We start from the raw sequence: 72089 nt of genomic DNA on the forward strand, positions 1-72089 counted from the left end.
TAGAAAGTTAGCACCCACCCCTCCTAGCAGAATGAAATATTTTGGGAAATATTAAGAAGGCAGAATATTGTATTTCCCTGGATGAGAAAAGGAGAAATGGGTTTTTGAAGACAAAAAGCAGCTCCCTGTCCCCAGCAGATATTTGGTGCACATTAAGACTGGGTCAGCCTAGCTATAAAACAAAAGACCTCAACTCCAGGGTGATGGGATTAAGACATGACCCCCCAGGACATAATAGGATTATCTAGCTCACAACATGGCATGACCAAGCCCCTTCATTACATCACCCAGCAAGGTTCAATTAAACTCGATTCAGACAAACATGACTCCACATGGAAGTCTGCAACCAATAGGATACATGCCCTTGCTACAGGAACAGGAAGCTCAAGGTCAAAGCCCAAGAGAGAGTATAAATAACATTCACTCTGCACTCCATGTGGTCAGTGAGCCAGGACTTCAAACCCATGTGGTCCTGTTAACCATTAAACCATCCTTCCAAGCAGCCTCCATGTTTCCAGTGTCTTTCTCCCCACTTGGAACTGAACCCTGACGGACATTTCTTCCTATAGGACCAAGCGACTTGCCTGTTGAGAATGATGCCTGTTCAGTCCCTGCATGATATTCTGAGGGGAACAGGGACTTGTGCACAAAAATCAGGGGAGACAGTCACTCACAGCCTTCCAAAATGTCCCTTCTGAGGCGTGAGAATAAGGCAGGCATCCAGTTTCTTTTTCTGCTTTTTCTTCATGCCTGAATTGTGATTCTGAAACTTCTGTCAAGCTCCTGAGGGTGATAAAAATACTAAAACATTCTGCTATGATGTCAAATAATTTTTGTAATAACATAGAACATTTGCAGTTTTTCTTAGACTGCCTGTGTTTGCTTTATTTCATTAAATGACAGAGGTAACTGTAAGGGTACATTTATTGGAAAAATTAGTTTCAAAGCACCTGCTTCTCTGGATTTTACTTGCTTTTCTCCCTACTTTTAATTTTTGTCCCAGTGAGCTAGACTTTGCTGCTGCCTTTTAGATTCAGGACTGGAACTCAACTGCAGGGATATTAAAGAAGTTTCAAAGGCAGACTCAACACATCAGAATGATTTTCTCATTCTGTCACAACCAGCTCTGATGAGAAAACTTTCTAGCCATTTATGTTCAAGTTATAATCTTCCTTCCCTCCCTCCTTCCTTCCTTCCTTTCTTCCTCCCTCCCTTTTCTGTATATCTCTTCTCTTGACAGGAGTCCAGTGCATAAGAACCATGTCCAATAAAAAATGTCAATCACAAAACCAGTAAAGGTTAAAACCAATAAATAGAAAAATTAAAACACAACCTTAAAACTTGTCCACTGAATTGTCAAATAAACTCATCAGAAGAACTATGGCAGGAGCTATGATTTTTATGATTCTATGAATATTAATGATTTTGCAATTATTCAGTCCTTAATCTGTATCATTTCTCTCTCAATGCCAAGGAAAGAAAAGAAACAGAAGCCTTATTTTTCAAAATGTGTTTTACACTCAGTTTATAACAGTATTCTTGCGATTGCTATGCATTTCTCTGAAATATATGTTTTTTTGAACATATCTTTTCCTACTTTATCATACCTTAAACTTGTGTGGTTACTTAGATCACCAGCAGAGTCCATTCGGAAGAAGGCAGAAGCTAAACTATTGGGCACCTAGGAAGGTCTTCTCCTGTGCAGGTCCCAGGCTTGAATGAGGTCTGCAAAAGGTGCTCTCCGCTTCTGCCCCCGGCATTCAGGAAGACACCCAAAACAGGCCCTCTTTGGCCCAACATTTAATTGTGAACTGACCTGTGCATTGTTTCCATTCCAGTTTATAATTTGTAATCCTGAGTGTGGTGTGGTTGCTTGGGAAGGCTGTGAATGAAGTAAATGGCCTATTTTTGTGTTGAAAAATGAAGGCTCATGTTTCAATCCTTAAATTAGTCAATGGAATGGGAGATTAGAAACATAAATCAGATTAAATTCTCTGACATTGAGAGAGAAATTGCAGTCTTTTCAAAGCAACAAGTCATCAGAGCAGAAAATGGGGCGAACCAGGAGTGAATCTGGATCAGTTTCTATATTTCAAATCTGAACCATATAATGAATAGTATTTTTTCCCTAAACAAAATTTATTCAGAATGACTATGAACATTTCTCAAATTATAACTATTTTACCAAGGAAGTTTAAAGAAAAGCTTATGTGACCTCTATTATTATAGTTAACCTTGCTTAAATGTGATGCTTCTTACACCGAAAAAGTGTTTTATCACTTTAATCAGGAACTTCAGTGCTTTGAGTGAATAAACATTTCACACAGCGAGCAGGAGGGTTTAGTGACCGGTTTTTAAGGCTGCAAGAATAGAGCAGCCCTTGACCTACGACCACATTTCAACCCAAAATGTCCATTGCTCCATTTTACAACCTTTCCTGCCACAGTTGTTAAGTGAGACAGCTGTTAAGTTAGTAACACTCTTGTTAAGTGAATCCGGCTAAGAATGACAGCACAGGTAGTCCTCGACTTACAATCATTCATTTAGTAACGATTTGAAGTTACAACAGCACTGGAAAAAAAAAAGACTTACAACTGCTTTTCACGCTTACGACTGTTGCAGGATCTCTATGGTTGTGTGATCAAAATTCAGATGCTTGACAACAATGGAATGGAATGGAATGGAATAGAGTTGGAAGGGACCTTGGACATCTTCTAGTCCAACCCTCTGCTCAAGCAGGAGACCCGAGACCATTTCAGACAAGTGACTGTCCAGTCCAGAATGGTTGAGGGCAAAAGAAGAAGGGGATGGCCGAGAAGGAGGTGGCTGGATGAAGTCACTGAAGCAGTCGGTGTGAGCTTAAATGGACTCTGGGGGATGGTAGAGGACAGAAAGGCCTGGAGGAACGTTGTCCATGGGGTCGTGATGGGTCAGACATGACTTCGCGACAAACAACAACTGTCCATCTCTTCTTAAAAACTTCCAGTGGTGGAGCACCCACAATTTCTGAAGGCAGGCTGTTCCACTGGTTAATTGTCCTCTTAGGAAGTTTCTCCTTAATTCCAAGTTGCTTCTCTCTTTGATCAGTTTCCATCCATTGTTTCTTGCCATCTTGTGCTTTGGAAAATAAGTTGAGCCCGTCTTCTTTGTGGCAGCCCCTCAGATACTGGAATGTTTCTATGACGTCCCCCCAGTCTTTCTTTTCTCTTAGACTAGCCAAATCCAGCTACTGCAACCCTTCTTCATATGTTTTAGCCTCCAGGCCTTTAATCATCTTAGTTCACAGTGTCTCAGAATCATGTGATCACATTTTGTGAACTTCTGTCAAGAAAAATCAATGGGAAAGCCAGATTCACTTAACAACCAAGTTACTAACATCAGTCAAAGTGATTAATTTAACAACAGCAGCAAGCAAGATAGTAAAATGGGGCAAAATTCCCTTAGTAACCATCTCACTTAGCAAAAGTAATTTTGGTCTCAATTGTGGTCGTAAGTCAAGGAATATAAACCAATTCAATTCAACTTGAATTGGGTTGTGTTCTCCCTCCATCTGCCAAATGTTGCCGTATTAGAAGAAATGTGCAAACATGAAAGGCTTCTCATTTCAAGAATGAGGCGATTACCACAATATCAACTCCCTTCAGACACTCAGCTCTGACAAGGCAGCTGAGGTTGCCTTGTCTCAGGTTAGATGAGCAAACATGCTCAAATACATTCATCCAGTTGAGTGGTATAAGCAATCAGGGAAATCACACACATGTATTTGTATTTCTGCTTGTGACCATGCTAAGTCTTATCTAAATGCACCACAATCAATGAGTGGTGAAAAATGGCCACTCATCTCTCTTTGGAATAAAATGATGTCCATTTTCTAGCCCTCCCCCATCACGCCAAGGGAACTGTGGACAGACCTTCAACACTCAGACCGGAATGTCTTGCTCTTTGTATGAGACAGTGTGGAGATATCAGCTTCCTAACTCCCCAGTTCAGGCATTGCCCAGAAGCCAAGAGGATCGCTTGATCTACACATAAGACACAGAAGCGGTGACCATCCCTTGGAGACTGTTGGCATCTTCCTCTTCTTCCCAGAAATGGAGTGACCTCCCTGGGGGCTTCTTGCGATCCTTGACTCCCCTCCCCTCAGCTTCTTAAAACTTGCAGGGTCAGCATCACACTTGTGGCAACGGTCCCTCCTCTGTCAGTCAGTCACATCTGTGTGCCGGCTCCCTTGAATTTGCCTGCCCCAAATAGCTCTGAAGCAGACGACTTCCCAGGCTTGACCTCTGCACATTCCATACGGTTTTGGCATCGGCTCCAACTGGCTTCCCAACCCCAGACATGCGGGGCTCTGAAACAGCTCACCGGGCGGGAAATGAATGTGCCCTACCTTCAGATGGGGCCCCGTTTCTCGAGGGAGCGTAAAGTGCAATTTAGCATGTTAATTCCTGGGTCGCATTTGGTCTTTGACTGGCAAATGGCGAGGCCTCCCAGATGAGCTGCAAAGAGTTTAATGATGGGTTTCCAAGACTTTTGATACGTGGATTCATGTTCTCTTCTGGAGTAACGCAGGAGACATAACTCATCACTACCAACACACGCACAGATGCACACTCAACACAGGCACATGTTCTCAGTCAGCTTCCACATTTGTGGGCAACATTCCGCTGTGCAATGAGGGATAGCAGAGTTAATATTCACAGCAGGTCTATGTGGATTTTGGATATATTTCTACTCTATTTGGACATTGGATTTTCCCCCGCTTAGGGCCAGCAGAGCTACATATATTTTTCATGAGTAATATTTACATTCAGCGTTTCTGCTCACCTCTTTTTGCAGCCAGAGATCAGAATGTACCCTGTAGTTAACAGACTTTACAGGAAGTTCCTTCATGCTGTCATTTTTTGTTAGAGTCGTAGACAAGGAAGACAGGTGTTCTGTGAGCTAGGATTATATCCCATCTGCACTTAGCCATGGTACAAACACGCTCTAGCCACCTTCCCCTAGCGGTGAATTGCTACACTACCGGTTCAGAAATGTGAGCGCGTGTGCACCCTATGCTCGTGCTCGCCTCTTCTACACATGCACAGAGGGTCAAAAACGGGACATAATGATATCCCGGTGGGTGGGTGGAGTCTCCTGCCACCGGCTCTACCGGTTCACGTGAGCCAGATAGCTCCGGCTGGATTTCACTACTGCATTCCCCGTCCACATGAAGCTGCCGTCAACCATGAATGGGATGGACTCAAATTGTCCTTAGCAGTAGTACTCTTCTTAATTCCTCCCCTGCACAAGTTGAGTCAGGTCTGTAGGGTGTGTCAAGCACCAGCTCAGACGACAGCCAAGGGCCTGGCCGCAATTGGTCAGAAAGGCCCTTGACGCAGGAGGAGAGCGTACAGTGTGGATCACACGTTTCTTGCTAGTCTGGGTTTTTTTTGCCAGTCCAAGATGGGTGGAGAGAGTGATCAATAAGGAAGAATGGCCCTGGATCAGTGGAGGAATTCAATTTGTTTACTACTGGTTCTGTGGGTGTGGCTTGCTGGGCGAGGCTTGTTGGGCATGGCAGGGAAAGGATATTGCAAAATTTCCATTCCCTCCCCACTCCTGGGGCCAGCCAGAGGTGGTATTTGCTGGTTCTCTGAACTACTCAAAATTTCCGCTACCGGTTCTCCAGAAGTGTTAGAACCTGCTGGATTTCACCCTTGCCCTGGATGTGTTGACTTGCAGATGAAGTAGGTTTAGGTCAACCGCAAAGCTCACCTAGTGACCTGGGCAGCATCATTCAACCCAAACATTTCACAGGGGATTTATCTTTAGACATTTGATTAGATTATAGAATAAAATACAAAAATACAAAAAAATAAATAAATAGGAGGACACAGTGGGGGGGGGGAGGGGAGAAAGGGAAAGAGGAGGGGAGCGGAGGGGGAAAAGGGGGGAAAAGCATTGACTTCCAACTCCCTCTATTGCAGTAAAATAAAGCATAACATCAAATCTCAACTTTTTACCATTCCATAATAATGGAAAAAACCCTAAATGACAAGTCAGAAGAACAAGTCCGAAGGGCTCTATGCAGTAAGAGAAGAGGGAGAAGGGAGGCCCCTCGTTCCTCATCTGCACCTGTGATCTGCCAGGCTATTTCTCTCTCTTGGAAAATATTTATTGAGAGTTTTACTTCAAGACAAATCTAAAGAAAAAGGGAAAAAAACCAAAGAAGAAATAAAAAGGTGCAAGAAAAAAGGGGAAAACTAAGAAAATACAATGATCTCCAATTTTCCCTTCAACAGATAATTACAATCTTATAATCTTCCCTCCCTCTTGGATGTTACACAAATCCCTTCACCCCATCACTTAGTCCACTTCTTTTTGAGTCCTCAAAGCAGAGTTAAAGTATTGGACGCTGACACTCTCTATGTAGCAGTCTACTCATTTTTCTCTTGCATTTTCCACCATGCCCCAAATCATGGCAGCTGAACCCTCACAGGTCTTCATAAGTCTTTGGCCTAACTTCCTGATTTTAATTGTGGAAAATAAATAAAAATCAGATGTGTTTGACATCTTCAGTGTATGCAAAGGACCAAACATTTGCCACGTTCTTTGCTGGATACAAACTGCCAAGGCTGGCCTTCCTTCCTTCCTTCCTTCCTTCCTTCCTTCCTTCCTTCCTTCCTTCCTTCCTTCCTTCCTTCCTTCCTTCCTTCCTTCCTTCCTCAGGACCACATTTTCTCTTGCTTTCAGACTTCGTATTTTATTCCATGCAATACTTAAAGTTGGCAAAAACATTATTTTTCCTTTTGTTTAATCATTTGTTAAGTTGCCACAACAATAGGTTTTTACTCTTCCCTAGTCTCACATAAGCACACACACACATATCAGCCATGGTGACACAGTGGTTAGAGTGCTGTACTGCAGGCTACTTCTGCTGCCTGCCGGCTGCCTGCAATTTGGCAGTTCGAATCTCACCAGGCTCAAGGTTGACTCAGCCGTCCATCCTTCCGAGGTCGGTAAAATTAGGACCCAGATTGTTGGGGGCAAAATTAATTACTAGCATGATATATAATTTTATGTAATTACTAAAATGAATTGTTTCAGTCAGAAACTCCTCTTTCTCCTGTTTTAAATGCATAGGGAGGTTGAATGTTGTATTCCAGTCATTCTCTGAACGCCTTGAAATGACATGAATGGGAAGGTGCACACACACACACACACACAAACTCCAAGGGTCAAAAATAACACCTCAGAACATGGGCTTATTCCTGGATAAATGTTGCTATTTTTGTGGCCACTGATTTTATGGGGCTGAATAGCTTCAAAGCTAAGGTTACTATCCAAAACCTGTACCAGTCCCTGGTCTGTATTCATGAAGATTTTAGAGTGCTACAAGCCACTCAGTCACAATTCCTGTCCTAGTTTCTACTAGTCTAGCAGGTCACCGTGCCTGGGGTCTGGGGTGACTTCCCTTGGGCCCTGTGTATGGACTGGCTGCCCCATTTACTGCCTCAGTCTAACTCCCTCTTACGTTTGTCAGGAAGCGATTGTCTCATTTTTAGAAAAGAAAGAGAATGTGATAATTGACAGAGATAATCTGAGTCCTCCAGCCAATAACAGATTGCCTTGGGCCTCCGGAGCACCACAATTCCACTTTGGAGAAAACTCAGGGATAATTTTACTCCCACCCCGATCTTCTTCTTAGTACCCTGCTAAATATTTGTACAATATCACTTATATAAGAGTTTTTAACCTTAGGTCAGTTTAATGTGCTACCTTTGATGTTTCTGGAAAGGAAATGTAGTAGTATTCAGAGATTTAAAGGCAATGCCCTTGTGAAATTGAGAAAATAGGGTTGATGGCACATTTGGGACCTCACTGCCCCACTATATAGATTATTACTTTGTTTGTTAAACTCCTCTTTTAAAAAAATACCCTGGAAGTTCATAGAAAGATGATGCTATTTTTTTATTTTTATTTTTATTATTTTTATTATTATTATTATTATTATTATTATTATTATTATTATTATTATTATTATTATTATTATTATTATTATTATTATTTATTATTATATTTGTATACCGCCCTTCTCCCGAAGGATTCAGGGTGGTTCACAGCCAGTAAAAACACAATACATACAATACAAATTAAAAACTATATAAAAAACTGATTCAATAATGGCCTAAAATTTTTAAATACAGTTTAAAACCCCGTTTAAAACCCTGATTAAAACTCTAAATTAAAACTATGTTCAAGCTAGTCCTGCATGTCGAAACAACAGCATCTTCAGCTCGCGGTGGAAGGTCCGGAGGTTGGGGAGTTGACGAAGCCCTGGAGGCAGCTCGTTCCAGAGGGCGGGAGCCCCCACAGAGAAGGCCCTCCCCCTGGAGGTCACCAGCCGACATTGTTTGGCTGACGGTATCCGGAGGAGGCCTTCTCTGTGAGAGCGCACTGGTCGGTGTGAGGCTACTGGTGGCAGTAGGCGGTCCCGTAGATACCCCGGTCCTAAGCCATGGAGTGCTTTGAAGGTGATAACAAGCAACTTGAATTGGACCCGGAAGATCACTTGAAGCCAGTGCAGACTGCGCAGGAGAGGTGTCATACGGGAGCCACGAGGTGCTCCCTCTATCACCTGCACAGCCGCATTCTGGACCAGTTGAAGCCTCCGGGTACCCTTCAAGGGGAGCCCCATGTAGAGAGCATTGCAGTAGTCCAGGCGGGATGTGACAAGGACATGGGTGACTGTGTATAAGGAAGCCCGATCCAGAAAGGGGCGCAACTGGCATATCAGGTGAACCTGATAAAAAGCCCCCCTGGCGACGGCCGTCATATGTTCTTCTAAATTAAGCCGTGCATCCAGGAGGACGCCCAGATTGTGAGCCCTTTCCGTGGGGGCCAATGACTCGCCCCCAACAGTCAGCATTTATTATCTGACAAGGTCATGGAGATCTCCAAGTGATGTGGAAACTGCTCCACAGCTCAAAGCAAGTTAAAGAGTCGTTTAATTCATTGATTCATTGGACACTTTCTTTTTCTTGAGGTATTTTTTCTCTCCTTTCTTGGAATGACTTTATCTTTCTATTCTAAATTCCTCTGTGGTTTTTTTTTTCTTTCTTGTAAGCTGCTCCTTGACCTGAGCCAATGAAATAATTGCATATTTTGGCATTTGCATCAAAGTGATTTGGAATGGGGGAACAAAGCAGGCATTTTTTTTCCTGCATGGCACCAGTTTTTCTGTTGGTATCATCAGTAAACTTGAATTATGATTTCATCTGGCAAAGGGCTCTCCCGATTCTGTTGAAGCTCTAAGAGAGAAAACAAAGTTCTGATCTACTTTGACTAACAAAAAGTTTTGTAAAAGGAGATCTTCATAAAGCAAGCTGCAACAGTGGTATAAGAGCAGGGCTCTGTTAGAGATCTTAAACTATAAGAAATAGATAATCAGAATAAATAAATATTTCCCATAGCAGAGGGGAACAAAAGAGTAGGAGGAACAGATTGGATGATTGATTGATTGATTGATTGATTGATTGATAAAAGAGCTATCAAAATAAACTGAATAGGAAAATCAGGCGCCTTTTGGGTGCAACATTGTTCCACTCCAGTGTGATTTTCATTTTAGACATAGGTGGTACTATACTGCCCATGTAGTGAAGAACTCATTTAAACCACTAAACACATTTTATTATACTATTTTATGCTGCTACTCATTGTGTGCATTTTGTTCAATCTCACAGCAGATTGAATACCTTGGTCAACTCTGATCAGTTTTACTTGACTCTTCTTTTCTTAAAAGGACTCCGGGGGATGGTAGAGGACAGGAAGGCTGGAGGAACTTTGTCCATGGGGTCGCGATGGGTTAGACATGACTTCATGACAAACAACAGCAACAACTGTCCAGTCTCTTCTTAAAAACCTCTAGTGATGAAGCACCCATAACTTCTGGAGGCCAGCTGTTCCACTGGTTAATTGTTCTCACTGTTAGGAAGTTTCTCCTTAATTCCAGGTTGCTTCTCTCGCTGATTAATTTCCATCTATTGTTTTTGTTCCTGCCCTCTGGTGCTTTGGAAAATAAATTGACCCTCCTCTTCTTTGTGGCAGCATCTCAAATATTGGAATACTGCTACCAATCCCCCCCAGTCCTTCTTTTCTCTAGACTAGCCAAACCCAAATCCTACAACTGTTCTTCATATGTTTAATCTTCAGGCCTTTGATCATCTTAGTTGGCCATTGTCCTGTAACTAGGTCTGTGTGTATCTACAGCATCCCACTCAAGCCTCACCCCTTTCTTACACATTTCACAATGTGCATGCAGAAGGCCTGTGAATCTTGCTGGCTGCACTGTAGTGTAACTGATGGATTTTTCCACTTCCTTAATTGCTCCTCTGCAGATGTTGTGGTGCAGGTTCTTGGACAGCTGACAATAATGAGTATGAAAATTAGGGAGAGTTTTAGAAATCTTCCTCATGTTACAAAAAGGTTGCTATCGCAAAGGGTGACATGTCGTATGGATAAAATAAAAAAAAGAAATATTTCACCACAAATGTCTGTATACACGTTAAATCGGTATTAAAGTAAATGCAAACCAAAGAAAACTGCAGCAAACTTTAAACTTTTCCTTGAAAATATTGGGGTATGTATGCACAAGATTGATACTCACTATCTAAGTTTTATGGGAGGGCTGAGAGCTCCCTTTGTCTTAATTTTTTCCCCTAAAATTCCAAAATGCTTAGAGCGGTTCCTGGACTCCTTGGTTCTTTCTGAAACAATATCTCTGCAATTTTGTGCTGTGAACAGCCAGATTAGAACTCAGGGGAACTTTTCAGAGCTCAGAAATATTAAAAAGAAGGATGATACTGGAAGCATCTGATTCCAGTTTTGCAGTCTGACAGCTTCTTTTGGTCATTAAAACCAGGTTTTTAAAAAGATGGTTGGGGACAGTGGTGGGATTCAAGCAATTTAACAACCGGTTCTCTGCCCTCATGATTCCTTCCAACAACCACTTCACCAAACTGCTCAGTAAGTTAATAACCGGTTCTCCCGAAGTGATGGGAACTGGCTGAATCCCACCACTGGTTGGGGACCTAAGAGTGCTGAAGGGGTTGCCTTGGGCGCCAAGCATATTGTGTTGCAATACAATATTAGAATTCTTGATGAAGGTATCTTTTCTTTTATGTACACTGAGAGCCTATGCACCAAGACAAATTACTTGCGTGTCCAATCACACTTGGTCAATAAAAGAATTCTATTCTATTCTATACATAAAATCCTGAGACCAGGCTGGCAATAGGGACTTCCTGTGATGCAAGAAGGAATTGACCCTGTAGGATAGTCCTAACTACAGTTATCCCTATTTGCAGAGCAATTTTTGTTGCCTCTGAATGGAAACATTGCCATTACCATCACTTTTCTTAGGATATGGAGGAAGCCCTAGACAAATCAGCATCTGAAATCCAAATGCTATTCCAAATGCTGTTAAAAGTTCTCCAAAGTCTCCCCTAAATTTACCTACATGGGAAGAGGAGAGCCAGGCATTCTTTCCTTGGCCATGATGGCTCAGAGTAACACACTGTTTCCTTCTTTGAAAAGATTTTCCCTAATTAATCATCCCTCCAGGAAGGAATCATGCTTTGTTTCCCTGTGTTGGCTCCATCTGTTCAGTCAAACAATGCAAAGCTGAGCATCCTCCAGCATGACACGCTCTCCCTCGATTCCCATTTCCCAATGTTGCAGGGAAACTGAGTGGTCAACCCTCTTCCCCAAGTGGTGGGTTTCGGATATGAATCCTGGCCATCCCTCATTCGTCAACTCCTCCTGGGCCCATTCATTCACTGCAAGGGCGTCTCTTCAGCCGTCCATGATTTCTCACACCCAGCTGGGAGAGGAACATCCAGCAGGCCCACGGACTGGAGGAGGCATCCAAGGCCACCCTGAGGCTCTGCACATCTTGTGATCTAGATGTTCATCTGAAGATTTCCTCCCCACCCACCCAAATTGGTTGAAGTAATTTGGAAATTGTTGTGTTGTTCTTTTACTTTTTTACTCTTTACCAATTTAGGACTGTTGGCAGAATATAAAGTTGAACATTAAAATGTCAACTTGGCCCCCAGCTCTTTGCAGGAAGGCTTCCCCAGATGGATGAGACCAATTGGGATATTTGGCTGGCTACTTTTTTGCATGTGTCACATGTTCGATGGACATATAAAAGGATGAGTCTTCAGTCACATGTCCCACCTGCCATCCTGACTTTCCTGACCCGCTTCTGTACAGATGCCTCAGCCGGGGGTGTCCATAGCGGCTTGCTATTTTATCACATCACAAACTCCTCCCCTTTCATACAAGTGCAGGGTGTCATTCTAACTATATTAAAATAGTGGGTCCCAATTCTGCAATGCCATCTTGCTTACTTGGACCCCACCGAAAGCCACTGAACCCAGCCTATATGTGTGACTTGTCTTTTCCTATATGTGGCTCAAAGTGACAGCCAGATTCCCTCCACTTGTAATCACAACAACTAGCTTGCATAGACAAGGTCTTCCCATCCAATTTTGTGATTTGTAGGAGTAACTCATCTGTGTGGAATGCACACACCAACCCAGATCAACTTCCGGTCAACATTGACCTCTACCTAGTGCATGGTACCACTTTCACAGCCAGTAGTAACATTTGTAGAATCTCCTCCAATGGCCTTCAAGCTTTTGTCAGTGCCTTTCTTCTTCCTGAAATGCACCAGATTATCTGCAATCACTTGAGCGGGTTTTCCTGTTTTTGAGCCTTTCTCTGAAGGGAATCTTCCACCCGGCTCAGTACACACAGAATAATGTTCTTCTTTGATGATTCTGGGGAATTGCTGGCCTGAATTGTTTGCTTTCAGCATAACTTTAGTTGCATTTATACGGCTGTCAAAGAAGATGCATTCTACTTTGCCCTTCTTACAGAACTCAGCAAATTCTTGATCTAGGGACCTCATAATCTTGACTTTATTGTAGTCAACTACAAGTCTCTTGTCTTCTTCGATGATCAAGCCAGCATCTATGAAGTGGTAATGGCACCAGTGGCATGTAGGCCAACACCGTATCTCATGCTCTGCATAGCAACATTTGTTATTTCTCATCTATTGTATTCTGTCTTTTCTTTTGAAGTAGAGGGCATGTGTGTTTGGTCATTTGTCAGTATCAAAATATCTGGAATACATCTGTGCTTATATTTAGCAAGCCTTTGTCTCTCATCGTCTTGCTGTTTTTGCCTTTTGCCTAGTCGTTTCTGCGTGGGCACATTTGGCAAACCAATCTGGTGCGATCCAAAAGAACCAACCTTGTCTCTCTGACATTTAACAAAAGCAAGTTCCTTCAATGGTATCTTCATCTTCATCTTCATGACTGCACGAATCAAGAAGAGGGCCGTGAAAATATTTGCAGATCCCTCGCATCCTGGACATAAACTGTTTCAACTCCTACCCTCAAAACGACGCTATAGAGCACTGCACACCAGAACAACTAGACACAAGAACAGTTTTTTCCCGAAGGCCATCACTCTGCTAAACAAATAATTCCCTCAACACTGTCAAACTATTTACTGAATCTGCACTACTATTAATCGTTTCATAGTTCCCATCGCCAATTTCTTTCCACTTATGACTGTATGACTATAACTTGTTGCTGGCAATCCTTATGATTTATATTGATATATTGATCATCAATTGTGTTGTAAATGTTGTACCTTGATGAACGTATCTTTTCTTTTATGTACACTGAGAGCATATGCACCAAGACAAATTCCTTGTGTGTCCAATCACACTTGGCCAATAAAATTCTAATCTCCTTAGGGCAGGTACAGTTAATGTGAGCTCCTTTTTTGCAGCCAGCAGGGCAGCCAAATTCAGCACACAGACCAATTTGACTCTTGCAGTTGAGGATGTCAAACAGTTTGTCAAGTTTCACAGTGAAAGTTTATTTGGCATCTAGCTTTCCTCTACCATGATATATGCTTTTGGCTTGATCCCAGCTGTCTTGGATCTTATTCAGGATTGTTACTTGTGAATTTACAACAGGGGTCCCAAAAGAACTCTTCACTCATTCCCACTTTTCAAGCATTTTTGGATATATGTCTCTTGCAAGACTGGCTGCTGGGTAGTTTCTAGCATCATAGCTACTTTGTTCTCTTAACAGTAGGCCATATCTGAGAATGTCTCGCATTATCAGACAGCAACAAGTCTCTGTCAGTCCCAATTAGGTTGCTGATATGCGTGAATGTTCCCGGTCTTGTTCTTTTTTTAGAAGCCATTAGAGATCAGTTATCATACTCACAGGAAACGAGGCCAGTAGTATTAACACACTCAGAAAAAATAGCGTTTAACAAAAAGAGAAAGACAGCTGAACCTGTGAAATGAAACAAAATGTTTAAAAGTTACATTTATGCAGTTACTTACCAAGCACATCTAAATTATATTAAAGTAACCAAAATAGCTTTACAATCCCCAAGGCATGTCACAACTTTTGAGCACCCCTAATGTTTGGAAATTGAAAGTTGAAAAATTTGACATGCCCGGCCCTACACATCTTCAAGTTATGTTGTGTGGTCTAAGCTGTTGTTTTAGCAGGTGGTGTGACATAGTATGGTTTATTTGAGTCTAGCATTTGTGGAAACCCAGCAAACTGAGTTGTTGTTGAGTTACATATGTGGCTTTGAACCCAGATATTGTGGCACAAGGTAGGTTGAAGAATATAGTTACATCCACAAACCAAACACCAATTCTTCTCTGAGGCTTGGCCTGGCAGCTTTACTTATGCCTGGGTCTGCTGTATGATCTCCTGCAGCTCTAAACTGCCCTCGCATTTAGACTGTGAGATAAGACATTGTTATATCATTTCTCTATTGAGCTGCTGATTTTGCATAACATGGTAGGTAATGATAGGGCAAGTGTGTTGTGTGAATACCATAACCTCGACAGGAATGAGGTGAGTTTGTTAGTCTTGACCTTGAATATCTGAACTTTTTTAGGGTTAAACCTTCACCTGGTCAGCTATGTTGACAAATGCCACAATCCAGTCAACAGTAGTATAGCTCTAAAGCTGCCCCCACCTCCAAGAAAAAGCTTCAGGCTTAAATAGGTGATGTGATGAGCCAGGGCACGGCACAGAGATAACACAAACAGCTGGCAGTTTAAACCACCCCTTTATTGCTCCAAATCTCCCCAAACACTCCCACGTTTCTGGCAAGTCCCAGAGCAGAGTGATAACAAACGCCATCACAAACCTCAAGCAGCCTCTGGCTGTGATTAGTCCAGCCCAGCGCTGTCTGTACCAAGGCTGCACAGCAATAAATCCCAAATGTAGTTGGCAAAACAAGAGCAAAGCAAAGAGCCCAGGCAGCAAAAGATCTAGATAATTAGTCCAGAATGCCAACAAGGAATGCAAGTTCAAATGTCAGCACACAACACTTCAGGAATTCAGCATTTGTTCCTGACAAATGCCCCTCCCCACAGCATCTCCTTAAGTCTCATTCCCTAGGTGTGCCTGGTGAAGCTGGGCAGTGCACTCTCCTTGCAAGTGGCCTGCTCAGTCTGCTCTGATCACGCCTCTCTGCACTCTCCAAGCCCTTGTATCAGGAGGGGGTGGTTCTTGCTCCTTGTCTGACCTCTGTCTCTCCTGTTCATCCTACCTCTGTCCCTCCCTGCCTGCAGGCCTTGCTAATTCCAAACAGCCTTGCCTGGACTTACTCTGCCCTTCCCCAGTTTCCTTCAAGACCAGCGGAGCTGCCGTCTCTTTCACTGTCAGTTCTTGTTCCAGCTCATCTTCTGCTGCAGATTCAGACTCCCACAGGGGCATGACAGGTGACATAAAGACCTAGGGATTACAGTTATACCTCAAGGGACACCTGTTTAAGATTTACCAACTTGTTTGGGTCTTAGCACATCAAAACAACTCAATCCCGTTTTGTTAATTTATGGCTCAGAATATAGCATGAACCCAGACTATAATCGGGAATCAGGAATCAGGATCAGCATGTTATGTTGAAAGAGGAAAAGAGTAAAAGTTTTTAAATTATACAAAAATAAAACAAAGTCTGGACTCATATACGGTGCAATAGATGAATTTATGGAGCTTAGTAGAGTATTAACTAGAGATAGAGAACTGAATGGAGAAATGTTAAGATCCAGAAATGTTGAAGAAAGAGGGAGAATAGAATAGAATAGAATAGAATAGAATAGAATAGAATAGAATAGAATAGAATAGAATAGAATAGAATAGAACAGAACCTGATTACTTAACATCAATCAGACTAGAGCTTGGAGGTCTTCTAGTCCCGCCCCCTGCTCAGGCAGGAGACCCTCTACCATTCCAGAAAAATGACTGTCCAGTCTCTTCTTAAAAACCTCCAGTGATGGAGCACCCACAACTTCTGGAGGCCAGCTGTTCCACTGGTTAATTGTCCTCACTGTTAAGAAGTTTCTCCTTAATTTCAGTTTGCGTCTCTCTTTGATGAGTTTCCAACCATTGTTTCTTCTCCTGCCTTCTGGTGCTTTGCAGAATAATTTGACCCCTTCTTCTTTATGGCAGCCCCTCAAATACTGGAATACTGATTTCATGTCGCCCCTAATTCTTCTTTTCTTTAAACTAGCCAAACACAAATCCTGCAGTCATTCTTCATATGTTTTAGTCTCCTGGCCTTTAATCATGTTAGTTGCTCTTCTCTGAACCTTTTCCAAGGTCTCAACATCTTTTTTGCAGTATGGTGACCAAAATTGGTTGCAGTATTCCAGGTGTGGTCTTACTGGGGTTTTGTAAAGTGGTACTAATACCACTGGGGCCTCTGGTGGCTCAGCAGACTAAATCTGTCTGTTATTAACACAGCTGCTTGCAATTACTGCAGGTTCAAGTCCCACCAGGCCCAAGGTTGACTCAGCCTTCCATCCTTTATAAGGTTGGTAAAATGAGGACCCAGATTGTTGGGGGCAATAAAGTTGACTTTGTATATAATATACAAATGGATGAAGACTATTGCTTGACACAGTGTAAGCCGCCCTGAGTCTTCGGAGAAGGGCGGGATATAAATTCAAATATATATGCTTATATATCTTATAGTTATTTCATGCTTATGCTTATTTATACTGTTGTGACAAAATAAATAAATAAATAAATAAAAATAAATTCCTTCCAGACCAGTAAGGCAAAGCCGTGATGCCTGCTCTCTTTCTAGCCTTTGAGGAAGAAAAACCCTCTTTCTGAAAAACTTGGTCCTAGGGCAAAGCTTGTTTTGATCTCCATGGATATTGGGTTGAGCTTTTTCCAAGGAAAACAAAAGCAACAAAATGTTGACATGAAGAGTCCATTCTACAGAGGCTGCAAACACCGTTGGCTGCCTTCTGACCAGGCACTCAAGATTTTTATTACTATCTGGCTCCATCAAGTGGAAAACACTAATAGGATTAAGTCATGATGATATGATAGTCTGCTTTAACCAGCCTCAAAACACTTGCGAGGACAATACTGGGCTACGTTGACTCCCATTGCAGTGGCCAGGTGACTCTGGCTTATGCTTTTACTGTTCAGTGGAGTTTCCAGGAAAAACACCTTTACAATACAGACCTCTGCTATTTAAACCAGGAGATAGAAAGAACGCTCCTCAAATTTGCAGCAAATATAAAGCTGGATGTTATCGTAGGGATTGCTAATACCTGAAAAGTCAATTTAAAGGTTTTAAAGAATATTGAAGATTTGGATGTTGGGCCACATCCAACAAAAGGAAATCGTAATAGCTCATGAATTTCAGTTCTCTTTAATGTTTTTCCACCTTGCCAAATTGAAGAGGTATGGACTTCAACTCCCAGAATCCCTAGCCAGCACACCTTTCCAAGTTGCCAACACTGAGAAACGCTCCTCCTATATACACGCCTGCAAGAAGATCTGCATGTTCACACTTAATAAAGGAAGCAATCTCAAAGTAATCTTGACCTTCCAATAATCAGAGAAAAAAACATGACAGTCATCCAAAGGAACAAGATCTACTGGGTAATAATTTTGGATTTAATCCTCTGTCCAGGTTCTTCTCAGTATGTACTGGGTAATTCATGACTCTCATTTCATTAAAAACTTTACACAGATCAGTACAAAATTTCAACAACTTATTCAGCTGCACCTTATTATTTTTTAAAAAAATTTCTGTACCAAAGGTCTGTCTTGCTGGCTCTCCAAACTCTACTCCAAAACTGAACCAAATGCTGCATGGCTGTTTCCAGATCATGGTGCTTAATGGAAACATCTAAGTGCCTGTTATTGTATAGCAGGAGAAGTAGATTTTGACAGAACTCTCAAATTGCTACCTATCGCAGTCGTATCCCAAGAGGAAGGGAGCTGAAGTCAAAACCTGATGCCACATCATCACAAGCAAGCCATCGATTCTGAGTTCATCTCACCCAAAGTTCAGAAGAACTCGGAGTTGGAATGCTTGTTCTGGCCCTTGTGATGAATTGCTATGTCATCTACTGACTATTATTGGTATCAGACATACAGCTTGCATGCCAATTTCAGCTACTGAGATTTTGTTTAGACTAGAAGCAGATGACTGTCTGCAGGGATAGAAAGCCAACTTTTTTAAAGGCAGCGATTCCCCTTTCTCAAGCGGCAAGAAATGTGAAGTCATTGGGAGAGTCAGGCACAATGATTGTCCTTGGATTTGTTACCTTTGTAGTTCAAATATTAGCTAAGAGATCTTCTGGTTGGCTAAATCCAGCAGAGCTGTTCCCAAATTGTTCGTTTTTAGAGCAGACAGTCTCAACCTACCAGCTCGGAGAATAATATAAGCACGGGGGAGGCCGCATGTTCAGTAAGCACAAGGCGCCCCCGGAGATACCTTCCTTGGCATCTACCAGATGTTTTGCATCATTTGACTTTTTTATCGATGTATGTATTATGAGAGGCAGCTTGGTATAGTGGTTAAGGGAGCAGGCTGCAAACTGTGAGACCATGAATTCTGTTCCTGCCTTAGGCATGAAGCCAACTGGGTAACTTGGGCCAGTCACTTTCTCTTAACCCTAGGAAGGAGGCAATGGCAAACCACTTCTGAAAAATCTCGCCAAGAAAACTGCAGATCGTTCAAAGAATAAGACACAATCAAACAAAGAAAAAAAATCTGTAAGTACACCAATAAGGTGGTACCGAAATATGAACTGCTGAGACAATTTCTGAAGTGGCAGCAGATGTGAGAGGCAGAGGAAGTGTTGTGGCAAGACGAGACCCTGCATAGGACGTGTCATCCACAGATAGCTGAGGTGACAGATACTGGGAAATCCTACCAGAGCTGGAATGGGCTGGACTAAAAGACAGCACTGAGGCATTGTTCATACAGCACAGGAACAGGCTCTGAGCACCAGATCCATAGAAGCAGGAGTCTAGACAGGATCCAAAGTCCAGACTGTGCAGAGGGGCTTCAAAGGCAGTCCAACATCGTGGTAGTAGACAAGGAGCAGGAGACAGTGGAGGTGATAGACGTAGCAGCGCCAAGTGACAGCAACACCAGGAAGGAGTATGAAAAACTGGAGAAATACCAGGACCTGAAGGAGGAAGTAGGGAGGATGTGGAATGTAAAAGAATTGCCATTGCCATAGGTGCATTCTATAACTCACCCAACCAAACAGGAAATCGATGAATTTTTTCCTAATCAGTTAACTAAGGTATGTAGGAAGCACACCGCAATAGTAATGGGGGACATTAATTACACCGACATCAACTGGGAGACAAAGTCTGCACCTTTAACAGATTAACAGAGCTGGAAGGGACCTTATAGCAGGGGTGAAATCTAAAAATTTTCCCTACCGGTTCTGTGGGTGTGGCTTAATTGGTGGGCGTGGCTTTTTTAAAATTTGCATTTATATCCCGCCCTTCTCCGAAGACTCAGGGTGGCTTACACTATGTCAGCAATAGTCTTCATCCATTTGTATATTATATACAAAGTCAACTTATTGCCCCCAACAATCTGGGTCCTCATTTTACCTACCTTATGAAGGATGGAAGGCTGAGTCAACCTTGGGCTTGGTGGGACTTGAACCTGCAGTAATTGCAAGCAGCTGTGTTAATAACAGACAGACTTAGCAGTCTGAGCCACCAGAGGCCCAGTGGTCAGATGACTGGGTGGGCATGGCCAATAACAATAAATAATAAAAATAATAAACAAAGTATAAAAAACAATAAGAGGTATCAAAAACCAACTTTCACACTTTACACACACACAACACAACACAACACAACTGACTCACACACAATGTAAAACCAGCTGCACTTCACACTTCACACAGCCACAAAAAGCTCAAAAATCAACTTTCACGCTTTACACACACACAACTCACACACACACACACACAAATGCCACATACAGCTTTGTGAGATTTTGTGTGTTTGTGTGGTTAGAGTGAAGCACTACAGAAACACAACAAATCTCAGAAAGCTGCACAAATATTTTATTTTATTATTTTATTTTATTTTATTTTATTTTATTGTGGATTTCAAATCCCAGAGTTCCTCAGCCAGCAAAGCAGGAAGTCAAAGCAAGCTTTTTTTTTTCCTACTTCAGTAGCTGAAGTAAGCATGGCGTTGCCAGCCGGAAGAGCAGTAATTATAGGTAAGTGAGGAGGGGGAATTGGCTGGGCATGGGTGGGGGCTCTTGTAAGTGGGGGCTGTTAAAAAGTGAGTTTAAAAGCCTGTGAGGAGCAGGAAACTCCTCTGGGATCGCCGGAGGAGGCTTTTAAAACCTCGTTTTTTTTCTTGTTTTTTTTCCCCCCTTAGGCTGAAGAGGGTTTTTTTAAAAAAAACTTTTAAAGGGTTTTGATGATCTCTGCTCAGCCCCGCGATCATCAGAGGTTTTTTTTTTACTTTTAAAGGCATGTTTCGGCTGAAGAAAAACTTTTAAAAGTAAAAAAAAAAACCTCTATTGATGGTGCCGCTCAGCAGAGGCAGGGGGGTGGGGCCAGGGAATTTTGCTACCAGTCCTCCGAACCAGCAGCTGCCATCGCTACCTAATCGGGCGAGCTGGTGCGAACCGGGAGCATTTCACCCCTGCCTTATAGGTCATCTAGTCCAACCCCCTGCTCAAGCAGGAGACCCTACATTGACAAATGGCAGTCCAATCTTTTCTTGAAAGTCTCAAGTGGTGAAGCTCCCACAACTTCCAAAGGCAACTTCTGTTCCATGGGTTGATTGTTCTCACTGTCAGAAAATTTCTCCTCATTTCTAGGTTGAATCTCTCCTTGTTCAGTTTCCATCCATTATTCCTTGTCTGGCCTTCAGGTGCTTTGGAAAACAGCTTGACTCCTTCCTCTCTGTGGCAGCCCCTCAAATATTGGAACACTGCTATCTTGTCTCCCCTGGTCCTTCTCTTCACTAGGCTAGCCATGTCCAGTTCCTGTAACCGTTCTTCATATGTTTCAGCCTCCAGTCTCCAGCCTCCACCTACTAGAAGATCAAACAGATTCCTCATAAATCTACTTTTTGTAAGTCTCCCAAAAGTAGAGAAGGGAACTAAAGGGTCAGCCATACTGGAGTTAATTTTCATTAACAGAGATGAAATGATAGAAGGTGTTGAATTTACAAGAACCTGGGGTGGGGGGAATGATCATGCAATATTGGAATTCAACATTATACAAGGAATAGAAAAATGTCAAACTAGAATCGTGGGTGTTAAGAGAGCTGATTACAATAAACTTAGAGCTTGGGAAGGATTCCATGGTTGAAAATCACCAAGGGGAAAACAATCCAAGAAGCTTGGGAAATTTTCAAAAATTAAGATTATAAAAGCCCAGCCTAGCACAATACCAATGAAGAAGAAAAATAGGAGCTCTCAAATGAAACCAGTGTGGTTGCACGAAGAACTCTCCTGATAAATTGAAAGATAAAAAAGAAAAGTATAAAAAGTGGAAAGAGGGGCACATAATTAAGGAAGAATATTAGGAAATAGCCTGAACCTGCAAAAATGAAGTCAGGAAAGTTAAGACTCAAAATGAACTAAGACTTGCAACAAATGGCAAAGATAACAAAAAAATCTTTCAATATGTAAAAAACAAGAAAAAAGTGAAGAAAACTATTGGTCCATTATTTATTTATTTATTTATTTATTTTATTAAATTTCTATACCGCCCTTCTCCCGAAAAACTCAGGGCGGTATACAGCCAAAATAAAACACAGAATATGTACAATTAAAAGAATTTAAAATGAACTATTACTATGCGGCCGATAATTAAAACATTTAAAAATTTAAAATATTATTAAAACCCCAATTTAAAAGCAACTATTTATGCCAGTCCTGCTTGAATGAATAAATATGTTTTAAGCTCACGACGAAAGGTCCGAAGATCAGGCACTTGACGTAAGCCAGGGGGGAGTTCGTTCCAGAGTGTTGGTGCTCCCACAGAGAAGGCCCTACTCCTGGGGGCCGCCAGCCGACATTGTTTGGCGGACGGCACCCTGAGAAGGCCCTCTCTGTGAGAGCGTACGGGTCGGTGGGAGGCATAAGGTAGCAGCAGGCAGTCTCGTAAGTACCCGGGTCCTAAGCCATGGAGCGCTTTAAAGGTGGTAACCAGAATCTTGAAGCGCACCCGAAAGACTACAGGAAGCCAGTGCAGACTACGGAGCAGTGGTGTTACATGGGAGCCACGAACGGCTCCCGTTACCACTCGCGCAGCTGCATTCTGGACCAACTGCAGCCTCCGGGTGCACCTCAAGGGCAGCCCCATGTAGAGAGCATTGCAATAATCCAGCCGAGGGACGCAACTGGCGAACCAAGCGAACTTGGTAAAAGGCCCTCCTGGTGACGGCCGCCAGATGTTCATCAAAGGACAGCCGACCATCCAGGAGGACGCCCAAGTTGCGAACCACCTCCTTTGGGGCCACTAACTCGCCCCCAACAGTCAGCTGCGGACTGTACCGGGGTGCCGGCATCCACAGCCACTCCGTCTTGGAGGGATTGAGCTTGAGTCTGTTTCTCCCCATCCATTAATGGGGGAAATGGCAAGAAGAAGGCGACAAGCAGCAGGAAGAAAGCAAAACTGCTTAATTCATTTTTCCATCTGTCTTTATACAAAAGAAAACAGTCCAACTTACTCTCCAAAATACTGTAAAATGCAGATTAGGAATGAAAGTCAAAATAACCAAGAAAATACTAATAGAACTCTTATCCCCTCTAGATGAGTTCAGATCACCAGGACCAGATAGATTACATCAAATGTGACCTCACCACCATTGAACTATATCTTTCAAAGATCCTGGAGCAATGGGGAACTACCAGATGACTTTTTCCCTTCAAAAAAGGAAAAATATGGATGTGGACCTATCAGCCTGATATCAGTACAGGTAGTTCTCAACTCAATTTATGTTGCTAAGTGAGAAATTTGTTAAGTGAGTTTTGCCCCATTTTATGACTTTTCTTGTCACAATTGTTAAGCGAACTACTGCAGTTGTTAAGCTAGTAACTTGGTTATTAAGTGAATCTAGCTACCCCATTGACTTTGCTCGTCAGAAGGTTACAAAAGGGGATCACATGACCCTGAGAAACTGCTACCATCATAAATGTGAACCAGTTTTCAAGCATCCAAATGTAAATCTCATGATCATGAGGATGCTGAAAAGGTCATAAGTATGAAAAATGGTCATAAGTCACTTTTTTCAGTGCCGTTGTAACTTGGAATGGTCACTGAATGAACTGTTGTAAGTTGAGGTCTACCTGTACCTAGGAAAATTTTGGAAAAGATCAGAAATGAATCTGTGAACACCTAAAGGCAAGCAAAGTCATAACCAACATGGATTTGTCAAAAACAGATCATGGCGGACAAGTTTTATTACATTCTTTGACAAAATTAGTGGATCAGCAAAATGCTGTAGATATACTTTACTTGGACTTCACTAAGGCATCTGATAACATAGAAAAATGTGGGTTACACAGTCACCGGATGGATTCTTAATTGGCTGACCAAGCATACTCTACATGTCGTTCTTAATGGAAGTGCATCTAGATGGAGGGAAGTACTGTATTCAGTGGGTACATCCAGTGGTGGGATTCAAGTAATTTAACAACCGGTTCTCTGCCCTAATGATTTCTTCCAACAACCAGTTTGCCAAATTGCTCAAGTTAACAACCGGTTCTCCCGAAGTGGTGCGAATTGGCTGAATCCCACCACTGGGTACATCAGTACCCCTCAATATCTTCATCAATGATTTAGGCAAGGGGATAGAAGGGGAACTCATCAAATCTGTAGATAACACCAAGCTGGCAGGAATAGACAACATCCCAGAAGATAGGCTCAAGATACAGAAGGCTCTCGACAGAGTTGAACACTGGGTTCTAACTAACAAAATGAAATTCACTGGTGAGAAAAGTAAGGTTCTACATTTAGGCAAGGAAAACCCAAAGCACAGGTATAGAATAGGTGATACTTGACTCAATAGAAGAAACTGTGAGAACACTTTTGGAATCTTAGTGGACAATCAGTTAAATATGAGCCAGCAGTGTGCTGCAGCTGCCAAAAAAAGCCAACCCAGTCCTAGGCTGCAAGATCATGTTGTAGGAAGATGAAATATTCTAGGAAATATTAAAAAGGCAGAATATTATATTTTCCCTAAAGGAGAAACATGTTTCTAAAGACAAACTCAGAGCCAAGCTCCCTGCCCTCCCCCAACAGATATTTTGGTGCCAACCTATCTACAAGACAAAGGCTGGGCCAGCTTATCTACAAAACAAAAGACGTGGCACTCAGGACATGATAAGATCCAAACCAGGACAAAGCCATTAAGCCATAATAGGAATTGCCCAAAGCCCCTTCATTACATCATCACCCAGCAAGATTCAACCAGGCCTGGAATTCAAGACAACCTACAAAATTATCCTTGCATGGCACCATGGGAGTCTGACAACCAATCAGGATACCTGCCCTTACACAGGAACAGGAAGCTCCAAGGCGGAGCCTAAGAGAGGGTATAAATCTCTCTCACCCATGTGCTCTTTTTGCCCAGGACCTCAAACCACGTGGTCCTGTCCACCATTAAACCATCTTTCCAAGCAATCTCCATGTTTCCAGTGTCTTTCTTCCCCCTTGGAACTGAACCCAGATGGACATTTCTTCCAACAATGTGATATGTTAGTACCACTTTATAATACCTTATAAGACCACACTTGGAATATTGCATCCACGTTTCATTGACAGGATAATACAAAGGTGTTGGGACTGTAGAAACAGTGCAGAGAAGAGCAACAGAGATGATTAAGGGACTAGTACATATGAAGAATGGATGCAGGAAGTAAAAAGAAGAACTAGTGGTGATATGATAGTAGTATTCCAACATATGAGGGGCTGCCACAAGGAACAGCCTATTCTCAAAGCATCTGAAGGAAGGTGAAGAAATAATGGATGGAAACTAATCAAGGAGAGAAGCAACCTAGAGCAAAGGAGAAATTTCCTGACAGTGAGAACAATTTATTTATTTTATTTATTTTATTTATTTATTTATTTGTCACAACATTATATATAAGCATAAGCATGAAATAACTATACAATATATAAACATATATATAATCATAAGTATGTAATAACTATATGAAATTGGATAGAATCATAGGGAACATTAGGTCAGAAACGGTAGGCACACTGGTGCTTTTATGCATGCCCCTTACAGACCTCTTAGGAATGGGGTGAGGGCTTTGGGGATTTTGGGAAGAGACCACAGAGTCTGGTAGTGCATTCCAGGCATTAACAACTCTGCTACTGAAGTCATATTTTCTGCAATCAAGATTGGAGCGGTTCACATTAAGCTTAAATCTATTGTGTGCTCATGTATTGTTGCAATTGAAGCTGAAGTAGTCTTCAACAGGAAGGATGGTGTAACAGATGATTCTATGAGTTAAACTCAGGTCATGTCGAAGGCGGCGGAGTTCTAAATTTTCTAAACCCAGGATTTCAAGTTTAGTGGCATAAGGTATTTTGTTGTAATCAGAGGAGTGGAGAACTCTTCTTGTAAAATATTTCTGGACACGCTCAATTGTATTAATGTCAGAAATGAGGTGTGGGTTCCAGACAGGCGAGCTGTATTCAAGAATTGGTCTAGCAAATGTTTTATATGCTCTGGTTAGTAGTGTAGTGTTTCTGAAGAAGAAGCTTCGCAAGATTAAGTTTACAACTGTTAAAGCCTTTTTTGCAATGTAGTTGCAGTGGGCTTTGACACTTAGATCATTTGATATGAAAACTCCAAGGTCTTTAACGGGGTGGGAGTCATCTATAAGGTAGTGTCCATTGAGTTTGTATTTAGTGTTCAGATTCTTTTTTCCAATGTGTAAGACATTTGTTGGTTGAGATTTGGAGTTGCCAAGTTTTTGACCATTCCAACACAAAGTCAAGCTCTTTTTGAAGGGTAGCTGTATTGTTGGTAGTGTTAAATAGTTTAACATTGTCAGCGAAGAGAAGACAATTGCTTATAATATGGTCACAGAGCTCATTAATGTATAATATGAAGAGTGTTGGTCCAAGAACTTTGCCTTGGGGGACACCGCTATTGACAGGAACAGGATTTGATAGGGCACTGCCTATTTTGACCACTTGTTGTCTGTTTGACAGGAATGCTGTTATCCAATTGTGGAGGGGTCTGGAGATGCCGTAGGATTTTAGTTTTAGGAGAAGTTTGTCATGTACCACAGAGTAAAAAGCTTTACAGAAGTCAATGTAAATTGCATCTATTGCTTTGCCTTGATCAAGATTTGTAATCTATATGTTTTTGCAGTGTAGAAGTTGTAAATTACAGGATAATTTTTTTCTGAAACCAGATTGTTTATTAGAGAGTAGGTTGTATGTTTCTAGGTGGATGGTAATGGATTGGTTGATGACTGATTCCATTACTTTGCAGGTGACGCAGCATAAAGAGATTGGTTTGTAATTTTCAACTAGGCTGGGGTCTCCTTTTTTGAAGACAGGGATGACCGTGGCTAGTGACCAAAGTTTGGGAAAGGAGCTGGTCCTGAAAGCTTTTTCAAAGATTATGCTTAGGGGTTCTGCTAAGTTAGTAGAAAGCTTTTTTAAGAAGTATGCACATAGACCATCAGGTCCAATAGATAGAGATGGTTTCAGTTTGCGATGGGCCTTTTCGACATTATCTTCTGTGAAATCTATTTGTGTTAGATCGTTGTACTCATTGTTGGTACGACTGGGGAATGATGGGTATCAGCCATTACTGTTAACAAAGACTGAGCTGAATAATGTGTTAAAGAGGTTTGCTTTAACTGTTTCATCATTATATTCTTTGCGGTTAGATCCTTTTAGGGGTGGGATGGATCTTGAGTCTTTAAGTTTGTTGTTCACAAAGTTATAAAAAGCACAATTGGATTTTGTGCACAGAAGGTCTTCTTCTTGTTTGGTGTGGTAATTGGTGCATTCAATTTTTATTTGGTTGCATATATTTTTGTAGTGGTTTCTGAAGTTGGTTACATAGCCAGTTTTGTTTCTTTGCCAGAGGGATTTTTTTTCTTTGCCAGAGGGTAATTTGTTTTTTTCTGATTTTGGTGGTGGTTTGTAGTATGTATAGTTTAATGACTCTATTGACTATAAGTAGGAAAACTCTACAGTGGTCTTCAGCAATGATACAGGTTGAGAATAGATTTTGCCAGTCAAGATATGTGAGGTCGGTGTTTATAAGGTCATAGTCGGTTTTTTTGAAATTGTAGTTTGGAATACCATTATTATGAAGATTTTTGTAAGGGCATGTATTGAGACAAAAGTCTATCAGGCTGTGGTCACTGTTGGAAAAGGGTTCTTTTATTTGTAGTCCATAAATTGAGTTTGCGTTGTTGCAGGAGATGAGGTCAAGGCAGTTGCTATGTCTTGTATTGTTAGTTACTAGTTGATCAAGATCTAGATTTGTAACAGCATTGTACAGGATAGTGTGAATGGGTTCAGTTGTACATTCATTTGTTATCCAGTTAATAAAAGGTAGATTTAGGTCACCCAGGAAGATGAGAGGATATGGGCAAGAGGTGATCCATGTTAGTTGTGTGGTTAACATGTTCACATGTGCGATGTCATAGTCAGGGGCTCTGTAGCATAGCAAGAAGCGAAGTGTGATGTTAAGGGACAGTTCGCATACAATAGTTTCAGAAAGAGCGAGTTTATGTGCAACTTGAATATTTTTTTAGATTCAGTGACTTTTTGTAAAAGATAGCCACTCAACTTCCTCTGCGGGTTTCTCAATCTGACTGAAAAACATGATACTCTTTGTCTGAAATAATGGAATCAGGGAGGGATGAGTTCAGCTATGTTTCGCATATAAATATAATGTCAAATGTACCAGTATTTAACAAGAGTAGAAATTCAGGCAATTTGTTTACAATGCTTCTTGCATTTATCAGTTTGCATTTGAGATCTGCAGTGTTTGGTGTTGAGGAAATAAGGGGCGCACTTATCTAGTTTTGAGTGATGGTTGGAGGTTCTGAACAACAGGTGGTTGGAGGTTTTTTACGATGGATGGTTGGAGGTTGGTTGGTTGAACGACGGTTGATTGAAGGTTCTGTATGACGGGTTGACAGTTCTATAATAATAATAATAATAATAACAACAGAGTTGGAAGGGACCTTGCAGGCCTTCTCAAACACCATCAAACACCATCTCAAACAGATGGTTATCCAACATCTTCTTAAAAATTTCCAGTGTTGGGGCATTTACAACTTCTGCAGGCAAATTGTTCCACTGATTAATTGTTCTAACTGTCAGGAAATTTCTCCTTAATTTGAAGTTGCTTCTTTTCTTGATCAGTTTCCACCCATTGCTTCTTGTTCTACCCTCAGGTGCTTTGGAGAATAGTTTGACTCCCTCTTCTTTGTGGCAACCCCTGAGATATTGGAACACTGCTATCATGTCTCCCCTAGTCCTTCTTTTTATTGTATAGATTATAAATGTCTTCATCCTAGCAGGTGCAGGGACTGCTTTTTGGATTGACAAATGCAATTTCATGAGATCTAGCACCACATCTGGGTCCCACCCAGTGGTGGGTTTCAAATTTTTTTACTACCGGTTCTGTGGGTGTGGCTTGATGAATGTGGCATGGGAAGAATACTGTAAAATCTCCATTCCCTTCCGATCAGCTGGGACTCAGCAGGCAGAGAATAGATGGGGGCGGGGCCAGTCAAAGGTGATATTTGCCAGTTCTCCAAACTACTCAAAATTTCCGCTACCGGTTCTCCAGAACTGGTCAGAACCTGCTGAAACCCACCTCTGATCCCACCAGATCTTCATCCTTGGATTTCCATAATGAACGTTTGCCATTGAAGTTAAAGTAGCAGGCAAAAGGTTTGTGGGGTATTGCTTGCAGGATGTACTCATACCACTATAGGCATTTTCCTCACATTTTCTCTGTTATTGGTACAACACCCATCTGCTACCAAATGAGTCTGTAGTATAGACCCTAAATATGGGAGGGCAACTTCTAAAATTCTACTATAAGATGCAGGTTCTAAAAGAAGATTCTAAAAGAAGTGGAACAAATTGTCATGGCTGCCATTCTGCTGCTTGCTTTGCATTGCCTCTTGCCAGCCTGACATTTGTAACGGTGGGGGGGAGAGAGATTGGAATGTGGGTGGTTAGGGAGGGGCTGGGATTGAAGCAGAGCTGGCTCTGACTGTGAGGAACGCCAATCAAGCAGAAGCTCAGCCAAAAGAATGCAGAGCTGGGAAAGGCACGAACGCAGCGTCCGTTTCCAGAACAGCCTGAGAACTTTTAATTGGACATTGGCTGATAACAGGGGGATGGCCATGGAAAAGGGAAAGTTAATTGCATCATTTTCACAGCAATCCACCAGATTATGCCTGCTCTAAAGTGTAGCCATTTTGTTCTCAGTAAAGTATACCCTTGGGGAAAAAATGAACCAGGAGTCTTTCTTTGCTAATTAAACTAAGTGGGCTGGATAGCATAAATATTTACTCTGATCTCAACAGGGCTGATAGGAATGGTATCTGGGCAGACCACCTGTTGTCACTGCCTGCAAAAGCAGGTGTCATGAAGTCGGCTGGCCAGACCAAAGCTCCTTCAACACTGTTCCAGTGGTTTCTTTGGGTAGACTTCAGCTCAAATATCAAGTTATGACATACCGCTTCTCCCCAAATAGACTCTCCTGCCAGAAGGTTTTTATGTTACATGCAAAGTTTTCCACATAAAATATTGGAAGCAAAAGTTCTTACTCTGGGATTTTTTTTCTTGATTCACAAGGCGGGGGGAATACGGATGTAAGAAGATAGCAACTTTTTCTGCATGGATTGGCCCTTAGTTCTGGAACAAACGAGATCCACCAGTATTTTATTAGAATACTTAATGCACAAATAAAGTGGGGCCGTTTTTATTAATATGAGTGGTGCCAAGAGATGTTTCTTGTTCACATGCACATCTGTCAAAGAACCAGAATGTATAACAGTCAGACAAGTTTAGAATATTCTTCTTGACATTGTTCTTGTTATTATTTTATCAAAGTAATAAACAGAAAGGATTCTGCTAATTGCAAAAAATCTACAGACTGCTAATTTGTTAGAAAATTAGCCCAGATCCCCTAACAGCCACTAAGCTGTTTGGGTCTCATTTCCTAGTAAGAAAATGTTAAAAATGGAGTGACTTCCAGGCAGCTTAATCTCTGCAATCAAACATATCTTTTCTGCCACTTCCTTCTAAACCTTTCTGCATTTTTGGTCTCATGCAGTTCGATGAAAAAGAAAATTTACATTTGAAATTTATTTTAAAAGAGAAGTAGTTTTAAAAAAGAAAAACAGTAAAAGCTTTGGAAGAAATGCTCAAATACTCTAAGATAAGATAGAAAAGTAGAAGCCTCACTTTTTTCTTTAAATAAAAGAAAACCTTTGAGAAATTACAAACTATACTTCCACCCAGCTTGAATTTCCATGGTGGACAGCAGGCAACTGGAGTCGTATAAATTGATGGGGGGGAAAAAAGTAAGAATTCCACAGCGAGTGAATACTACATAAAAAAGGAACTGAGTATTTCTTGTAAGGCTGCATTTACTAATTTTGTGGTGCACTTGCTCCTGATATATCTTGTCTGCCATAATCAGTTTGATGTAAAGTGGAGAAGTCAGAAGAATTTCTTTGGCTGACACCATGGCTTGAAGAGATCAAATACACAACGAGCCATTATCTAGTGTCCCAGTTGAGGAAGTCTGTCTTCTCTGTTTTCACCACGTTGCCAAGAAATGCTATTAAAAGTTGGTGTGATGCAACCCCCTCCTGCATTCTTGACTATTGATTAACCTCCCGGTCTCAGGTTGACCAAGACCACTGATTGAATGCTGATGGCACTGGAGGAACTGACCAAGTTCGAAACTGGGTCTCTTGTAGCTAATTTAATTTATCCAAGAGATTTTGCACTTAGTAGTTTCAGCTGCATTTTTTGAAGTGGTGTCCCTGGAAACTACATGATTTGTAAACCAAGGGAGGCTTTTCCAACCCCGTTGCAGTTCAGAGTTCTCTTCAGTGAAAATACAATCACTTTAAAAAGGTTTTACTGGGGCAAAGCAGGGATAAATTTTAAACTGACAGGACGAGATGTAAGAGGAAAAACTTTTGTTTTCTGAAGCTAATTTGGTCCCGATTTCATTAGTGCTTTTCTTCTTTCACCAGCCATACTCTTTTTAAAAAAAATTAAAATGTTCATAGACCCCATCTCAAAAAAAAGTTTCAGTTATGAAGGGATTTATTCCTTGTTTAAAAGGCAAGTGAATGAGAAGTTTTAAAAACATTTACTAGCAGCTTAGTTCTTATAAAAATGTGAATGTATATTGTTCTATCTCTATATTAAGCCAGGGAAAGGAAGCCCTTGGCTAGCCTCGCTCTCAATGGGCCAAAGATATTTGTCCATTGGGGCAAATCTTGATGGTCTTATATACTGCCTAGAGAACATTTTATACCAATATTCCTTCAAATTGTGGTTTGCTGTAGATTTTATTGCCCCCACCCCTTGTTCTTCCCATTGTTCTACTGTTACTATTTCTTTACAATTTTGCAATCATTTGAACATGCAATTTTTTTATTTCTCTTAAGTCTGTATTGTATTTCAATAACAATGTATAAATATGTCGCAGCTGTGTAAAAGCATTTCAAACTCTGCCATCTTTCTCAAGGTCCTTCCTTCATCTCTGAAATTGCTTTTTATTGGTCCAGTTCTTTGCAGATACATTCACCACGATAGATTCCTACTTTTCATTATACAGTATAGAACAAATTCTCTCTGTGTTGCCACATGCTTAACAAAGAGACAGTATGGAATAAATTGTTTGGCATAACAAGATTTCCACCTAGTTCTGGCGTTTCTAAGATAATAGCCACACTTAAGCAGTGCCAGCACCAGTTCGTACCAGCTTGCAAGGGCCAATTGTTAAATTTTCTGGAATCGAGAGGCCAGATGAACTGGGACATGGATAGATCACCCCTTTTAGTGGCTAGTGGTTCAGGGCAGTGGCAGGGATATGTAGAGCCAGCAGTCAGCTCTTAAACATTTGCCAGCACATGGTACATTTAGGTGAGAAGCAAGGCAGTTGTCCTTTACTGATGACACCTTACCCCTTATTCTACAAGGAAGGACCTGATACTTGGTGATGGGGCCTTGTGAATCACCACCCTGCTATGCTCCAGGGCCCTTGCATGAGTCTCAAAAATCCATGCATCATCACCATCATTTCATTTCAAGGCGGCCTGATTCTAAATGACTCTGGACACCTTATACTTTTTTTAAAAAAAGACCTACCTCTACCGCTAAGAAGAAAATATATCATGTGTATTTGGAGGAAACAAAACATCACCACCCAGGGGCATCAGCTGAGTGAGAGGCAACTGAATCCCGGGAGGGGCTCTTTCAGAGGGCAGTGAAACAGCACAATCTGCATCCATACTCCACTGCCTTCTTTAATGGAGAAGGGGCATTGAGCGGCAAAGTACAAGACTGGCTGCCCAGCCCAAAAAACCCACCCTCCTGGTCTACAGGAAAGGCTTCCAAGGCACCACAACAGACCAGGGAATTGGTGCTAAGGGAGTGGAGGTCGTTGCGTTCACCCCATCGCCAAAACAAGATGAGGGAACTCTGACTCCAGCAGCTGATGCTCAGGAGTTGACTGACATCGACATCGATGATGATCTCCTGGTAAGTTGCGGTCACACCAGTGATGCTCCCTATAGAGCTAAGCTTCCAAGCCTCGGGGTTGGAAGCCAATTTACGGGTTTTGCTAGACTCAGGCTGCACCAGGTGCCCAGTTATTTATTTTATTTTTATTTATTTATTTATTTTTGTCACAACAATATATGTAAGTATCATACAGAAAGGTTATATAGTATATAACCTGGCTCTGGTTGAGAAATTGGGACTCTGCTTGAAGTGGCTGAGAGTCTCCATTGCATTTTGCCAGTTAGCAAGGGGCATCCCAGCTACATTCAGCTGAAACCAAATAAAGAGCTATGTTCGTGCCTTGTGCCATGGTGCTGCCTCTTAAGCAGGGGAAAAGTTTCCATCACCATTTCCTTTATAAAGTGGGAAATTTTGGACATGTAAAATAAAGCATCCCCCCTCATGATTCCACATTGCTCACAGATTCATCGGAGTGTTTCCACACATGGAGGGAATACCAGAATTGCATGCCCAAAAGTGTTGGTCTTTGAAGTATTTTGAAAGCACAGGCATCACGCTGGCGTGCTGTAGGGGACCAAGGCCCTGTGCGGCTGTGTTGGCTGGGAAAATTGAAGCTTTGCCCTTTGGGTGTCAAGAGATGGGTGGAGAAGATTTCCAAGAAATGAAGGGAAAGAATGGAAAATGACATTCGTGGTTTGGGGATTTTTTGTTTTTGTTTCTGGCAAGCCTTCTGCTCCTGGAACCGGTGTAATGAAATCTATCTTTATTAGAGAATGAGCACCACTGGGCAAAGCACACTTAACATTTCATGCTAGATCAAGTTTTTAGAGTCCCCTGTTTTGAAGTGTAATGGAGACAAACCAGATCCCTGTTAGATCAATGCAGCGCTATGCATTGGCCGGGGTCACCCAACATGCAAAAGTAAACCGAGTAAGAAAAATACAATTCCTCTGTTTGCATAGCAGGCTGTGGTTCAGACCAATAAATCATATTGTGGCTTAACTTGATGGCCTGATTCATTTAACACATTAAGCCAAAGATTGGGCTTCCCACACACACCATTGGATCACAACTTTCCATTTTATCCTAATCTGCAGCGTTCTGCTTCAGAGAGCCCCAAATACTTTTACTCACAAATGCACCTGGAGCTGAGAGTTTTATTTTAGATCTTGCTAAACTATAGTCCCAATGATAAAAAAACAAACCCCTTTTTGTAATTCAAGTCCTTGTGGTTCCTGGAGAATCTTATCAAACTTATCTTTCCTACAAAATCATCCTTGCTCAAAGAGCATGAAATGTTTCGCGTGCATGAGGTACAGATCCGAGTCTAGTATCTTAATAATAAATATGTAGCTGCCATGGTAATATAAAGAAAATATTAAGCTAAAACGGGCCAATGCATTAAAGAGCACCATGGAGTTCTTATCTTATTTTTCTTCCCTCATGGTAGCTGCAGGCTGAGATTTCCTTAGTCCAGGGATCCCCAACAACAAGGTTGTGGGCTGGCATGCGTAGGTGCGGGCAGCTCAATTTGTGCAAAGGGCGGACTGGCACACACATGTATGTGCTCAGCATGACTCGTGCAAGCAGTGGGCTGGTGTACCTGCACAAGCAGCTCAACTCCAAATGTGTTTGTGAACCATTGCTACTAGCTTTACATGTTCAGTATCATGTTCAGGAAAGCTGTGGATTATAGGTAAGTCCTGGACTTATGACCACAATTGAGCCAAACATTTCTGTTTCTAGTAAGGCAGTTGTTAAGTGAGGTTTTTTTGCCCCATTTTATGACCTTTCTTGCCACATTTGTTAAGTGAATCACTGCAGTTGTTAAGTTGGTAACATGGCCGTTAAGTGAATCTGGTTTCCCCATTGACTTTGCTTGTCAGAAGGTCACAAAAGGGGATCACGTGACCCTGGGACACTGCAACTGTCAAAAATACATGCCAATCATCAAGCACCCAAATTTTTGGGGAGGGTGGATATAATATTTAGTTTATTCAAAGAAAGTTAAAATACAAAACACCCAAAAATTTTTTTAAAAGACAGAAGAATAAAAAACACAACGAACAAGACATTAAAAAGGAAAAGTGTCTTAAAAAGAGAAAAAAGTTAACACATATACACATAATATCCTCCTTGGATATTGAATGCTGGTTAAATAATACAACAGTGTTAATTTCCCACTCCTTGTGAATCAGGCAAAAAGAATTTTAAACTACTAAATCTGTTTATAAATTTTTAGCCTGTCATCTATATACTATATTAATAAAAAAAATAGTTAACATGAAAAACAATAATAATATACTACAAAATATCAAAGTAATATGAATCATTAATAATAATACTAGGAAAACAAAATTGAAATTCCAAAACCCTCTGTTAAACTTTTATTGCAATTATCTCATAGAAAAGTTACCATGGCTTCAATCATCCCAAATACTAATCCTAATTGGCCCCATATCAAATATCCACATTTGTTTCTTAATTCCATTTCTTATCAATTGCTGATTGATTGAATACAATAAGTCCAATATCCAAAACCAATCTATCTTCCCCCAAAAAACCAGAAAAGATGGTTCCTCAGTTAAATGTAATGAGTCCATTTCCCATCCTCCTTCAAACCCTTTAAAAATTTTCTGCTTAATATTATATAAAAGCACAGGGTGAGTTTCCAGAAGAGATGTAAAGTTGACTCTGTTATTTCTAAGTCCACGTTTCTTTGAATATTTTCCATAGTCTGTGTTGTTCCCAGTTGATATTTACGTATTTGAAAAAAGTTCCTTTTGTGGGTTTAAAGTATTTAGAGTTAGCTTCTTCAGGATGTTTTCCACAGTCCTTATGACTTCATCAAATCTTTATTGCTAGACCAGCATTCTCCAACCTTTCTGGTTCAGCAGACTGGCGGAAGTGGTGACAGCAGTGGCAGTGGGGGGAGGGGATGGTTTTGTGTGTGTGCATGCACCACTTTCACAAAGCAGGTTTGTGCGTGCACTACTTCTGCAGCCTACCTCTGAATGGGCTGTGGCCTGGCACTGGGCTGCAGTCCAGGGATTAGGGACCCCTGTGCTAGACAGTCTCTTCCACTTCACCCATCCACCCAAGTCTCAGCCTCCTCCTTCTCCCTGTAATCCAATATGTTGTTGCTCAATGAAGTACATAAGTAAAGCAAGAAATAAGCAGAATAGAGAGGATATTTTCTAACTATTTTGATCCAAAGATTTTTTGCAAATTAATAAAATTCAGATTCCCTGCAATGAATGCTCAATAGTACATAATTCAAATATTCCACCTGTTCAAAGACAGGTGCTGTGTTTCTATACCAGCCAAATAAACCAAACCATTGCAGAGAAAACAGATAAAATCCAGCCGGAGGTTGAAAGAAACCAACATTCAGCCACCCAATTATCATTTAAAGATCAAAAAACAAAAGCAAAAGTTCAAAAAGTGAACATAATCCCTGTCATCCTTACAAAAATGTTTTGCCGGTAGGAAGAGTTGTAAAAAGACCATTGATTTTTCTGGCTGCTCCCACAAGGAATTGAAATTATCAAGATTCCCTGTCCCAGGTGCTTCCACAGCCATCCAAAAGTCCTCATGGGTCATTCCTAAGTGTCCCCATTCAATTCCAGGAGGAAAGACTGCCAAAGGCTCTGCAGCTCTGGCAGCAAACAAAGCAGATTGTGAGCAAGAAGGGGAAAAAGTCTCTTTACCCTTCAGCAGCCATCTTGGGGAGGAGGAGCTGCCCATTTTGATCAAGTGACTGCAGGGATTCTGCTATGGTTGTGTGAAAAGCGGTTTTAAGTCACTTTTTTTCAGTGCTGTTGTAACTTTGAATGCTCACCAATGGGCCATTTGTGACTGGAATTCCAGAAAAGTTTGAGTGCAAACCCTGCAAGGTCTCCCAAAGTCGCCATTGACCTGGCATGGCCAAATTAGCATCAGTGCACAGGCAGAGATGCCAGAATGGAGACTGAAGGCTCCATCCCAGCCCCCTAGAGGTGGCAAAACCAAATTAGTTGGCAAGATCTTTCCTGACCCTGATGGTTCTCGGGAGTCGGGAAGCTGGAGAAGCTGGAGTAACCTTCTCCCGAGGGGCCAGATCCAAGGCATGCCACCCAGAGGCATCATTGGTGCCCATGCTAGCCCAGAATGACCTCCAAAGCTGCAGCAATTGAAGGGGTGGTTGAATTCTAGAGAGAGAGAGACTTGCCAACTTTGTGCTTTGTGAGCCCCTTGACCAACGAGATCAGGCACAACTCCAAGGCTGTTTGCTGCTTGACCCAATCCAGCCCCCCGGCACCAAGTGGTGCTTCCAGCATGGGCTGCCTCAGCCACCAAAGATGAACGCTGATGTTACAGGTGGTATATCTACCTGATATGCAGCTCTGTCGTTCCTCTCTATGATTGTTTCCTGTGTCACATTGCCACTCTAGGATTCATGTCTATTGTTCCCGTTCCTGTTGTATTACTCACTCTCTAATAAGTTGGCTTCTGCACAGTGATGGCTTGCAATGTGTTTACTTAATCTACGTCAGTGGTCACCAACCAGTGGTCCGTGGACCACTGGTGGTCTGCGAGAAAATTTTGGTGGTCCGCAGAAAAATTATTTGCATTTTTTATATTGCACTAAATATTATTTATCTTTTAAAAAATTCATATTAGTGGTCCTCGAGATTTAAAATTATGAATTTAGTTGTCCCTGAGGTCCGAAAGGTTGGTGACCCCTGCTCTACATGAAACAGCCGGCCACCTGGGCTCAGACTAAAGTCCAATGGAGAGATGAAGGAATTGAGATTTTTTTCTCGCTCAGATCAGAGATTTCATGGGAGGAGTATGGACTGGATCTCCCAAGCAATGAGGCCAGACTGCACTATGTCACCAGGGCTCTCGAAGGTGAGGATGCCAATTGGGTGGGGACACTGTGTGATGCTAATGTCACTTCAGTACTTTCACCATGGCACTAAGGCGACGGTTCAAGGATCCATTGTCAGACCGGAGAGCCAGAACCAGGATCAGGGCCATCAAGCAAGGAAGACACTCCATCACAGCCTACATTTAAGAATTTTGGGGTCTGACTCATAGACTGGCTCCCAAGAAATGCTGATTAAATATTTCAGAGAAGGGCTGAACTGAAACGTGTTCTACACCTGCCTGTCTTGAGGGTCAGTGAGAATCCTCCGAGGATGGTCCGTCCCAGCCGCTGAAGAGGAAATTGACCGGGCCTTGTCCAAGGAATACCTGGGGAGGAACCATGTTACACCAGAATGTGGAGAGAAGGAACCCCCCGAAAGATGGGCAAGAGGGGCCCCAATCCTAGGTGGTGCTCAACAGGATGTTACTGGTGTGGCAAGAAAGGTCACTGGGCTATCGACTGCCCTCTCCAGAGATTGATAGTGGTTACCCTGCATGATCCCTCAAGGAGGGGGAAGACAGACTCTAAGCTGATGGAGGGTGCATGCAAAAGGGTCAAGATCATAAAAGTTCACTCCATCTCACTGCTCACCTGTACAGGAAACTCTCCAAATGCAAGTTTCACAAAACCTCCTATCTTAAAGTTGCCTAGGTTGCCTAGGCTAAGCAGTCTGGCCTATATACATGTCTACTACTGGCTATATACAATGGGGCGTTTCCAAAAATGAGATCGGTTGGGGAATTTTGGGATTTCAAGTCCACATGTCTTAAAGTTACCAAGGTTGAGAAATACTGCTTTCTAACTGCTTATATATAATCAATCATGCCATAAAACAAGTGTCCATCTCAAGTATAATTTCATTTCATTTCTTGGTTTTGAACAATTGATAGAACATCAGCTGAGAAAAAGAGATATTGCCTAGAAGAAACGAATTGGTAAAGAAAAAGTAAAAGTGGAAACAATTGTTTTAAAAATGAAAAGCAGGGAGCTGACCTTCTGGCGTCGAGTGAACGGGTGGAGAAGCCAACTGCGGTGGTCTTTTTCCAGGAGTTCCAGCTTCCCGATTTCCCCCCTGTGGATTTTGAGTTACCAAAATTGTGTTATTGTTTTTCCGGCACTAAATTCTCAGCATCTCCTCCTCAATAATCTAAGTTAGGGTGTGGTGTGGGGAAAGCAGCAGTCTGGGGATGGTTTACTTGCAGGGTGTACACATTGCATCAATCTCCTGATCACTGGAAGCAGAGCAGCAAAGTGTATCCCAAATGTCTGGAAGCAGGAAGGAAGCAAGTTGTGCAATCCTGCATTGTGCACAAAACCTTAGAAAAGTCAGCCTGTGGTGGGGAGGAGGGGTAAATGTAGACTGGGTGGAATTTATAAATGGGAGGATTTAGACTCTAGATTTGTATGTTGGATGGAAGGCTGAGTCAACCTTGAGCTAGTGAGAATTGAACTGCTGAATTGCTGGCAGTCAGCAGTCAGCAGAATTAGCATTCTGTCTGTTATGCTTTCAGATTTTACTATGAAAACTGAAATCCTTCAGTTTTTGGTTGATGAGAAAACCAACTCCACCTCATCGTCCATCTTTGGTACCTCTAGTGTAGGAGTAAATGCCCAGACTATCTAGTTCAACTAAATTTTTGCCTTTTCATCATGTTTCACATAATTCAATGATATCCCAATGCATATTGTTGAGTTCAATCAGCAGTTCTTCTAGTCAAGTGTCCATTTTCATTGTTCAAATGTTGACTGTTCCTATGTCCAAAGTCCAAAGTCAGCCTGATTTAACCCAGTGATTCTTAGCAGCCTCTGCCTTTGGGCAGGTCTTCCTGCTGCAGTGGGTAGTTGCCCTATGGCCTTCCAGAAATGACGGTTGTTTTTGAAGTGGCTTTGGCATGTGGAAGGAATAGACCATAATCTACCACACTGGTCCATGGGGGTTGGCAGATGTGATTGTTGTTACTCTGGGGTATCCATCATGGCCTGTTTGCCTTGGGAGACCCTTCTGGACATATACATCGTCAATGACTTAACCCACGATTTCATTTACCCACACATTCACCTTGTCAAGGCCCCAATCATAGAAGGAGAAGTTCAATCATTCAATTAAACAACCAATACAAGCTCCAAATCATCCGAGTTTACATGCCAATAATAAGCTATATGATGATGAGGTGGAAGAGTTTTACAACAATATGACTCTCCTTCAAGACAAAGAAAAATGCTGATTCAAAATACTAATGGGTAACTTTAATGCCAGCATAGAAAGAACGAGACCTGGAGAAAAAGTGACTGGCCCGTATGGGAGTGGTGAGCAAGATAATAGAGGTGACAGACTAGTAGATTTTGCTGAAGCAACTTTATATCATGAACTCATTTTACAAGAAAAAAGTTAACAGAAAATGGCATGGAAGCGTCTATCTGGGTACACAAGCAATATTGACTACATCATGTCAAGTGATAAAACCATATTCCTCAATTGCACAGTCATCAATTGATTTAACGTTGGAAGTGACCACAGAAGTGTACGAGCTAAAGTGAAGACAGACTGTCAAAAAGAGCGTATGAAAATGATAAAGACATCACAAAAAACAAAAATAGAGTGATAAGCTGTGTCATGTCCCACTCCCCCTCTGACGACCGGGTCTAGGAAGTCCGTATCAAACGTGGCAATGAAGCCTCTGCAGCTTGTCAAATTCCTTCGAGGTTTCTCAGGGCAGGCAGGAGTCCAAGTTGTGACTTCAGCGATAGAGTCCGATAGCAGCAAACTAGATGAGACTTTGCTTGACTCAAAGTTGGAATGCCACAAGCAGGTCCTTTATATAGGCTGTGGGGTGTGGCTCATGACTCAGCATTTATCCAGGCCTGCCCCTCCCTTCCTTCTTCTGGCGTCGCCTCTCAGATCTACAGAAGCGAGGATCCTCCCACTTTGAATTCTCTTCAGCTGGATCTGCTGTCAGTAATTCCAGCATGTGGCTGGCTTCCTTCTCACACGCTGTAGGAGTGAGGTTTATCAGGTTGGTTTGTTCCATTCCTGGAATCCTCTCCGGGCATGGGGCCAGGGCCGGGGGCTGGAGGCATGACAGGCCCTTCATCTTCATTATCAGACTCGGAGTCTGATAACAGGCCCATGTGTAGACGGGAGGGGCCCGGCTGAGGAGAGGAGGGAGGACGAGGCACAACAAGCTGTTAAAGGAGAACAGCGATTTTGAAATAAACCTATCAAATTGCTTTGCCCTATTGCAAGATTTGGAAGAGATGGATATTACGGACCAAAATGAATGAATATCAAAAACATCCTTGAATCTGTTACAGCTATAGTACCACTGGAAGTCAAGCTAGAAAGACCTGCACATGGATTAGAGAACAACTGAAGTATATGTATCATCAAGAGAGTAAAAGAACTGAAATGGAAATGGAGGGGGCCCTGCAACCATGCGCCTACTCATCCAAGAAACTCATTGACACCAAGCGTTGGGTTTGGCTCTTTGTATCGGTTAGTGGGAGCTTCAGATCCTGCCTCACCCTCCTGCAACCGACATATTTAGTAAAAGTTCTTTTCACGTCAATCAATTGGAGTTGAGAGTCTGCTTTCTAAAATGATTGTTTTGGGACCTGACACTAAATCCTTGTATCTTTTTTCTTTCTTTTCTATTTTCTTTTTTTCATTTCTTACATATTTAGTTTTTTCATTAATTTTTTTCTTTCTTTTTATTTGTATCAGCGTTTATCTTCTTTTAAAACAACTTTTAATAAAATTATTTTTAAAGAAGTAAGTTTCATTTTCAAGATCACACAAGTAGGAGAGATGTAGGTTGCCATGCCGTGCTGTAACCTGCACACAGTCAATTTATTTTCATTCTTTTAAGTCAGTTTCTCAACCTTACCAACTTTAAGATGTTTGGATTTTGGAACTGTCAGAATTCCTAGCCAGTTGTAAGTCACTTTTTTCAATGCTGCTGTAACTTTGAATGGTTGCTAAATGAACGGTTGTAAGCCAAGGACTACCTCTACCACCCTCTTCCTCTTCCTTGAGAGAACTGTGAGATGGTGCTGATCTTCTTCCTGAACCCTCCTCTATATTTAGAAAACATCAAAGATTGCTGCTACTCCCAGCATGGCACCAAGTGATTTGGCAGGAGCTGAAGAATCCTGGTGCTCCTATGGACCAGGGCGGGATGGTCTCCAGAATCTTAGCCATCTGGCTGACCCCGACTGCTCCAGCTGGGGTCCAGGTGGCAAGAGGCTGTGATAGGATTCCAGATTTCAATGTTGATCATCACTCCAAATTTAAATTTGATCTCTTTGCTTTGCCTTTGTTTCAGGGAGTTTTATCTTCATCCAAGTTTCCTAAAAACGTTATTGGTAATTAAGGTTTTCCAAGAATTGACTCTTGTTTGGTTAAAAAAACAACATTTCAGAGCATACCTTGGCACCTTCCCAAGTATTTCTTTGAGCTATAATGCAAAGGCATCCAATCAAGCTTGAGACAGACGGTTGTGCCAAGTCCAAGAAGATTGGTGATGGCTTTAGAAATCTTAAATCAGGGTTGGGAAATCAACAACTCGTGATCTACACGCAGTTTGCCAGCCCTGGTTCTCCCCCCCCGCACCAATATATTGTTTATTAAAACTGTTAAACAAGAAGGTAAAAACTAACAAACTAATAAGTAAGGAAAAAAAGAAGGAAAGGAAATCAAAGAAAAAACAAGAAATGCAGGAAAAGGAAACAAGTTAAAGAAAGATAATAGAAAAGAAAGAAAAAACAATATAGAGAAGTAGTTTCTGATTTCTTCACAGCAATTATAAATCCAGATGTATTTTGACATCTTACATTGAATTATTCCTCTTTCTATATTCGATCCGGTCTAATCATCAAAACCATCTCACACATTCATTTTTTCCATTTTTACACAAAATAATCCATTAGAGGTTTCTGGTCAGCCATAAATGCTGTTCATTGTTCAAATAAATAACATTGATCATTGTAGATACTATTTTTTCTCTAATCAAAGAAGTTAATTTATCCAATTTGCTAACTTGTATTGGGGCTCCTCCGAATCCTCTCTCCTGCCCACCAAGATATGACAGTCCATCCCAATTTTTGGAACAAGATCTTTCACAGGGATTTACTAGGAGGAAATGGATACCTGCTGATTTCAAAGACAACATGGACATCCCCAGGCCTCTCTAGATGTTTGAATATAACTCCGTGTTGCCCATTCCCTGGGATTTCCTTGTCTCTCTCTGCTTAGCTTCTGGTCCAGACAAGGTGGGCCTGTTATGCTACCCACTGAAGAATGGCAGGTGAGAAAGCTAATAAATTACCCAATCGTTAGTGTATCAATTTCCCTCTTCCATTATATTCAGTATTACAATTGGACAGAGATTTTTAAAGCTGGGGCCCACATCCAACCTCACCCAAGAACTCCATGCCACCCGAGGGTATTGGGCTTCACATCCCTTCTTCATCACGAGACAAAAATCCATGCATTCCCAATGAAGCTGCAGACCAAAACATTGCTGGGGATTTTAAAAAGTCACCCTTCCTGTGGGCGACCCCCAGCACCGTAAGAAGACTGGGCAGCCTCCCTGGATGGCTGGCAAAGGATTTCAAGGAACTCTGACCTGAACAATTCAACAATAGCAAACAGAGCACAAGCAGTTTTGAATGTAGCAATAGGTCTTGCACGCAGCAGTTTAGAGTCAGTGTCATATAAGGGGTTCTTGTATGTAGCATTTTATAAGTGCCAAGGACGTCTTTTTTTAAAACAAAGCTGAAAAATAAAAAGACTGCTTGCTTACTGTTCATTCCACTTTTCATAATGTTGGCCCTTTAGCTGGAAAACTACTGATACATGTGGAAAATAGTTGAACCGTCAAGGGACCGGCAGCACATGATGTATGAATTCACTTTTACTTTGGGGCAAAAAAGAAGAGAGAGAGAGAAAAAAGATCAAAATCCAGAAAGTGAAAGGCTCTAATTGGTCTGAAAGGGCAAGTGAAAATTAAAAATATATCAGCTGGAAAACAAATTGTCCTGCTGGATGAAGGAATAAATTTGTTTTTTTAATAATGAGATTTAGCTTTCAGGTATTGATTAAAAGAACAGCCTTGCAGCTTCCAGGTGTTGAACTAGAAGCTCCATCATTCCCAGCCAACACAGTTTCTAGTGGACACTGGGTTTAAATAAGCTATCTTAATCACTTCTCCACATTACACCTAACAAAATGCAATAAACTCTAACATTTTTAATACCTGCACATTCTGTAAGTCTGAAGAACAATGTCCAAATTCAACTTTTTATAGCAAACCTGCAATCAAAGTTGGGTGGTTGATAAATCAGTGTGAAGTGACTTAATTCACTACTGTCAGGGGGGCGGGAGGTAGTGGCCTTGAAAGGCTGTAGGAAGAGCTGCTACCAGTCAGATAAGAGGGACTTGAGCCAAGAAAATATTTTGAGAAATCCTATTTCCCTCCCCTTTTGTCTTTGGCTAAACTGGGAAGGGCTTGCATGGGTCTTTTCTTGGCCTGAATTCAAGAGCCACTTATCTGACCAGTTTGCTCACAAAGTTACTCCTACCTGTAGGGTAATCTAGGAAACTGGAATGGTTCTGCAAATGGGGCATCTACTGAGCAGTAAACGACCTGTTGCTTCCACTAACTCAGCCATGAGAATCTACTGTATGAGTAGATTCATGAGAATCTACTGTAACAAGCATAACATTGTGCATGTGAAAAAAAGCATTTCAAGATTAGGGGTCAAGAGTCTCCCCTACTAGTTGGAGTCCCCTCCTCATATTATATAACCATCATGTTACATGAGGATTTTAACTTGCCCGCACCCTTTAACTTCAGAGACAATAAGATGGTTTTCTTCCTTTCTGGGGGTTTCTAAATCAGGCATACATAGCATTGTCCTGGAATATCTCCAAGCAGCTTCTCCCTAATGACTGGGAAATTATGGGGGTTGAAGTCTGGCATATCTACAGACTATTGGCTTCAGAAAGGTTACTGAAGAGATCTCGGGCCAAAAGAAAATATGTTTTGCATGGATGCATAACAGTCATTTCGTTGGATCTTTGAAATCATAGTCCAGCCGAGTTCTGAGTCACTGTTGGGAATAGGAAGGTGACTGTGGCTCTGCATAGGATTGCGCCCATGTGACCTTTCCCCACCCATAGACCTCTCTGTCCTCCATGGTATACAGAGGAACTGAGAGGGATGAAATGGATGAAGAGACATGTAGAGCACCGCTGGTGGAAGACAAGGGATGAATCCTTTGATGTAAAAAGGATGTTGAGACTCTAGAAAGAGTGCAGAGAAGAGCAACAAAGATGATTAGGGGACTGGAGGCTAAAACATATGAAGAACGGTTGCAGGAACTCGGTATGCCTAGTTTAATGAAAAGAAGGATTAGGGGAGACATGATAGCAGTCTTCCAATATCTCAGGGGTTGCCACAAAGAAGAGGGAGTCAAGCTATTCTCCAAAGCACCTGAGGGTAGAACAAGAAGCAATGGGTGGAAACTAATCAAGGAGAGAAGCAACTTAGAACTAAGGAGAAATTTCCTGACAGTTAGAACAATTAATCAGTGGAACAACTTGCCTGCAGAAGTTGTGAATGCTCCAACACTGGAAATTTTTAAGAAAATGTTGGATAGCCATTTGTCTGAAATGGTGTAGGGTTTCCTGCCTGGGCAGGGGGTTGGACTAGAAGACCTCCAAGGTCCCTTCCAACTCTGATATTATTATTATTATTATATCTCGACCAGGTAAGAGCTGCTATTAAGGCCTACCTTGTGGCAATTCATATAGCGAAGTGTAAGTACTTCTGTACACTAATTGCATCTTTGGATAACCGACCAGCGACCCTCTTTAAGGTGAGCTACCTCCTCCTGGGGAAGGAGGAGACTGAGCTCCACCTGAAGGGACGTGGTGAAGAATTTGTGGATTTTCTGGAAGACAAAATCGCTCGACTTCGTTCCCAGTTAGATGGTTGCTGGTCTGGTGGAGCGTTCTGAGGCAGGTTCTTGCCCTGTTATCTGGGAACAGTTTGACTCTATCACTCCTGAGGAAGTGGACAGGATCCTAGGGAGTATGCACACAAGCACCTGGGTTTTAGACCCATGTCCCTCCTAGCTTCTGAAAGCTTCCCGGGAGGTGATCAGTGCTTCCTTACAGGAGGGCATAGTGCCCCAGCACTTTCAGTAGGCTGTGGCCTGCCCTCTTCTCAAGAAGCCATTGCTGGATTCCACCCTGTTGGATAATTTCTGACTTGTCTCCAATCTTCTCTTCTTGGTTGCTGAGAAGGTGGTTGCACAGCAGCTCCAGAGGTTTCTGGATGAAACTGATGACGAATCCGCATATAGACGAGAGGTCGAACGATTAGCCTTGTGGTGCAACCAAAACAATCTGGAACTGAACACACTCAAAACCGTAGAAATGGTGGTAGACTTTAGGAAAAACCCTTCCATACTTCCACCTCTCCCAATACTAGACAACACAGTATCAACAGTAGAAACTTTCAAATTTCTAGGTTCTATCATATTGCAAGATCTAAAATGGACAGCTAACATCAAAAACATCATCAAAAAAGGACAACAAAGAATGTTCTTTCTGCGCCAACTCAGTAAGCTCAAACTGCCCAAGGAGCTGCTGGTTCAGTTCTACAGAGAAATTATTGAGTCTGTCATTTGCACCTCTATAACTGTCTGGTTCAGTTCTGCAACCCAACAAGAAAGACACAGACTTCAGAGGATAATTAGAACTACAGAAAAAATAATTGCTACCAACCTGCCTTCCATTGAGGACCTGTATACTGCACGAATCAAGAAGAGGGCCGTGAAAATATTTACAGATCCCTCACATCCAGGACATAAACTGTTTCAACTCTTACCCTCAAAACGACACTATAGAGCACTGCACACCAGAACAACTAGACACAAGAACAGTTTTTTCCTGAAGGCCATCACTCTGCTAAACAAATAATTCCCTCAACACTGTCGAACTATTTACTAAATCTGCACTACTATTAATCTTCTCATAGTTCCCATCATCAATCTCTTTCCATTTATGACTGTATGACTGTAACTTTGTTGCTGGCAATCCTTATGATTTATATTGATATATTGACCATCAATTGTGTTGTAAATGTTGTACCTTGATGAACGTATCTTTTCTTTTATGTACACTGAGAGCATATGCACCAAGACAAATTCCTTGTGTGTCCAAACACACTTGGCCAATAAAAATTCTATTCTATTCTATTCTATTCTATTCTATTCTATTCTATTCTATTCTATTCTATTCTATTATCTAGACTCCTACGAGTCAGGATTCAGACCTGGAAATGGGATGATCTCTGCCCGGAGCTGAATGGGTGTAGTGCATCCATCTTTGCTCTACTTGACCTCTCAGCGGCTTTTGATACCACCGGCCATGCTATTCTTCTGCAGCAGTTTTAGAGGTTGGGAGTGGGGGGCTCTGTGCTACCCTGGTTCACTTCCTTCTTCTGTGGCTACTCTCAGCCGGTGTCGATAGGAAGTGAGAAATCCAGCCTTCGCCCATTGCTTTGCGGGGTCCCACAAGGTTCAGTACTCTCTCCACTCCTGTTCAACATTTATATGAAGCCACTGGGTGAGATCATCTGTCACCATGGGCTGAGGTATCACCAATATGCTGATGATGCTCAGCTATATGTCTCACCCCCTGGTGCGTTAAGTGATGCCGTGTCCTCCCTCTCGCAGTGCCTGGAGGCTGTTAGGGGCTGGATGGGGAGCAACAGGTTGAAACTAAACCCTGGCAAGACTGAGTGGCTCTAGGTTTGGGGTTTTTTGGTCCATGGAGAATTGCCACCTTTAGTCTTGGATGGGTTGGCACTGCCTCAAACAGACCCTGTGCGTAACCTGGGGTTTCTCCTGGAATCATGACTCCTGCTTGAAGAGCAGGTGGCAGAGCCTTTGCATAACTGCGGGTTGTGTGCCAATTACGCCCTTTCCTGGACCAACAATCCCTACTCACAGTCACTCATGCTCACCTCCCATCTTGACTATCTAAAAATCTGATAACTTTCCCATTGCATTAAGCAAAAAATAAACTACTTGATGATTTATTATTCCTTAAAGCAATGTTTTCAACAACTTTAAGCTGTGTGGATTTCAATTCCCAGAACTCCTCAGCCAGCTTTGCTTAAAGTTGCTGAGGTTGAGAAACATTGCTCTGGGAGGGGGGGGACTGTAAGCAAGAAGACTTTCTGCCATTTGTGGGAATGCAGTAAAATCTCAAAATTGGGGAATGAAAGACTTTAGCGAAATGCTAATAATAGCCAAGCAAAAAATGGTCTTCTCGTCAACTTAATATCATCCATCTGACTCCCAAGAAAAGTAGACATTCTCAGGAACTTTCAAATCCCAAAAGCAAAACTTTATTGGAGACACCATTTCAGCACTGAAGAATCAAAACCAACTCTGTTTTTTCCCCATGCAGTGCTTGTACAGTTAAATAATAGCTTCTTTCTCCCCTCCCTTGATTGGTCACATTGTCCAATTATGAATCAGCCTTATGTTGGAGAACAGTTCACTTTTCTGTTGGACACCTGCATCAGTGGCCTTGGTGGGATCTTGGCTCTCATGATCTGTCTCTGGTGCATCTGCATTCTTTCTACTCTTCCCTCCCCCAGTTCTTTGCCAAGTTGAATAGCAATAAGACCTCAACATTTCAAAATCAGTTTCAGCCTTGACACTTTAGGCTTATCGCATATATTCAGTGAGGGAATTAAAAAACAAAAGGCAAGAACTTTGCAGGCTTTGAGCTTCACCACCCACCAATATAAATACCTGGATATTCTTTTCCTTGAGAAATGGTTTGTTGAGATTGCGCTGATTCCCTTGCTTGAGATAAAATCTCCGATAAAATTCACATGCTTCAAAACAAAGAGAGAAACCATTATTTTATAAAACCATTATTTTATTATATAAAACCATTATTTTATTTGGCAAAATCTTACTTGTTCTCTAAATAATAAAATCAGTACCCATCAGCATGGTGGAAAAATTCGGTAGCCTGATATAATATTGTTAATGTAGAAGCTACTGTGTGCAATATAAAGAAACTTTATTTTTTAAAACTCTTTGTTGTCTTTTGAATTATGAAATCATCCTTTAAAAATGCTCATATCCTTGGAAATAAACATTCTTGAAAGCTGAAGACCAATCTGAAATTCAATACAAAAGCAAACAGTGTGTATGAATCAATTAGTGAATTGATGAAAAATATTTTCGGATGCCCTTCAAGATTTTCAAACTCCTTGATCCAAGAAGAAAAAATATGACCATTAACTGCCTCCCTCGACCCCCCCACTTATCTTCAGAAAAACAGAACAAGCCTTTGGAAATGATGGAGAAGTTGAAACTGTGAGAAGTATGTAGATTTTCTGAAGAAAATGAGCTGTGCCTGCTTTAAAATACGCTGTTGGAGTGTTAATGTTTACAAGGAATGTGTTGTTAGCATTTTATTTAGACGGCAAGCCCTGAGCTGACCTTGGAAGGCCTTGGATGAGATGTCTGCAAGGTTGGCCAATAAAGTCAGGATGCTTCCATGGTGATGTGAGCCATGCCCTTTTCCCAGGCAGTCTATATCCTGGTTCAAGTTTTAAAAAAAATCTGAAAGAAGACCAACCCTTTTTGTAATCTTGCTTCTCCAAAGGACTGAAAAATTGTGAGCTGGCCTCTTTCAGTGACACCGTCAGTTAGTCTTGCAGCCCTCTGGAAAATGGAGACGCTGGAAAGGAAACTGGGAAGTCTTTGCCAAATCCTCTGGAAAAAGAATTCTTCCCAGTGTGGCATCTTTTCAACTTCTTTATCATCTCTGGGATTGGCTTATGCCCGACTAGCCTGTGATCAGGAGAAGAGCATAAATGAGGTAAATACATTCTCTCCCTGAGTACATTTCATCCACCAACATTTCCTCCCTGAAGTGGAGCAGTCAATAAAACGACTGAGTTGGTTTTCCAAAATGAGATCCAGCATTTCCAATTTCAGTTGCCAGGCTCCCAACTGGGCCCGAGGGCTGCAAAGAATGGCATGAGTCTCCTTCCTTCCATCTCATGGTAGTCTGGAGCTTTGTAGCCCAGATCTGGCTGCCCAGAGGCCATTGAGGCCCTTGGGAGAAGAATGTCCCAATGTTTGCCTTCTGCCTTGTGAGAGACGCTTTCTTCACCAGGTTGAAACCCTTCTAGGAATGCAAGAGGACCAGGCCTTCTTGCTCCCATCATCACCACCAAAAGACGTTCTAAACAGCTTCCTCCAAACTCCATTGCCTGAAACCTTCCCCAAGCTCCCCCTTCCATCTTGCAGTCTGAAAATATGTGTGTATTTGCCATTTCCTTTTTAAACCGTTTAAAGGAGTTCAAAGTGACAGGTCAATTAATCAAGGGGAACCTTTTTCCAGCTGAGTAGCCCCCGCCCCCATCACAGGTGAAAACAAAGAGCAACAAGTGTCAGACCATTTCATTTCAGGGCCTCACTGAATTTAATGTCTGTTAACCCCCAAGGACTCCTGAACCGTTTGTGTTCCCCAGGCTCGTAGCCAATTCTTTCCTGCCCCAGATGAAGTCACGCCATACCTGTCCACCTGCCTGGCCTATTGCTTTACAATATTTGGAATAAAAATTGAATTTGGCATAACTTTTCCTGACATTGTTTGGAAAGGGACCATTAGTAGGTGTCAGGGAGCGATGCAAATTGCGGGGCTGTGTAATCTCTTGATGAATACTTTGTAATGTGGGCTTGTCAGCATGGCCACAAGGTTGTATATGGACCTGTCCTATCCCTCTGGAAGAAAATGTAATGGAAAATGTAGCTTAAACAAGGATACACAGATGGTAGCATCCACGTGATCTGGAGGGCTTTGGATGGGCAGCTTGTATTTCTACACTACAACTGGGACGGATTAAGCTGGAGCTGTCAGGACGAATAGGTTTGCCGTTCCTCTTCACCAGCTGCAGCTCAGGCCCAGTTTGACCACTGAGTGAGAGACAAGAGGTGGGGTTTTTGGGGGGAGGGCAATGATATATTTTATCACTGGGTTCCCTCTGACCTGGGGGCCCATAAGACTCCCCATTGCATGTACAGGTGCAGCAGCTGTGGCTGATGGTGACGGTGACGGTGGAAGAGTCCTATCTCGTGTCTTTCCCTTCCTTCCTGGGACCAGCAGCAGAGCCCTCCTGACCTTCAGTGGTGCGTTCTTCATCAGACTGTTTCTTTGGGAAGCTGAGAAAACCAACTTGGAGACTCATCACTAATTCTGGGCCCACAACAATCCTGCCTGGGAGGTTGGACTGGCCCAAAGTTATAGGCAGGCTCCAGGGTGATTTCAGGGAAAGGGGCCCATCATCTAGCTGTTTCTATAGTCAGGAGCAAAATGTTCACCACCATCCCAGGTCATCAGACAAGTCTCCTCAAAATTATGAATCATCATCATCATCTTGACAAATTATGACATCTTCATATCTGGCAACATTCTCCCAAACAGGATTCTAGATAATATTTCCAAAACTCTAAGATTTCGGGTGAGGAATGTGCGGGATCTTAAGAGTATGATGCAGAAATCTTATTAGATATAATAATTGCAAGATTCCCTCGATTAAAAAAGCAACCCATTTCATTTCCCTTGGATGCCTAGCCTATCAGGCAAGATTGCACAAGAGTGCCTGCCATCTGAGACTCAATTTAGCACCTGCTAAAATCCTTGCTTGAGCAAAGAAACTCTCTATGGTATAAACAATGCAAGATAATGAAGCCTCTTCCACATCCTTCTTAGGAAACTAATTTGGACCACTTGTGCTGGCTTCCAGATGCATTGCAGTTCCCTTCCCATCATCCCCAGCCAGGAGAAGCATCAGCATCTGGAGGTATCCTGGGAAAAGTGAACAGGCTCAAATTTTCTTGCAGGTACGACCTTAAACTAGAAAGTTCTGCAAAGGAGGGCAACCAACCCAACCTGTTCTTCCGTAGTCCAGGAATGGCAGAGCAGAGGCTGGGCTTGAAATCTGACGGATGATGCAGGCACTAATTTTTCATCCATGCAGTTACAAATGAAGGGTGGGAAATATCATACACAGAAACAAACAGAAATACCTCTTGAGTTAGCACACTTCCCATAGAAGGCCTGCTAGAAATGCTGTGGACATATCTAGATTTCAGTAAGGTATTAGACAAAGAATAGAATTCTTTATTGGTCAAGTGTGATTGGACACACAAGGAATTTGCCCCTGGTGCATAAGCTCTCAGTGTACATAAACGCAACAAGTGATAAATCATGATCATAAATTACAGTCATCATAAATCATAAAATACACAGGATACTAAATAAGCAATCAACATAAATCATAATAGGATACTAAATAAAAACAGTCAACATGAATCATGAGATACAAACAACAACATTATACTCAAAAGAAGCTAAGGAAATAGGTAATAAGATGAGAAGGTAATAGGTAATATTAGGTACTACAGCCCTGCTAGGTGGTCTGACATCCTAGAGCGTAGTAGACAGTGTTTTGGGAATCAGGTGTTCAGCAGAGTGATGGCAAAAGGGAAAAACTTTTGTCTTTGTGTCTAGTTGTTCTGGCACCCAATGCCCTGTAGCGACATCTTAGGGAAGAAGTTGAAGAGTTTGGTGTGGGTTTCCTTAAAAGAAAGAACAGATGTGGCTTGAAAGACAAATATCTCTTTCTGTGTGTTCTTCCAACATTCCCCACAAATTGCTGTAATAAGAATTACCTTTGTATAGATATAATCTGCCTTTATTTTCTCTGCTCTAAGGCTTGGATATTTTTACAAAATATAAGTGGATTTTTTTATTATTTCTCAGAATCTGAGTTCATATAATTTTGCTGAACAAAGAAGAAGTTTCAGGATTTTGTAAAATGGGAAGACGTTTTAAATTATCACCAAGACAAATTAAATCCACAGGGCAATCAAGACCCATGCTTTTCCATGGGAACTAGAGATGGAGACAATGAGAGTTTCATGATTAAGAGACTTTATTCTTTTACCTCCTGTCCTGGAAGTGATACTCAAAGTCCAAATCAACTGTTTCAAGGTTAGAACTAATGACTTTCCCCCAACTATTAATTTTTACATAATTGCTCTAACAAGGACACCTGTCTTCCATTTTGGAAGTAAGTTCCATTAATAAATAGGTGCATATATCCAATAACAGACATATATGTAGGCTGGATTATATAACATCTCAACAGGATTTCTCAACCTTGACAATTTTAACACTCCTCTGTTCATAACAAAATACCTTATGCCACCAGACTTGAAATCCTGGGTTTAGAAAGTTTAGAACTCCGCCGCCTTCGGCATGACCTGAGTATAACTCATAAAATCATCTGCTGCAATGTCCTTCCTGTCGAAGACTACTTCAGCTTCAATTGCAACAATACATGAGCACACAATAGATTTAAACTTAATGTGAACTGCTCCAATCTTGATTGTAGAAAATATGACTTCAGTAACAGAGTTGTTAATGCCTGGAATGCACTACCTGACTCTGTGGTCTCTTCCCAAAACCCCCAAAGCTTTAACCAAAGACTATCTACTGTTGACCTCACCCCATTCCTAAGAGGTCTGTAAGGGGCGTGCATAAGAGCACCAGCGTGCCTACCGTTCCTGTCCTAATGTTCCCTTTGATTGTATTCAATTCGTATGGTTATTTCATGCTTATACTTATATATATTGTTGTGTTTGACAAATAAATAAATAAAAAAGCTGTGTGGACTTCAACTCCCAGAATTCCACCAGCAACTCATCTTAAACGTGACAAAATTGAGAAACTCTGTACTAGATATGAGGTATATACCATGCCTAACTCACACATTTACTTGGGTGATGTTTTCACTCCAAAAGCAGAATGGCACAAATATGTACTTGCGAACAGAGGGAGAATGCCATAAAGGAGAGGGAGGTGGGTGATTCAAAAATGTGAAAAATAGGGATTTTAGAAGAGGATTGCTTAGAGCAAAGCAGCCAGTTTTGAAGATAAGGGCATAGATGAAATGAATGATGTATTGCACCGGTAATGAGAATTCTGTTTTTGCAGCCAAAATGAAAGATGCTAATAAGGGGCAAAGGGGATGATGGTCATCTGACATTTTTGAAGATACGAACCAGATCAGCCCTTTTCCAGTCCTCTGGTGGGTCCCCTGTTCTACAGCATTACATTCAGCGACTCCAAGATCACATCTGCTGCTTTTTCAGAACACGGATTTGTATTCAGCCAGGACTGAAGTTATTCCTTCCATCTTGCCTATTTTAACTTGTGTACCTATTTTATTTTTATTTTATTTTTTATTTTATTTTATTTGTGCATAAGAGCACAAAATGTGCCTACTGTTCCTGTCCTATGGATTCCTTTCATCATATCCAATTAATATAGTTATTACATACTTATGCTCATTTATATGCTTATATATTATATAGTTATTTTCATGCTTATGCTTATATATACTGTTGTGACAAAATAAATAAATAAATATCTCCCTCTGTGATGCTTTGACAGGTTGGACTTTTTCTTCCTTTTGCATAAAGACAACTGCAAAGAAGGAATTAAGCAGCTCTGCTTTCTCCCTGCCATCTTCTTGCTATCTTCTCCCATTTGTGGGCCAATCATATCTTCTGTTTCCTTACATATCCTAGAAAACGTAATCAAGGTGCAGATTTCTGAGCACCTAGAAATGAACAATGGATGAAGTATCTCAAGATTCTGTCTTGGGTCCAGTGCCCTTCAACCACTTGATCTAGACGAGGGGTTAGAAGGTGACCCATCAAATTTGTAGATGATGCCAAGCTGGGAAGAAATGCTAACACTTTTGAATCTAAATCTAAATTCAAGATTCAGCAGGATTTTGACAGACCCCCCCCCTCCCCAAACACATCCTAGATCTAACCAACCACTGCCTAACCAACACATACTTCATCCATAACGGACAAAGATACAAACAGATAGAAGGAGCACCCATGGGATTACCCCTCTCACCCGTCATCGCAAACCTATACATGGAATACTTTAAAACCAATGCTTTAGATAAATCTGAACTCCCACAACATGAACAAACGGGACGACACCTCCCGCCTACCAGACATCTGGAAACCAGCCTTGGTCAACAAATGAGTCCCAGCCACGAAAATTGACACTGGACCCAGGATAACACATGATGCCACCACCAATCATCCTCACCAGATTCAAACCCAAACCCATCCCACAAATGAAACCCAACCATCATCCAGAAGCCAGACCATGCTGGCACCACTGGCTGCTGTGCCCCCCTCTGATCCCCACACAAAGCAAGCTGACACACGCCAGGAACACATGACAAGACCTCAGACTCGGAGCCAAACCAGAACCCGGGATGCTGCATCACAGCCATTTGCTCAAGACATCACATCACAGAATTCCAGAGGCCACAACACCAAAGCTCAGGAACAAAAGACTAGGACCACACCCACACAGGATGCTATGAAACAGCCAACCAATCTGCAAACACCCACTCCATCTACCAATCAAGATGCAACCACACAGCCAACCAACCCGCTCACAGAAACACTCCCCACCTCCCCACCAGTATTTATAGAGAGACAGCAGCTCCGACCACACTTTGCTCACACAAGCACAAAGCTGAAAGCACCAGGCTGAAGATGATGAGTGAGACCTCATCAAAATGTCGCCAAGATACTCTCAACCTTACATGGGAAATGACTTGAATATGCCAAGACATATATATATATGTCTTGGCATATTCCCATGTAAGGAACCTTACACGGGAAAAGACCCAAATATGCCAAGACCTACATACCTATACCTGTGAAAACCTATGAAAACACACACACACACACACACACACACACACACACACACACACACACACATCCCCCATGTATTCTATTCTATGTATTCTATAATGGATACTTTCTTTCTCTCTAGATTATGGCTGGGATTGTGCAATTTAAACTCTAAATCTTGTTAACTAAATATGTTTGTTAGGTTTCCATTAAATTATGTCCCTTAAACATATTTATAGTTTAATTTGATGGCCCTCTAAACCAGGCATAGGCATAAGCGATACCACATGTTGAATGCTGTGCCAAGAATTCCAAGGCCTGTTTAACCTAAGCCATATTTTGCAACCCTGGTCACCGAATTTCAATTTCATGATCAAATCCAATGCTGCCATGCATGCAAGACATGGTGATGACCCCTTTCCGAGAAGAGCCCTTGCACTTCAGAACCTCAGAGAGTCAGCTAATTTGTTTTGCATTTCATAATTTGATTGGTACCAGAGAGATCCTCCTGGGAAAGTCCTATGAAGCTGAAATCAGGACCATGGAAAGCTCCCACAGGAACCCAAGCAGCTAGGTCACAGGGTCTCCATTGCCTATACTGGAGATTTAAGTCATTGGCACATGTGCTGCCCTTGGCTCCACTTCCCCAGGGGGCATCTATATTCCTTACATGGCTTGATTCTAAAGCTTTCTGTGCTGGCTCAGATTGGAGGAATTGCTAGCTATGTTCACGTGAAATCTAAGGAGAGCGGTAGGTCCCCTTCCTCTGGTTTATTAGATTCAGAGATCTCCTGGCTCCAAAGTAATTATTGGCAGCTTACAATTTAAAAAATAAAAACTAAAACAATCTAAAATGCCTAGCAGCAATGTTCCATATAACAAACCACTGATAGGGCTCTATCAGTTCCCTACTTGAAGACTTGAGAGAACAATAACAGCTTCCAAAAGCTCCAGGACATTGTAGGGTGGGAGTCGCCCATAATTCCAGGGGAAATATCATTGCAGAGGGCAGGAACCATGGCAGAGAAGGTGTATTTTCTACTTGTCCCAAAATGTGGGAGCGTTTAATTAAAGGGCATCAACTCTGAAGTGCACCAACTCTACTTAATTTGACTGATGGACCGAAACAATGGGGAGTCCCTCAGATAACCAGCCCTATGCCATGAAGGGCTTTATAGGTGACACCAGAACCTTGAATTTCCCCCAGGAGCCCACCATTAAACAGTACAGTTCAAGAAGCAGTGGTGCCCCGTCATGTATTGCGACATATTGAATAGTGCCAGTGCTGCTGCCTTCTGAACCAGCTGAGTTCCTGCATGGTTTTCAAAAGTGTGGTCTCCTTCTTTCCAATCCAGGAAGGGGTGCAGTCAGCAGATCAGATGAAGTTGTGCAAAAGCCCTCTCGTCCACACCTACCACCTGCTCTTTGAACAGGATCTGCAGCTCCAAGATGACCCCCAAATTGTGCTTCTGCCTTGATTGGTGAGTGTAACCTCATCCAAGACTAAAGAATAAAAATGACTGGATCCAGGAGACCCCAAATTGACCCCCACTCAGTCTTGGCAGGAGCCTGTTACTTCCCATCCAGATGCAACTTTGTCGGCAAGGAGAGCTTTATTCCTGAGAGAAAGAGAAAGAAGGTGACTGGTGGTTATGAAAGGAAGATCCCCTGCATGGAGCAGAGGAGAAAGAGAAAGTGCTGAAAGATGTAAGCAAGACAGACACCGGGGACAGTCAGATAATTTTGGTGAGCTAGTTTACAAGCACGGAGAAAAGCAATGCTCAAATTCCATAAAGAGGAAATGATGTTAGGAGTGAAGCTGGATTCCATGGGACTGGAAGTGAGGAAGGATATTAAACCGAAACCAAAAGATCTTCAGGAAACAGAGAATCAGTCTGCTCAGTTGGGAAGGGGGAGAGATTCCAGGTGAAGATTTGGATCCCTTGGGTCCTGTGGTAGGAGCTGACGTAAATATTTCTGGGCTGGGTGTGTGTGAGATAAGGTATCAATTCATGATCCAGTCATCTTTAGGGAATCAAGAGTGTGAAGTTTCCGAAAGATGCCCTAATTAATTCATGAGTCACGAGTTAAGCTAAACCGATTGAAAGTTGCAGGCTAGGGGAATCTGGGACTTACTCAGGACTAGCTAGCTGAAGAAAAGATATCTGTCCTCTTGAGGTAAAGATGTAGGAAGGATTTGTGACCACATTTCTTTGTTTTCAAGTCTACTGGCATGGATTCTGATATTTTGACTGCCTATTGCAGGGGTGTAAAACTCAATTTCATTGAGGGCTACATCAGGGTTGTGTTTGACCCCAGGGGCGCGGCTGGGGGGCATGGCCAAGGGGAATAGCCAGCTCAATGTCACTCATGTCAGGGGTGCCTATGGTGGCCCGAGTGCTCTGCCAGTGAAAATGGGCTCCCGAGCTCCATTTTCGGCCTGGCCAGATTCCTGCAACCCTCTGCCAGCAAAAATGGAGCTTGGGAGGGCTGCCCACAGCCCTGCTGAGCTCCGTTTTCACTGGCAGAGGCACCACAGGCTGGTCATTCACTGTTTCCAAGGTGGCCCTGCAGGTCAGATCTGGCCCATGGGCCTTGAGTTTGACACCCCTGGTCTGTTGTCTCAGAAAGTTTTCCTATTGTATCATGTATTTGTATTAGAAGTTTTATTTTCTCTTCTATAACTCCCGACTTGCCAATATCTCAAATTAAGTAACTTGGACCTCAAATGCCACGCATGAGATCTTATCATAACATTCAGTGAGAAACTATGTGTCAGCATTGCGGAAAACTCCAACTCCAATTAAAAACTCTGAGACAGACATCTTCTCAAAGTTCCCATTTATTAGAGTACATCTGGGAAAATCCGAATCTGAGAGTTCCGGGTTTTCCCTCAGAAAATCAAAATCCCAAATCCAGCCCCTGCACCCCTCAGTCCATCACATGGTCCAATCACCATCCGTCCCATCTCAAGACACCACTTCAACCACTCCTCTTCCAGATGCAGGAACACCCTGACCTTGACCGAAAAGAAGAATGCTATTATGTCTAACTCTAACCCCTCTACTAAATTCCCCACACCTACTTTCCCAGGTGCAAGAAAGTGGCAGCGTGGAAGCTTCCAGGGTTAATATGGCTTCCAAAGCTGACACTATGATTAATTTGATTATTTATGATGAAAAATGGGGAGTATTAGTAAAGGATATAATGATGCTGAGAGATTCTCATTGTGGAGTGGACCGTTTTTTGGCCAATGTCAACAGAAGATCCTGGGGGAAATGGACATGGAAGGAACTTAGAATAAGAAACAAGTTCTTTGTGAAACAATATGGAAAGTAGCTTTATCTCTCCACAAACGTAATGATTGGTGGAAATCAAGAAGATGAGGAAGACTCCTGAAACAGAAGGATAAGAAGTGTGTGTAGTTAATGCTAATACATAGTAAGAAGGAGGAGATAAAAAGAAATGTTGAAGTGAAAATATTGTGGATGAAGAATAAAATGGGGATGAGAGAAACGTGCATATAAAGAAAAAGACAGTTGCCAAGAAGGGGAGCAGGAAACTATTTTATATATGACAAATGCAGAAAGTTTATTATATGCTCAAAAGTGGAAAGGTATGACCATACCCATAACAGAGTTATGGTTGGTAAGGACAATGAAACTTGCAGAGATGGCTAAATTGATTACAGATTTGATCAGGCATACACATTTAGACATTGCCCCTATTGAACAAAGGAGGATTTACTTCTGAGTAAATTTATTTGGAAGAGTGCTATCTTATTTTGCTGGATGAGTTAACAAGATCATACGAAGGAGCTAGGAAAAATGTGCAATATTTAACAATTAAATTTAAGAGAAGAGAAAATTTTGGAATACAACATTTATTTGGATGCAAAGTTATTCTGGTGAGTTTTGCTGAATAATGTGAGCTGTGGGCAGTTTCCTTTGTTATGAGAGAGAGAGAGGGAGAGAGGGAGGGAGAGGTGGGAGCAATTCAGCATTTATTATCTCTTCTCAATATTAGACTGAATTGTTTTTCTTCAATATAAACTGTATAATTCTTTTTTTCATTAATTGTGCATATTTGCAGAGGCATAATTGCAAAATGAACTAGATGCAGATTTGTTTGCTAGGGTGTTCTTTTTTTTCTTCTCTTTGCTTATTTATGAGGATTTATAAAGACAACAGTCTTTAATAAATAAAAAATCACAAATGATCAGAATAGGATTTTTTTTATATATATTGAATGATCCTGGAAAATCTAAGTGATCATTTATACAAAGCTGTTTACCCTGATCACCAGGACTGAAATTTATGAGGATTGTAATGTTTTATGATGATTATAAAACTGTGCATATAGAACTGCTACTTCAGATTCTATTCAGCTACAATTATCACTCTACTTTCTTTTGTGGGTTACAAATTGACCACAATATTTTTAAAGTTAAGAATTCTTCAGTAGCATTGCAGATTAATATTTTTGTACAATCTTTTACATTAACTACAAGATGATATTTCATTTTACTCTCAGCTGAGATACTATTTTTTCTTTTTATCTGACATTTTGTTTTTCTTTTCAATTTTTATACATCTGACATTTTTTTATACATCTGTGGATTACAAACTATATCAAGAGGGCATCCTCAACATTAACCACAGAAGGGACCAAAAGGAGAAATAAGAAATAACTCCTAGAACTGGGAGGTGTGGCCAGCGTCGTGACGAGACAGTCGCGAACCCGGGAGCTCCGGGGGGGAATGCTGATATCCCCATTGTTATAGGGGTCCACAGTGGACCATAGCTGTCCTGCAGGGTGTCAAGGTTCCAGAAATACCTCTTCTGCGTAAAAGAAACTCAGAGACATTTCTTTTCCAGAGTTCTTTACTAGCATGAGGAGACTGGCACACGATGAGTGCAATTCCAAAACTGAAGTTCCGGATTCTTTTCCCCAGTTATACAAACCCCAAGAGTCCCACCCCCCTGACCCCTTTGATGGTCACATGGTCCCACGTTCTCCCAGTCCATTCGAATATCTTCTTGCCACTCTTCCTGCAGATGTGAACCCCATCCGACCTTGACCATCTAAAGAATGTTACCATACCCCTCAGCCCCCCTTCTTCCCCTCAGGGGAAAAATGTGGCAGCGTCTGGAAACCTAAAGTCTAATATGGTTTCCAGGCCTGACACAGGGACAGCAAAAAAGAAGGAACTTCCGGAGAGAACAGGGAAGTTTCAAATTCCCTGCAACACCGGCCTTTTAGTCTTCAACCCAGCGATGACGACATGCATCCATTACAAGCTGCCAAAGTCGGGACAGCCACATAAGACTGTGCTGGAGTGTTGAAGCGGTGAATTGGACAAAATATTGAAGCTGGGTGAGTGAACACCAACTCATGGAGGACTATTTTAAAATTGACAGTTGCCAAAAAAATTTAAAAACTCTGGAATACCGGCTAAATTGACAAGGACTGTTAATACAATAGAATAAAAGAAACGGAAGCAGTACCCAAAGACCTGACAGAAACTTGAATATTGAAATTGAAGTATAGATCCCTCAAATAAAAGGGGAAAATGGAACCCTTAATTAAAGCTGGGAATTTGGATAATTTGGAAGCTTTTAAAATTGATTAAAGATTACAAAAATGAAAAAATTGAGGACTTAAAATGGCAATTTGGTGGAATATCTCCGATTTTCTTTTTCTTCTATGGACTGGAACTAAATAAATTTTAAACTTAAATCTATTGGACTTTAAATGGGACTAATTGGAAAAAACAAAAAATAAACTAAAATAAAACAAGGCACGGCTCTAAGTAAAGGAAACAAAATGGATATTTTTACTAATTGTGGATTAGAATTGTGCACTGCAAAGTGACACCTAAAAGGCGGAAGGGGAAATTACAAGAACTCTGGCCATTGTTGAAAATCTTTTTATGGCAGTGATAAGACTGGTGAGATCCGAAAGGGAGGACTTTGTCAATAAACTGTTCGACCTTGACAAGAATATGAGCTACAACTTCAAAGAAGAGCAACCAGGATGATTAGGAGGCTGGAGGCTAAAAGATACAAAGTGAAATTACAGGAATTGGGTGTGTCTAGCCTAATGAAAAGAAGGAGTAGGGGAGACATGACAGTAGTGTTCCAATATTTGAGGGGCTCCTACAAAGACTAACGGGTCAAACCAGGGGTGAAATGTAAAATTTGTTACTACCGGTTCTGTGGGCGTGGCTTAGTGGGGGTGTGTAATGTGACCCGGTGGGCGTGGCTAACTTTTTTTTTACTTTTAAAAGCATTTTTTCTACAACCTCTTCGGCCGAACAGGTTGTAGAAAAAATGCTTTTAAAGGGTTCTGACGATCCCAGCTGAGCCGTGTGATCATCAGAGGCTTTTTTTTTTACTTTTAAAAGCATTTTTTCGGCTAAAAAAAATGCTTTTAAAAGTTAAAAAAAAACAAACCTCTGATGATCGTGCGGCTCAGCTGGGCAAGGGGTGGGGGAGGGATTTTTGCTACTGGTTCTCCAAACTACCTGCCACCATTGCTACCAGATTGGGCAATCCAGTCCAAACAGGGAGCATTTCACCCCTGGATCAAACTATTTTCCAAAGCACCAAAAGGCAAGACAAGAAACAATGGATGGAAACTAACCAATGAGAAAAGCAACCTGGAACTAAGGAGAAATTTCCTAACAGTGAGAGCAATGAACCAATGGAATAACTTGCCTTCAGCAATTTTGGTTACTTCATCACTGAAGGCTTTCAAAAAAAGACTGGACAGCCATTTATGAAAATGGTGCAGGAACTCCTGGATTGGACTAGAAGCCCCCTGAAGTTCCTTCCAAGTCTATTCTTCTATTTTCTATGTTCCATGAGAACAAAAACCATATCTATATTTATGACTGATTTTCTGGAAATCATTTTAAGGTTGCAATTTCCTCTTCCTTGTGACAAGAGCAGCCCTACTGACAAATGGTCCCTGAGAGGAATTTCCCCTGAATGTCCAATCCTGGGTGAGGGGAAATGCTAGATTCCCAAAGAGAGATGGATTTCATTCATTTCTAGGACTCTTTGGGATTTTTATTCATAGAACAGATCATGCACTTTTTGAACTTTTGTTTACTTTGTAGTTAAGGTACAGAGCTGGGAGTGAGAAAATCTTTGGGACTTCTCAGGAATGTTCTTGTGAGGTAAAATAAAGGGATATCCCTCTTGGAAGAAAAGTGGGGCCTAAATCTAACAATTTATATTTCATCCTTTTAAAAATCTTCCTTTGCCATTTCCATCTTTGCCATTGCAATTCTGAATTTGATTTTTCTTTATTCCAATGGAGCCCGATAATAAGGCGTGTGCCTCATGCAATAATGCTTGTGATTTATTAGTTATGGATTATTTTATGTGGCCTGCAGATGGCAAAACATGGTTGTGCCAAAGCTTTTACTCACCCAGCTGAAGCTAGCCAGCTGAAAAGATATTCCCTGTCAAAGCTCTTATTTCATTTCTTTTCCCAAAAGGTCTTTTGCAGGTCAAGGGAGATGCATGGTGTAATTGTGCGCAACTGACACTATGACATAGTTTGTTTTGATGTCTTTTGTTTTGTTTTTAAGAAAAGGATGGAGTCGTAATATTTCACAACAACAAACTATTTTTTTATATTGAGTTCCTCTATTTGAGACTTCTTTCGTGCTGCTGTGCTTCCTTTTCTGCAGAATTGGTCTCTTATTTGTAATCCTCCTCCTCACCAGAAATCCTTCAATGGGGAGCAAAGAAATGGTTGAACAGCATCGGGTTGACTGGCAGCTCTGCGTGCTACAAGATAGGCAACATGGTGCTGAGGAATAACATCCCCCTCAGTCGAGGGTTAAGTTGTGGGTCACCATGCTGGAAAAACAACAAAGAGTCTTGTGACACCTCAAAAAGAAATCTGTTTCTTGGTGCGTAGGTTTTTCTAGTTCCCAGTCCATTAGAACAGGGGTCTCCAGCTTGGCAACTTTTAAGACTTATGGGCTACAATTCCCATAATTCCCCAGCTAGCATGAGCCTGCCTGGCTAGGGAATTTTGGGAGTTGAAGTCCACAAGTCTTAAAGTTGCCAAGTTTGGAAACCCCTCTATCAGAAGATTCATTCTGCTTGTATAGAAACGTAGGTGGTCAGAAATTTCAGACGGGCAAGGGGGAGGGGCGTTAGAAATCTTCATGGGGGAGGGGGTTTCTTGTTCCAGATGTTCCAAATTCAGATGGAAAAATCCAAAACTTCTGGGGAGACGTAGTTCTAATTGCTTAGAAGAACATTGCCAAGAAGAACATAATCAAACAACACTAACATAACTGGCCTGCAAAGCTTCAGAGATTCCTCAATTTACGATCACAAGGTACCATTGGGACAGAACTTCCTTCACTATGTGATGCAGTCATTAAGCAAGTCATGCACAATTTTACAGTTTTTGCTGTGGTCATTAAGCAAATTTTGCATTAGTTAAGCGAATCCAGCTTTCCTTACTGACTTTGTTTCTCAGAAGCCAGCTGGGAAGGTCGCAACTAGAGATGGCAGGACCTGGGATGCTGCAACTATTGTCAACGGGTGCCGGTGGCCAAGTGCCTGAATTTGACCATGGGGATGTTGCCATAGTCATAAAGCACAAGGACTGGCTATAAGTCACTTTTTTCAGCACTATCATAACCATAATCAAAGGAATGGCCATAAGTTGGTAACTCCCTTCATAGGGCAGGAAAGAGAGACAGAATGGCCTCTTCCGTCCGTTGATGATCTGTCCCCTGGGCTGTCTCAGGGCAAACAAGACAATAGGCCTCCACTAAGTCAGGCTCCCAAGTTTGGCAGAAGAGCCCAGCCCTCTCTTGCAGCTCAAGTTACCCTTTTGTAGAGGGAGGTAATTTCCCTGAAATAATATCACAAGTGGGAAATTTGCATGCTCAGGAATGGAAAGGCAACGGTTGTGTACTGCAATTACTACCTATACATCACCACAGTATAGAAATGAAAAGTGCTGGAATGTGGCCAATTAATCTCTTTATGTTCATAAACTACTTGGGGATTCATCAACATTGGGGGAAAGGGTGTCAAAATTTAAAGATGATGTGAACAATCACCTCTTCCAAAATTATTTAACCATGCAAGGCATTGGAAGAAAAATCTGGTCCAGTTCCAGTCTGGGAGAAATAAAATGGAGGCTGACTAGAAAGAAGGACTCTGTTTATTGATGAGCAGAACCAACAACAGCATGCAGTTCTAGGACAGCTGACAAATTGGTTTGGTGAGTACATGGATTTTTACAGGGCTCGGAGATGTTCCAGAGGGTTGTCAATGTAGTGAGCCTTGTGTCTTTTACTATTCTAATGGTGGTGGGTTAATCTTATTCTGTCCTAAAGATCATGTCCTGTACTTAGAATTTGGGTGGGGGATGCAAATTTTAATCCCATCAGCTGGAACTGAAGTTGTTTTGTTTTTGAATAGGCTGGTCTGGATTTCTCAATGGGCACAAAATATCAGTCTCTAAAGAGTTCAGGCATCTGCGGAGGCTGTTGGTGCTGCTTTCTGCCTTCGTTAAGATTTTTTCTCCATTTCTCCTTTGTGGAAATATAATAGTCTGCCTCTTTTAATATTCCCCAAAACATTTCATCCTCTGGGGGGAGGCTTCCTACAAAGGCAACAATTTTATTGTGGGGAACATCAAATTTTCTGTGGGTGGGGAGTTTCCTGCACCCTGAATATGGTATGGCTCAGTTTTTGTGAGCAATTAGTTGACCTGATCATTTTCAATTGATGTCGCAAAACAAATTAGTGTAGCAAAAATATAATTAAAAAGGAAATATTTCATGACTATGGGTTCTATTATCTGTTCCCGGTTGATGGGCCCAATGACAGCTCTGAAGAAAGAATCCTGGTGGGAGAAACTCATTGCAACGAGACACAACTAGAAGAAAGCAGGACCTTCCACCTCTGGGCCTCTCAGAGTCTTAAATGTCTCTTGTTTTTCCTGAAACAACATAGCTGTGGATTGATAACCAGCTGTACCTTTCCCTGAGCCATCAATTATTCTTTCTCTCCCAGCTCTGCCAATATCCCACCAGCGCAGGAGTCCAGCTCCAGCTGCTTGCATTAAGTAAGCTTTGGCTGATGATAACAAATGGAATCAGAAACAGCCTTTGCATGAAATAACTGCATGGTCTGGTGATCTACGGCAATTGCTCAGATATCTGTGGAGCCTTCCTCTCTGCTTTTGCTGATTAGATTTATTTAGCAGTTGCTGATTTGTTCAGCAAAAATAAAGTTCACCGTCTTCTACCCAGCTATGCTGAAAGCATTCTGGCACGTTATTTCAGGAGGGGGGAGGAGGGGGAGAGACCCCGCAAATCAGATGAGAAGCAGATGGGAACAATTTCCAAGGCTTCATCACTGATACCCGGGAACCCATTTCTTTGCATTTCCACAGTTTCTGCATTCCACCCCTCACCCCACCACCCCATGACTGTGCTCATGGCACCGGAATGGCAGAGCGCACTTGTTCCCACCTCAGGAGACCAAAGGGGCACAATTGGACCAATCATTGTCCAGCTCTTTGGTCTGCTTTGTCCTAAGCTTTAATATGGTAGCTTCCACTGTGGATCTGAGCAATGGTGGCGCATTGGTTGGAGTGCAGTACTGCAGGCTACTTCTGCTGATCACCAGCTGCCTGCAATTTGACAGTTCAACTCTCAACAGGCTCAAGGTTGACTCAGCCTTCCATCCTTATGAGGTCGGTAAAATGAGGACCCAGATTGTTGGGAGAAAGAGGCTGACTCTGTAATCTGCTTAGAGGGGGCTGTAAAGCTCTGTGAAGCAGTATTGCTATTTTGTGTCTTATGCAAAGGCAGCCATGGTCTATGGCTTCTTAGCATGTTCTACCAACCTGGCCCATGGCGACTGGTTCAGTAAGCTATTATGAAACCTTGTCTTGACCCATAGAAATCTAGGCTGTCTCTTCTGTAAATACTACTTATAGGATACAGCAGCGGACTGATTTGGAAAAGCTTAAACAGGATTGGATTTAAGTAGAGTTGGGAGACCACCAGGAAATGTCAGGGTTAGGTTGAGAAGAAAACAGAAGCCAACCTATATTGCTATCAAGAAAACTGCTTTATAGATGGCATTTAGATCCTAAAAAACTTTCATGTATGTATCCAAATGTGAAAGCAAAATGTTGGAGATGTGATTGTGAGGATGCTACCTATTATCATATATGGTGGACTTGCAAAAAAGTTAAAGCCTTTTGGATTAAAATATGGTGGATTATGCAGAACATTTTGAAAAAGAAGATCAAGTTTGTTCCACAGTTCTTTTTATTAGGAATAATTCCAGATTGCACTGTTATAGAGACAAAACTGATTTTGAACTTAATACCTGCTGCAAGACTATTGATTGCACAATATTGGAAGAAAGAAGACTTACCTACAATTGGAGAATGGATTAGTAAAGTATCAAATTTAGCAGAAATGGCAAAAATTTCTGCCTACTTGAAAGACTGTACACAAGAAAAATATATTTTGGAATGGAGGAAGTGGATTGATTATATTCAAAATAAGTATCAGATTAAAAAATATCAATTAGTTTTTGAATGAAGTTAGGAATTGCTATGTATTAGTTTAAGAAAGAAGGGAATTGATAGTGTGATGGTGTGAAATGGAATATGTTTTATGTTATATTTTAGATTATGTTTGTTAGTTACAATACCCTGTATTCTGTTCTGGGAAGTCTCGGGGGGGGGGAAATGGGGGGGGGGGAGGGGAAGACTATAAATTGATTGGTTGCCATTGTACAGGAATAATGGTAGAATTAAACAAGTTGGAATGGTGTAAAGTCAGGACTGCTCGGTAACCACTCCCAAAGGGAAAGGGTAAGGAAAGAGGAGTAAAGAAGGAAGAAAGTAGGTAGGCAGGTGGGTAGGTAGGTAGGAAAGAAGGGAGGGAGAAGAAAGGATAGGAGGAGAAGAAGGAGGAGAAGATAGAGGGTTAGAAAGGATGGTAGTGAGAAGTGGGAAAGAGGCGGGGAAGTAGGAAAGCGAGGAGAAGGATGGTGGGGAAAGTTGAAGAAGGATGAGAAGGGAAGAAAGGATTAAGGGAGGGAGTGGTGGTCAAGCAGCCCTGATTGAGTATAATTTGAGTATAGGATCAATTGTTGGATAAGTGATTGTATTATACACTGGTCAAATTGTGGGAATTATTATGGAAAATAAAAATTTTGCCCTAAAAAAGAAAAAAAAGAAAACTGTTAATGGGGCTGATCTCACCACGTCAAGGGAAGTATTCCTGTAATTCATGTGGAATGTGCAGTTTGTTAAAGTTTGTTTGTTTGTTTATTTATTTATTTATTTATTTATTTATTTATTTATTTATTTAATCAAATTTTTATACCGCCCTATCTCCCGAAGGACTCAGGGCGGTTTACAGCCCGAAAGTCTGAAATACATCTTCAATAACTTCATAAATGATTTAGATGAGGGAATAGAAGGAGAAATTATCAAATTTGCAGATGATGCTAAACTGGCAGGAATAGTCAACAGATCAAAAGACAGGCTCAAGATCCAGATGGATCTTGACAGACTTGAATGCTGAGCCCTAACAAAACGAAATTCAGTGTAAAGAAAAGTAAGGTTTTACAGTTAGGCAAGAGGAATCAAATGTCCAGGTATAGATTAGGTGAAACCTGGCTCAATAACAGTAACTATGAGAGAGATCTTGGAGTCCTAGTAGACAATCACTTAAACATGAGCCAGCAACTTACAGGAGAAGCCAAAAAAACAAATGCAGTCCTAGGTTGCATTAACGGAGGGATAGAATCAAAGTCACATTAGTACCGCTTTATAAAGCCTTAGTAAGACCACACTTAGAATATTGCATCCAGTTTTGGTCACTATATTATAAAAAAGACGTAGACTCTGGAAAGAATGCAGAGAAGAGCAACAAAGATGATTAAGGGTTGGAGGCTAAAACATATGAAGAACAATTGCAGGAATTGGGTTTGTTTAGTCTAGTGAAAAGAAGGATCAGAGGTCACATAATAGCACTGTTGAAATATTTAAGGGGTTGGCACAAAAAAGAGGAGATCAACCTATTCTCCAAAGCACCTGAAGGCAAGACAAGAAGCAACAAGTGGAAACTAATCAAGGAGAGAAGCAACCTGGAACTAAAAAGAAATTTCCTGACACTGGAAACAATTAACCAGTGGAACAGAAGTTGTGGGTTGTTCATCACTGGAGGCTTTTAAGAAAAGATTAGACAACCATTTGTCTCACCTGGTATAGGGTCTCCTGCTTGAGCAGAGGGTTGGACTAGAAGACCTCAAAGGTCCCTTCCAACTCTGTTATTCTGCAAAAAATACTCATAACCATTTAATTTTAAATCAAAGGATTTGAATGCAAAATAGCATCACTTTTAATTCAAGGAACTATTCTAATGCTCTGCAGATGTCTTGGAACTAGACTCCCAGAAATAGCAGTCAGCCTGGCACCCAAATCCTTGGAAGGATTGTCCCAACACATCTGGAGAACAAAGGCTGGCTGACAGAAAAGGCTTATTGTGTGGACTCTACCACCCTCTGCTGACTTCCTGATGGAACTGCCTTTTTTCCTTTTGGCAGGCAAACCAGAGGTCAAAGGTCTCTGCTGACAATATGCTGCAGCTGATGGCCAGCATGAAGATTAGACAGGGCAAATTGGTCAGCAGTTCCCGGGTCTTGGTTTGGTCGGCTCTGTCAATCTGAATTCCTTGTCAGTTTGATACTTCATAACAAATTGACAAGGCAGGGGGGATTTTATACACCTCAGAAGCTTTTCCAAATTATTTTATTTTATTTTATTTTATTTTATTTATTTATTTATTTATTTATTTATTATTTATTTATTTATTTTGTCACACAGTATATATAAGCATAAGCATGAAATAACTATACAATATTAGTATATATATAAGCATGAGTATGAATTAACTATATTAATTGGATATAATGAAAGGAAACAATAGGACAGGAGGCACATTTGTGCTTTATGTACATTTCTGCTCTTATGCACACTCCTTACAGACCTTTTAGGAATGGGGTGAGGTCAATGGCAGATAGTTTTTAGTTGAATCTTTGAAAAGAGACCCTGGTAGTGTATTCCAAGCATTAACAACTCTGTTACTGAAGTCATATTTTCTGCAATCAAGAGAGGAGTGGTTATTTATTTATTTATTTATTTATTCATATTTTTATACTGCCCTATCTCCCTAGGGACTCAGGGCGGTGTACAGCCATCTAAAAACAACATAAATATACAAAGTAAAACATTAGTCTAAAAAACTTATTAAATAGGCCGAATATTTAACATTAAGCTTAAATCTATTGTGTGCTCGTGTATTGTTGCAATTGAAGCTGAAGTAGTCTTCGACAGGAAGGACATTGTAATAGATGATTCTGTGAGTTAAACGCAGGTCATGTCAAAGGCGGCGGAGTTCTAAATTTTCTAAACCCAGGATTTCAAGTCCGGTGGCATAAGGTATTTTGTTGTATTCAGAGGAGTGGAGAACTCTTCTTGTAAAATATTTCTGGACACGTTCAATTGTATTGATGTCAGAAATGTGGTATGGGTTCCAGACAGTCGAGCTGTATTGTAGAATTGGTCTAGCAAATGTTTTATATGCTCTGGTTAGTAGTGTAGTGTTTTTGGAAAAGAAGCTACGCAAAATTAGGTTTACAATTCTTAGAGCCTTTTTTGCTATGTAGTTCCAATGGGCTTTGGCACTTAGATCATTTGATATGAAAACTCCAAGTTCTTTAACAGGGTGGGGGTCATCTGTAAGGTAATGTCCATCTAGTATGTACTTAGTTTTTGGGTTCTTTTTTCCAATATGTAAGACTGAGCATTTGCTGGTTGAGATTTGGAGTTGCCAAGTTTTAGACCATTCAGACACAAAGTCAAAGTCTTTTTGAAGGGTAGCTGTATTGTTGGTGGTGTTAAATAGTTTGACATCATCAGCAAAGAGAACAAAATTACTTTTAATATGGTCACAGAGCTCATTAATGTATAATATGAAGAGTGTTGGTCCAACAACAAGGTTGGTACCTTGCTCAATAGTAGTACCTGTGGGAGGGATCTTGGAGTCCTAGTGGACAACCATTTAGATATGAGCCAGTAGTGTGCAGTAGCTGCTAAAAAAGCCAACACAGTTCTGGGCTGCATAATCAGATGGATAGAATTAAGATCACGTGAAGTGTTAATATCACTTTATAACACTTGGAATATTGCATTCAGTTTTGGTCGCCACGATGTAAAAAAGATGTTGAGACTCTAGAAAGAGTGCAGAGAAGAGCAACGAAGACGATTAGGGGACTGGAGGCTAAAACATATGAAGAACGGTTGCAGGAACTCGGTATGCCTAGTTTAACGAAAAGAAGGACTAAGGGAGATGATAGCAGTGTTCCAATATCTCAGGGGTTGCCACGAAGAAGAGGGAGTCAAGCTATTCTCCAAAGCACCTGAGGGTAGAACAAGAAGCAACGGGTGGAAACTAATCAAGGAGAGAAGCAACCTAGAACTAAGGAGAAATTTCCTGATAGTTAGAACAATTAACCAGTGGAACAACTTGCCTGCAGAAGTTGTGAATGCTCCAACACTGGAAATTTTTTTAAAATTGTTGGATAACCATTTGTCTGAAATGGTGTAGGGTTTCCTGCCTGGGCAGGGGGTTGGACTACAAGACCTCCAAGGTCCCTTCCAACTCTGTTATTATTATTATTAAGAACTAATATTAATATTAACTATTATTGCCTTGGGGAACGCCACTTTTGACAGGAACAGGATTTGATAGGGCATTGCCTATTTGACCACTTGTTGTCTGTTTGACAGGAAAGCTGTTATCCAATTAAGGAGGGGTCCGGAGATGCCATAGGATTTTAGTTTTAGCAGAAGTTTATCATGTACTACTGAGTCAAAAGCTTTACAGAAGTCTATGTAAATTTCATCCATTGCTTTGCCTTGATCAAGATTTGTAGTCCATATGTTTTTGCAGTGTAGAAGTTGTAAATTACAGGATAAATTTTTTCTGAAACCAAATTGTTTATTAGAGAGTAGATTGTTCGTTTCTAGGTGGAGGGTAATGGATTGGTTGATGATAGATTCCATTACTTTGCAGGTGACGCAACATAGAGAGATTGGTCTGTAATTTTCAACTAGGCTGGGGTCTCC

The 72089-nt window shown here is 41.5% G+C and overlaps 2 long non-coding RNA genes across 4 annotated transcripts; one reads left to right on the forward strand and one right to left on the reverse strand.

Moving 5' to 3' along the window:
- Positions 1–710: 710 nt before the first annotated feature.
- LOC131204955 (uncharacterized) lies at positions 711–49343 on the reverse strand. 2 transcript variants are annotated; one of them, XR_009156686.1, is made up of 3 exons: positions 12617–12637; positions 4388–4555; positions 711–783 (listed from the first exon to the last, which is right to left on the reverse strand). It is a non-coding gene; the product is annotated as an uncharacterized LOC131204955 (long non-coding RNA). The 2 variants fall into 2 exon arrangements; XR_009156685.1 differs by lacking the exons at positions 4388–4555; positions 12617–12637 and adding exons at positions 48870–48955; positions 49040–49343 and having other exon boundaries at positions 723–783.
- LOC131204954 (uncharacterized) lies at positions 11596–54548 on the forward strand. Of its 2 annotated transcripts, XR_009156683.1 has the most exons (5): positions 11596–11991; positions 23162–23327; positions 51165–51269; positions 51853–51983; positions 54142–54548. It is a non-coding gene; the product is annotated as an uncharacterized LOC131204954 (long non-coding RNA). The 2 variants fall into 2 exon arrangements; XR_009156684.1 differs by lacking the exon at positions 23162–23327.
- The last annotated feature ends 17541 nt before the right edge of the window (positions 54549–72089 follow it).

This window comes from Ahaetulla prasina, chromosome 11 (assembly GCF_028640845.1).
Source record: "Ahaetulla prasina isolate Xishuangbanna chromosome 11, ASM2864084v1, whole genome shotgun sequence".
NCBI classification, from domain to species: domain Eukaryota; kingdom Metazoa; phylum Chordata; class Lepidosauria; order Squamata; family Colubridae; genus Ahaetulla; species Ahaetulla prasina.